The sequence below is a fragment of the Equus caballus genome, chromosome X (assembly GCF_041296265.1).
Source record: "Equus caballus isolate H_3958 breed thoroughbred chromosome X, TB-T2T, whole genome shotgun sequence".
NCBI lineage: Eukaryota > Metazoa > Chordata > Mammalia > Perissodactyla > Equidae > Equus > Equus caballus.
The window spans coordinates 145,654,219-145,726,307 of NC_091715.1; the positions used below are offsets into that span (position 1 = coordinate 145,654,219).

The 72,089-nt window shown below is 38.5% G+C and overlaps 1 protein-coding gene across 1 annotated transcript; it reads right to left on the minus strand.

The window, feature by feature from the left end:
- Positions 1-10,761: 10,761 nt before the first annotated feature.
- On the minus strand, positions 10,762-29,522 carry CLIC2 (chloride intracellular channel 2). Its single transcript, XM_001494262.6, has 6 exons — positions 28,740-29,522; positions 20,717-20,826; positions 20,466-20,591; positions 12,952-13,058; positions 12,079-12,260; positions 10,762-11,314 (listed from the first exon to the last, which is right to left on the minus strand). The coding sequence occupies exons 1-6, from the start codon at positions 28,794-28,796 to the stop codon at positions 11,153-11,155; spliced, it is 744 nt and encodes a 247-aa protein (XP_001494312.2). The 5' UTR covers positions 28,797-29,522; the 3' UTR covers positions 10,762-11,152.
- Between the last annotated feature and the right edge of the window lie 42,567 nt (positions 29,523-72,089).

Consider the following 72,089-nt stretch of genomic DNA (forward strand, 5'->3'; position numbering starts at 1 on the left):
AGGGAGTTTTTGTAATACAGGTCTACTAATGTGAAGATTACAATTATTTTTGGGGATAATATTCTGCTTAAGTAAGATTCAAAGATAGTGTTCCCTGCCATCAAAATCAATTCAAATGTTAATCTGTTAATGCTGATCTGTAATGATATTTTTATATATTTCATTTTTGAATATGTCTTTTTAAATAGATAGGTACTGTCAAATACTGACATCAATCCAGAAACATAAGATTTTTTAAATTTAGATTAACTTTTTATTATGGAATAATTTAGATTCACAGAAAAGTTGCAAAGATAGTGCAGAGAGCTCCATATCTCCTTAACCCAGTTGCTTTTATTGTTAACATGTACATAACCCTGGTACATTTGTAAAAACTGAGGAAACAACATTGGTACATTACTGATAACTAAACTCCACACTTTATTCAAATTTTACTTTTTCTTTTCTGGTATCCCATCTAGGATACCACATTACATTTAGTCATCATCTCTTCTTAGCTTCCTCTGGTTTGTGACAGTTTCCCCAAGTTTCCTTGTTTTTGATGACATAGAGAGTTTTGAGGAGTACCGGCCAGGGATTTTGCAGAATGTTTCTCAATTGAGATTCCTTTGTTTTTCTCATGATTAGACTGGTTAGGACTAGACTGGGGTATGGGATTTTGGTAGGAAGATTACCGAGATAAAGTGCTATTTTCATCACATCATATCCAGCATATCAAGGCTACTATCAACATGGATTGTCTCTGTTGGAGTTGACCTTGATTAGAAGCCTTCCACCTCAGTGGAATTTCTAGGGGTCCAGCGGTGCAGGGCATGTCAAGCTATCCCTTCTAAGGTGAAGGATAAGTTGCTGCATCTGGCCCCTCTTACACCAAAAAGGAGTCACAAGGCCTACTCGGCCTCTTTGGACTTGGGGAGGCAACATATCCCTCATTTGGATGTGTTACTCTGGCCCGTTTACCAAGTGACCCAAAAAGCTGCTGGTTTTGTGTGGGGCCCAGGACAAGAGCAGGCTCTGCAACAGGTCCAGGCTGCCGTGCAACCTACTCTGCCACTTGGGCCATATGATCCAGCAGATCCCATGGTGTTTGAAGTATCAGTGGCGAATAGGGATGCTGTTTGGAGCTTCTGGCAGGCCCCTACAGGATTTTGGAGCAAGGCTCTGCCATCGTCTGCAGTTAACTGCTCTCCTTTTAAGAAACAGCTTTTGGCCCCAGCTACTGGGCCTCAGGAGAGCCTGAACGCCTAACCATGGGCCACTCAGTTACCATGCGACTTGAGCTGCCCATCGTGAACATAAAGTTGGGGGTGCGCAGCAGCGCTCCGCTCTCAAATGGAAGTGGTATAGGTGTAACCAGGCCTGAGCAGGCCCCAATGGCACCAGTAAGTTCCACGAAGAAGTGGTCCAAATGGCCATGGCCCCTGCTCCTGCTACATGACTTTCTCCCAGCCTGCACCTATGCCTCTCGGGGGAGTTCCCTCTGATCAGGTGGCAGAAGAGGGGAAGACTTGGGCCTGGTGGACAGACGGTTCTGCACCATGTGCAGGCACCACCCACAGGTGGACAGCCACGGCACCACAGCCCCACTCTGGGACCTCCCCGAAGGACGCTGGTGAAGGGAAACCCTCCAGGTGGGCAGAACTTGGAGCAGTGCACCTGGTTGCTCACTTTGCTTGGAAGGAGAAACGGCCAGACGTGCGATTACACACCAGTCCATGGGCTCTGGCCCATGGTCTGGCTGGAGGGTCAGGGACTTCGAAGGAACGCGACTGGAAAATGGGTGACAGGGAAGTCTGAAGAAGAGGTAGGCCTCTCTGAATGGGCAAAAAAATGTGATGATATCTGTGTCCCGTGTGAATGCTCACCAAAGGGTGACCTCAGCAGAGGAGGATTCTCATATTCAAGTGGCTAGGATGAACCATTCTGTGGGTACCAGTCTGCCTCTTTTGCCAGCCAGTCCTGTGTTTGCCCAGTGGGCTCGTGAACAAAGTGGCCACGGTGGCAGGGATGGGGGTGATGCGTGGTCTCAGCAACATGGACTTCCACACACCAAGACTGACCTAGCCACAGCCGCTGAGTGCCCAATCTGCCAGCAACAGACCAACACTGAGCCCGCAACATGGCCCCATTCCCCAGGGTGATCAGCCAACTACCTGGCGGCAGGTTGATTACATCGGACCACTTCTATCAGGGAAGGGGCAGCGTTTTGTCCTTACTGGAATAGACACTTACTCTGGATACGGATTTGCCTTCCCTGCACACGGTGCTTCTGCCCAAACTACCGTCCATGGACTTACAAAATATCTTACCTTTCTTCACGGTATTCCACGCAACATTGCTTCTGATGAAGGAACTCACTTCACAGCAAAAGAAGTGTGGCAATGGGCCCACGCTCATGGAGTTCACTGTTCTTACCACGCTCCCCACCATCCCAAAGCAGCTGGCTTGACAGAACGATGGAATGGCCTTTTGAAGACTCAGCTACAGTGCCACCTAGGTGACAATACCTTACAGGGCTGGGGCGAGGTTCCCCAGAAGGCTGTTTAATCTCAAATAAAAACAACAACAAGGTCATACATCCACCTCACACGATACAACCATCCTGAATGAAGCTGAAAATGCACCAACTAACCCCTTCCCCAGAAGAGGAGTTAAAGTCCTCGAGTGAGGTTTACTCCAACTGCAAGGATTCACGGGTCCAGGAATCAAAGGGTCCAAATGGTGGTGGGACTACTCACTATTACCGCTAGCGACCCACTAGCAAAATTTTTGCTCCCTGTCTCTGTGACCTGATGCTCTGCTGGCCTAAACATCTTAGTTCCAGAGGAAGGAATGCTTCCACCGGGAGACACAGCAATGCTTCCACTAAACTGGAAGTTAAGGCTGCCCCCCGGCCACTTTGAGCTCCTCAAGGCTTCTGTGGATCAACAGGCAAAGAAGGGAGTTACTGTGCTGGCTGGGGTGATTGATCATGACTACCAAAGGGACATTGGGCTGCTACCCCACACTAGGTATTGGAGGTAAGGAAGATACGTCTGGAGTACAGGAGATATAAAGGTGTCTCTCGCTATTAGTCCTTTAGTATTATGCCCTGTGAGTAAGGTCAATGGAAAACTACAACAACCCAATCCATGCAGGACTACTAATGGCCCAGACCCTTCAGGAGTGAAGGTTGGGGTCCCCTCACCAGGTAAAGATCCACAATCAGCCGAGGTGCTTGCTGAGGGCAAATGGAACACAGAAGGGATGGCGAAAGAAGGCAGTTGTAAATACCAACTAGGACCATGTGACCAGTTACAGAAACAAGGACTGTAATTGTCAGGAGTATTTCCTCCTTCTTTTGTTGTCAATATATTTGTGAGTATATATACCTATATTAAGCAAATATCTTTGTTTTCATTCCTCTCTTCTTCCTTTATCATGCAACATAAGGTGTATTGACTTTATATCATAGTATTTAAGTATTATTAACTTTACATCATAGTATTCAAGTTATAGGATATCGGGGAAGAGTAAACATCACTCAAGGACTTTATCGCCTATTCTGGAGAAGGAGTTAGTGTGTTTTAGGTTGTATGCAGGATGGTTGTATCATGTTAGGTGGAATTATGACCTTGTTATTTTCTTTATTTGAAGATTAAATATGATGTAAGGAGATGTGTGTAAGTGCCGAGTTGACAAAGGTTGGACTTGTGATAGTTAATTTTATGGTGTCAAATTGGCCTAAGGGATGCTAAAATATGTGGTAAAACATTATTTCTGGGTGTCTCTGTGAGGATGCCTCCATAAGAGATTAGCATTTGAATTGGTAGACTGAGTCAAGAAGATCTGTCTTCACTAATGTGGGCGGGCATCATCCAATCCATTGAGGACCCAAATAGAACAAAAAGGCAAAAAAAGGACCAGTTTCTTCTCTCTTCTTGAGCTAGGACATTTATCTTTTCCTGCCGTCAGACATTGGAGCTCATGGTTCTTGGGCCTTCAGACTCCGGGACTTACACTAGTGCACAGCCCCCGACCCTGTTCTCAGGCTTTTAGACTCAGACTGAATTATACCATTGGCTTTCCTCGTTCTCCAGCTTACAGACAGCAGACTGTGAAAGTTCTCAGCCTCCATAACTGCATGAGCCAATTCCTATAATAAATCTTCTCTTATACATTTCCATATATATCCTATTGGTTCTGTTTTTCTGGAGAACCCTGACAAATACACTTGTTTTGAGGTATTGCTTGTTAGGTTTCTCCATTGTAAATTTACTCCTACCCCCGCCACTTTCATACTCTTTGGAAGCAATCACTAAGCTCAGCCCACATTCTAGGGCTGGGGAGTTAAGCTCTACTTCCTGAGGGGATAGTATCTACATAAATTATTTGGAATTCTGCTGTATGGGAGACTTGTCTCTTCTCTGTTTATTTAATCATGTATTTATATCCATATGGACTCATAGATATTTATTTTATACTGTGGGTTATAATCCAATACAACAGTATTTATTTTTGTTGTTCAAATTGTTCCACCTTTTGTCATTGGGAACTCTTTCCAGTTGGCTCCTCTGTCGCTTTGCCATGCCCCCATACTTTTATTTTTTGAGCACTTCCTTCCTTTCGGGTGCTACAAGATGCTCTAGGCTCATATTTTTTCTGCTCCAGCACTAGAGTATTGGTTCCTTTCACTTGAAAATAGTGTGAAACCAATATCTTGGCACTGAGTGTTCATGTTGCTACTGAGTGCTCATGAGAGTACCACTGCTTCCGGACCCTCTCAGCCATCAGAGCTAGGAAATTTACGTCTGTATACTGACCCATGTATATACACATATCTATAATTATTTTTGTATCTATTAATCTCTATCTACATTAAGCTAAACACAGGTACATTCTGATGTCTCTGAATCTAATCTAGTACCACACTGATCATTGTAGCCTTCCTCCCTTGCTTATTTGTAAATTCTCTCAAGCAGTGAGAAACCTGGTTTCTTCTATTCACCATCCATTTACTTATTTTTCAATCCTAGTATACATATATGGCTGTTTCAGAATTGTTTACCCATATCCCCTTTGCCTTTTAGATACAGCGTTTATGTACAGTTTCTTTTGTCTTTAGTCTTATCTTTTCCAGTGAAAACACTGTTTTCCAAAGTTACTTTTGCCCATTCCTTTTTCTCCTACCTTCTTATTTGGCTAACAAGTGAGCCATTCAATAGCTTATTTTGATTGCAAGCTCTTTTCATTTTTCTATTTTTGTAAAGAAGTTATGTTGTGATGAGACATTCCTATTTAAAGTTCCTAATTTTTCTGACTGTTGCTTTTTTATGAGTCAGGAATATTGTAATGAGTACTTAGTCTGGTAACGTCAATGTATGTTGGATTCTTTTAGCACAGCTATAGTCTCATTACATAATAAACACAATAGTTTACCATTAATTTGATAACAAAGTAATCCACACTCCACTGTGCCATAAAAGTGCAACATTCAAAATCCATAGGCAAAATCTAAGCGGATCAGTGTGTCTATGTCCAATAAAATTTTATTTATGGACACTTAAATTTGAATTTTGTATAATTTTCACATTTCACAAAATATTATTTTCTTTTGATTTTTTCCAACCATTTAAAAATGCAAGGATAGGCCGTGGGCTGAATTTGGCCTGTGGGCCATAGTTTACTGACCCCTGCTCCAAGGTTTTAAAGGTACCCATCAGATCGTCTGTAAATAGAGATAGTTTAACTTCTTTTCCAATTCATGTGCCTCTAATTTATTTCTCTTGTACATTTTCATTGGCTAACTCCTCTGCTACAAAGTTTAAGGGTAGTGGAAGTAGATAGAGGACATTGTTGCCTTGTTGTTCATCTTAGTGGAAACATTTGTAGTGATTTCCTATTAAGATACTGCTTTTAGGACTGCAGTATATATAATCTGTTATGATAAGAACATAACTATTGATTCCTACTTTCTTGAGTGTTTTCATCAGATGTATTTTATCTAAGGCTTTTCAGGATTTATGGTGATTATTAGTATCATATCTCATATTAATAGATCTAAATAATATATGTCTATATATTTTATTATTATTAAGATTATATTATTATTACTAATAATGAAACAATTTTGTATTCTTGGAATAAATCCTACTTAGTTATGGTGTGTTTTATTAATGAGATTGGATGCTGGTAATGTTTTATTTATTACTTTTGTATCAATATCCAAAGGTGATATTGGCCTGTAGTTTTAATTTTTGTACTATCTTTACCAGGTTTAATTATCAATGATACATTTACTTAATAAAAAGGATCAGGACATTTTCCTCCACTTTTAAGGAACTAGAACAATTTATGAAACATTGGAACTATGTAGTCTTTGAAAGTGTGGTGGAATTCCCCTGCAAAACCATCTGGTGTTGGTACTTTTTTGTGGGTAGTTCCTTAATAATTGACTCTATTTATTCTATGAAAATTGGTCTCTTTAATTTTTCTATCTCTAATGGAATTGTTTTTGGTTATCTTCACTTTCCTAGAAAATTTTCTCTATCATCTAGATTTTACAACTTATTTGCATAGAGGTCTGCAAAGTAGTCTCTTATTATGTCCTAAATTTCTTCTGCTTAATAGTTATTTCCCCATTGCTTATTTTGTATATTTTTGCTTTCTCTATTTTATTTTGATCAGTTTAGCTACTTGTTTTTCTATATTCTTCATCTTTAAAAAACAGGATTTTGATTCTTTAAGTATGTCTATTATTTTTCTACCCTCTATTCATTAATTTCTACTAGTTCATTTCTTGTGCTCTCTTTCATTTACTTTGTTGTACTTTTTCTAGTTTTTTTGGGTGGAGGGCTTCACTCAGATCCTTTTGGATCATCTTTTAAAAAAATTGTAATAAAAAAGTAACACAAAATTCACCATCTTAACCATTTTTAATTGTACAGTCCAGGGGTGTTAAGTATATTCACATTGCTGTGCAAATTTTTAAAGTGTTTTGAAATTCATATTTAATTAATTTATTTTCAATCTTTCATTTTTACTGATAACAGTGCTTAGTGCTATATTTCCTCTGATCACTGCTTTAAACGTATTCCATAGATTGTGATGTGTTTACATCATTATTCATTTTAGAAATGCTGTACTTTTATTTTTTTAATTAATTAATTAATCATTTTCTGAGGAAGACTGTCCCTGAGCTAACATCGTGCCAATCTTCCTCCATTTTGTATGTGGGATGCCACCACAGCATGGATGACGAGTAGTGTACATCTTCACCCGGGATGTGAACCCTCGAACCCAGGCTGCCGAAGTGGAGAACGCCAAAGTTAACCACTAGGGCTGGTGCCTAGAAATTCTGTACTTTTACTTTGTATTTTTCTTTTCAACCAATAGTTGTTTAATTGAAGGGTTGTAAAAAAAAATTCCAGGCAGAAGACCCTTTTTTATATTTTGTCAATACTTTCTGGTTTTACTGCATTATGATCAGACGGTATTGTTTGTAATATTTCTACTTTATGGAAGTTACTGATATTTTCTTTATGACTTATGATCAAGTTTTTGTGACTTTCATGGACACCTGAGAAAATGTATTTTTTAATATTAATGTGAAATGCATAAGATCGACATTATTAATTATGTTCTGTAGGTCCTCTATATTATTGCTTACTTTTTTTGCCTACTTATACTGAGAATGGTACATTAATGTCTCCTATCATTAACGTGTTTTTATCTATGACTTTATGCATCTCCTGTATTTTCTGCTTCATAAAACTGGTTGCTGTGTTAATTTTTTGCTGAGGAAGTTTCACTCTGAGCTAACATTTGTTGCTAATCTTCCTTAGTTTTTTTTTTTGCTTGAGGAAGATTGTCCCTGAGCTAACATCTGTGCCAGTCTTCCTCTATTTTGTGTGTGGGTCACAGCCACAGCACAGCTGACAAGTGATGTAGGTCCACACCCAGGATCCAAACCTGTGAACACAGCCTCCAAAGTGGAGCACACCACACTCAACTGCTACACCACAGGGCCAGCCCCTGGTTGCTGTGTTATTTGATTCATTTTCAATTGTGGATTTCAGTGTCGAAAAGCACCCTTCTTTGTCACATTCAATGTTTTTTGGCTTGAATTCTACTTTATCTGATATAAGAATCACTACCCCTGATTTCTTATTGTTTCCATTTGCCTGGTGTATTTTTTTGTTATTAATACAATTGAATAGATTCCTACTCCTAGCAATCCTGTGTACAGCAGAGCAGAACCCTGCCTAGTCTTTTTGCACCATCCTCTCATCTTTATCTCTTCTTTCATTTTTGGATTTTTTGAAGCATTTTGTTTTCCATCGTCTCTTGCATGCAGCATATTATTGGGACTTTCTTTGTGAGTCAAATTGAAAATCTTCTTTTAATAGATGAATTAAGCCCATTCACATTTATTGATCTAAGTGATATGTTATATATTATATATTTCCATCTCTACAAGATTGGCTTTCAGAGAGGTTTTTTTTTCTAGTGATTATCTTTGTACTTATTCCTTTTTTGAAACTTTTTATTTTGAAGTAATTATAAATCAAAAGAAGTTTCAAAAATTGTACAAAGAGGTACAAAACCATCACATGGCTTCCCCTAGCAGTAACGTTTACATAACTATTGTACTTATACCTTCTTAAAATTGCTTATGGGCACATTGGTACAGAATTTTCTAAGTTCTGATTTGTTTAAAACTTTTTCTTTTTCTATAGCCTTGATATTTGGAGACTAGCTTCACTGTATATAAAATCCTTGGTTCACACTTTCTTTCCTTGAATTTCTTGAAAATACTGCTTCATTGTTGCCTTGCTTTGTATGTAGTTTTTGGAAAGTCTGATGCTAGATTAATTCATCTGCCTTCATAAGTTTTTTGATGTTTTTGCCTAGAGGACTGGAAGATATGTTTTCTTTATCTTTCATGTCTATAGTTTTACTAGGCTATGTCTTGGAATTGACAACTTTGGATAATTTTCCCAGGAACCCAGTGGGACCTTGCAATGTGTAGACTTAGGTCTTCAACTTTGGAAAATTTTCTTGGATTATAGTTTTAAATATTTTAACTTTTAGTTCTGTTACCTTGTTTTGTCTTTCTTCCCCAGTGATTCCAATTATACAACTGCTAGATCTTCTTTGCTTCTCTCTTTTTTTTTTTTTTTGAGGAAGATTAGCTCTGAGCTAACTACTGTCAATCCTCCTCTTTTTTCTGAGAAAGACTGGCCCTGAGCTCACATCCGTGCCCATCTTCCTCTACTTTATATGTGGGATGCCTACCCCAGCATGGTGTGCCAAGCGGTGCCATTTCTGCACCCAGAATCCCAACCAGCGAACCCTGGGCTGCCGAAGCGGAATGTGCGCACTTAACCGCTGTGCCACAGGGCTGGCCCTTTGCTTCTCTTTCAATTCACCAGTTTCTTTCTAGTCTTTTTCACTTCCTTCTTTATTTCATTTCATTCTCTCAGTTATTTTTCTGCCTTTTTGAATGACCTTATTAAAGTTTCTTGAGTCTGTTTTCCCTTGGGAACCTTTTAATTTATCTTCACTTCTGAGATAATTTTGTGTTTTTCTTCCACTTATTTTTTTAGCTTGATCAGTTTTTTATTTTTTCTGACTGAGAGTCTGAATCAGGGTGATTTATTTCATACCCTCAGGTATTTGTTTGCATACATTTAATTAAATTTGGAATGTTGTCTTGCAGGTTTTTTTTCCTGCTTCGTAGTTCTTTTCTGAAATGGAGTGTGTTACCAATTGAGGTGTGTTGAATTTTTTTTCTGAATTTTTGGTAACAACTCTGTACAGATTTGTTGAGGAGTCTTCTAGTTTTTTGTGGTTTTGTGATGGTTTATAATAGTCTTAGTTTAAAGGCACACCACCTTCTTCCAGTGTACCCAGTTCCAGAGCCTTTATTATTTTTTGGTGGTGAAGGGAGGAGTTGTGTTTCTTTTACCCTTTTTGATTCTCTTTTTTCTTGTAGGACCCTAAATGTTCTCCTTTTACTTTTATTTTTACCCTTCAACACCCAATTACTGAAGGTTGTTTCTCACTTATTTTTTGCCTTTTATTTCTTCCCTAGAAACCATGCCTTTTGAAAACTGCTACTTCAAATTGTGCGTACTTTTAAGTTACTTTCCTGTACTCCATGCTCTGGTCCACCAGGGCACTTAAAAAATATTTTCATACTTTAGGTGGACTTATTCTTTTTTTTCAATGATTTTAGATCAACCCTATTCCCTACAGTTTTTCTCAGCCCACTCTTGCTCACTGCAAAAATTTGTAGTGAAGCATGAATGTGAGAGAGTATTTGCTGGGCTTTGGTGTTTTCTTTTCTTTTTTTTAAACTTAGAGTTATATTGAGGTTTAGGGATTTTTCTGTCTTCAAGTTTTGTTTACCATGTGGTTTCAGTGCCTTTTAAAATTTATTCTTGTTATTTTGTACTGCTTTTGAAGGAAATATTAGGAGATACAGACCAAAGCAGTCACCATTGTCTTCAGCAACCTGGATGTCTTAAAAAAATTATTGTTATGTTTTATCCAATGAATGCTTGCTCATTTGACAGTATAATTTAGATTATATTGTCATATTGTCATCTCTGACTATGAAGCAGTCATATTTCTAGGTGTTGAATCCCATGCTAAGACCCATTGGTGCTGATCTCTTCCTAGATTTGATTTTTTTAACTCATTTTTTAAGGATTTGCCTCTCTGATATGCTCACTCTCTGACTTCGTTATTCATATCAGAAATAAATTCATCCAGGTATTAAACTAATAAAAATGTAAAATTGTTTTAATGATTTAGATGGAAATGTTTCTAAGGAGCAGTTTGAGATTGTGGCTCTTCAGCCGTCTGTTGAGCTTACGCATGATGCATTCTAGGAATTCAATCATATAGTAAAAAATCTTGATGCTTTCCATGTAATTTAAGATTGTGGTAGATATACCATAGGAACAAAGAAAATGGAGTGAAAATGTGAATACCTTTAAGATACACAGTGGGCAGATAGTTTGGACTCACTAGATACAGAAAATACAGTGTTCTTTTTTGTAAGAGAGTTGGATAGAGGAAACAATATCTCCCATATTCTTATTTCCAAAAAGCTTTCTAATATGATAGCAAGTGAAAAGAGTTTTTTTCTACTGAACGAGATGTCCTAACTCTTCTGTTTAGCCACACCTGCATAGGTATTTTCAATTTCTTTGTCTTCAGGACATGTATGGGTAAATTCTTCACGGGCATAGGCATTGTGGAGATAGCGCCAGACACCTGAGAATTCTGCTGGAATGTCAAAGTCACGGTATTTCTTGGCAGCAACCTAGGATTTGGGGGAAAAAAGAGAAAAATGCAATTGGTGGTAAAAGGCTACAGTAACATGCCCAGTGTGTAGAAACATATCTCAAAAGTCAAGATCTTTGAGGACATGTTATCTACACAGAAAGGACTACAAAATAAACAAGAATTTTGGATTTACTACTTTAATGTTTTGTCAAATATAAACAAAGCTATATTCTTGCAATCATATTTACATTTACGCTGTATTTAATTATGAATATGTTTAGAAGAAGGAAGCACAGAAAAAGAGCATATATCTCCCCAATAAACTAAGAATTTGTTTAGGGTCCTTACTGTGTCCTATTTCTTTATGTAATCTCTGTGTCTGACATAGACACATAGACACATAGGACCTGAGACAGAATAAGTTCTGTTCAATAAAAATTTGTTAAATCATTGATTAAATTATCACAATAATATTAATAGCCCACATCATTTATCACTTGTTATGCCTTAATTTATTTAATTTTTTAAACAATTCTGTGAAATAGGTAATATTACCCTTGTTTTATAGACAAGACAGTAGAAAATACCTTCTGATTTAGGAAGAAATAAACAAGGTTATTATGCTTCCTGGAGGAGATCATTATGGATTTTTCCTCTGAGGAGAAAAAGGAGATATACACTATGTATGATGACGATGACAAAGCCATCATGTAACAATCTCACACTGAATGGTCACTGTGCTTCATGCTGCCAACTCCCAAACCCTTCACAAACCATTCAGCCCGCCCTATAAACACTCACTTTAATAATGTTCAATTTGGGTAACAAGCTGCAGTCAGCCAGTGTCAACTGATCTCCATCTAAGAACAATCTTCTGGAAACAGTGAGTTCCTCAGCACTGTCTGGATCGATTTCATCCAGAAGTGGGGTGTTTAAGTAGTCATCCAGACGCTTAAATTCTCTGAGCATAGATTTTTCAAAATCTGAGGCAATGAAGTCACAGGGTTACTTATAAATATATTGTCTTCATGACTAAATACATTCTCAATATGCTTTTCACACATTTAGACTTCTCTATCTATACACATTGCTTACACTGGCTCTTCAAAATCTAAATAGTTAACTAGAACACTCAACTACCCACTGATAAGATAGTGTCAGATGTTAATCAAGTGGTGAGTGGAAATATTTTTGGACTTTTATTGAGGAGGTGCATTGAGAGGAGAGTCAAAAAGAGAAAGAAAAGTGAGGCATGCTATCATTCAACACAGAAGAATCAGAAAGTAGAGTCAGATATTAATAGTTCTCATGATTCAGAGGATAGTAAACCTATTCAAGAATGTTGTGGGAGATGGTAGTGCTATGGTTTAAGAAACCTTAAAGGTAAACAAGACTGGGAAAGTTGAGGGGCTAAGAAATATAGTCCTGCGGTTAGTTCACTTCTGGCATGTTAATGCTGTAATTGAGCTAAGCTGGTAATTGCCATATTGAATCTTGAGTTCTAAATCTAATAAAACTTCATGCAAGGGAATTTCAGAGGAGAGAACAGAGAATGAGAGGAAGGGTATTCCCCAACATATACTGTATATTCAGGAAAATCCTATTTTAGCTGAGTTGAGAATGTGAGAGTGAGCAAGTGAGAAAGACAGAGAGATTTAAAGAAAGGTATCTTACTCTTATTTGCCTCCTTTTGTGTATTCTTAATGTATGCAGAAAACTTGGCAAAGAGGTTACAGCCAACATCAAAGGACTCCTTGTTCTTGGGACTCAGATGAGGATACCTTAAAAAGAAACGTCACTGCACTATCATTTACACATAACAAGACAGAGACCAGGTGTCCCAGCTTGCACTCTACTGAGAATGAAAGTTTTGGAAAATTGTGCTGGAAACTGAAGGTCCCGAGAAATCTCTCATTGGAAATATGTATTTTTCCCAATCTCAGAATACTTTAGTTTCTAAAGTGCTCTGGGAAATCAGCTGTTTGGAATTTAAAACTCATTTAGGTGTAGAAACAATGTTTCAAATGGTAGTTAGGTCCCCATACTTGCTCCTAAAAGCCTATTTGGCAGAAGATATGGTGATGATACATTTTCAAAGGTAACTAATAGGAAAAAATATGACTTCAAATATTTTACCTTACAAAACAAATGAAGGAATAAAGAGGGTGAAGACAATGGAAAAAAGTAGCCAAGATGTCTTCCTCTTAGAAATACAAAGTTCATTTAGCATAATAAAATCAAGTAATGTAGTAATGTAATTGGTCACTAACAAAAAGGAAAACCATATGATCATGAATAGATGAAGAAAAAATATTCAGTGGAAATCAATTCATATTCATAAAAAAACCCCTCTAGCAACTAGAAATGGTCAGACTAAACACTTAGCCATCTTCCTTGATTCTTTTCTTTCTTTCCATTCCCACATTTGATCCATTGGCAACTCCAGCCAGCTTACCTTTCGAAATGCACCCAGAATCTGTCCACTTCTCATCACCCCCACTGCCCACTGCCCACTCCAAAGCTTATATTACTGAAACAGCTTCTCGACTATTCTTTCCACTCCTGTGCTTGTCCCCCACACTCCCTGACTCTTCTCCACTTTCTGACAGAGCAATCATGTTAAAATATGTCATATTATGTCTCTCCCTACTCATTACCCTGCACTGTCCCCATCCCATTCAGATTCGGATCCCAATGCGATCTGACTCCACCTTACCTCTTTGCTCTCATCTCCTACTCTCTTCTTCACTCAACACTAACGTCCTTGCTGTTCTTCAAACAGGCCTGACAAGCTCTCGCCCCAGGGCCATTTCACTTGGTCTGCCCTTAAATGGAGTGCTTTCTCTCATATATGCACATGGCCTGCTCCTCCTCTTCTTTCAGATCTTTTTTTCTGATAGCTCCTCCTAAATGAGGCCTTTCTTTGGCTGCCCTATCTGACATTGCAACCTCACCCCTGTCCCTAACACCCACTACTTCCCTCCCTTGCTTTATTTTTTCTTAGTATTTATCACTATCTAAAATAGTTTATGTTTTGCTTTTTATCTTGCTTATTTACTATATTCCCCAACTAGAATGTAGGCTCTACTAGGGCATAGAGTTTTTGCCCATTTTTTCACTGTTTTTGAGCTTCTAGCAAGTGGAGGAAGACAATAACATAAAGCAATCACTGTAATTATTGGAAGAGAAGCAACAATATAATTGTATATCTAGAAAAGGAAAAATTACTAGAATTAATGAGCTATTTTGGCAAGTTGGCTAAATACAAGTCAAACATTAGAAAAATAACTTTTCTGTGCTAGCAATAACCAGATAGAAATAGATATTACTAGCATAATCCATTTATAATAATGACAAAAGCATAAAATATTTAGAAATAATTTAATACAAAAGGTATAGAACCACATGAAAAAATGAAAACAAACTGAAACAAAACACTTAGATGTGGTGTGTGTATATATACATATATATATATATACATACATACACATATATATATATGCAGTGGAATATTATTAATAAGTAAATAATGCTGCAATGAACAAAAGGGTGCATATATCTTTTCAACTTAGTGTTTTCTCATTCTTTGGATAAATACCTGGCAGTGGAATACCTGGATTGTATAGTAGTTCTATTCTTAATTTTTTGAGCAATCTCCATACTGTTTTCCATAGTGGCTGCACCAGTTTACATTCCCACCACCAGCATATGAAGATTCCCTTTTCTCCACATCTTCTCCAACATTTGTTATTTTTTGTCTTGTTAATTATATCCATTCTGATGGGTGTGAGGTGATATCTCATTGTAGTTTTGATTTTCCTTTCCCTAATAATTGATGATGTTGAACATCTTTTCATGTGTCTGTTGGCCATCTGTATATCTTCTTTGGAAAAGTGTCTGTTCATATCCTCTGCCCCTTTTTTTAATTGGATTGTTTGTTTTTTTGTCGTTGAGTTGTGTGAGTTCTTTATATATTTTGGATGTTAACCCCTTATTGGATATATGATTGGCAAATATCTTCTCCCAATTGTTAGGTTCTTTTTCTGTTTTGTTGATGGTTTCCTTTGCTGTGCAGAAGCTTTTTAGTTTGATGTAGTCCCATTTGTTTATTTTTTCTTTTGTTTCCCTTGCCTGAGGGGCCACTATATTCAAAAAGAGGTTGAGGAAGCTCCCTTCTATTCCTAGTTTGTTGAGTATTACCATGAAATAGTGTTCGATTTTGTCAGATGCTTTTTCTGCATCAATTGAGATGATCATGTGCTTTTTTCTCCTTTACTGGTGCTCTCTATTTCTTCATATGACTTCGAGTTACTGTCTAGTTGCCTCTTATTTCTGCCTGAAGCTCTCCCTATAGCATTTCTTGTCTACTAGTAACAAAATCCCTTGGTTTTTGTTCATGTGGAATATCTTAACTTCATTTTTGAAGGATAGTTTTGCAAGATATGGAATTCTTGGTTGACTTTTTTCTTTCAGCACTTTATGTCATCTTTCTGCCTTCTGGCCTCCATGGTTTCTGATGAAAAATCATCTGGTAGTCTTATTGAGAATCCCTTTTGTATGATGAAACACTTCTCTCTTGCTACTTTCAAGATTCTGTCTTTGGCTTTGGCTTTAGATAACTTGATTGTAATGTATCTTGGTGTTGATCTCTTTGAATTTATTCCACTTGGAGTTCATTAACCTTCTTGGATGTGTAGATTTACATCTTTCCTTAAATTTGGGATATTTTCAGCCACTATTTCTTTAAATAGTCTTTCTGCTTTTTTCCCTCTGTCCTCTTTCTGGGACTTCCATTATACATATCTTGGTACATTTGGTGGTATTCCATAGATCTGTTAGGTTCTGTTCATTTTCTTCCTTTTCCTCAGACTGGATAATATCAATTGACTTATGTTCAGTTCTGTTGACTCTTTCTGTCTGTGCAAATCTTCTGTTGAAACCCTTTAGTGAATTGTTCATTTTAATTATCATGCTTTTCAACTCCAGAATTTCTATTTGTTCCTTTTTATAATTTCTATCTTTTTATTGATATTCTCTCTTGGTTGAGACATTGTTTTCTTGGTTTACTTTAGTTCTTTGTTCATGGTTTTCTTTATCTTTCTAAACATATTTAAGATAGTTGATTTATGGTCTTTGTCTATTAAATCAAGTATCTGGGTTTCCTCAGGGACAATTTCTATTAATTTCTTTTTTCCCCATGAATGGGCCATACTTTCTTGTTTCTTGACATGTCTAGTATTTTTTTCTTGAAAACTGGACACTTGAATATTTTAATATGGGATATCTGGAAACCAGATTCTTCCCTTCCCCAGAGTCTGTTATTGCTGCTCGTTATGGGTGTTGCCCTTTATTCATTCAGTGAATTTTCTGAAGTAATTTTGTAAAGTCTGTGTTTTTTGTTGTGTACAGCTACTGAAATCTTTGTCCCATTATCCTTGGTCAGTTATTCATTTGACAGAGATGTCCTTAAACTCTTAGAACCAAAGCAAAGAAACCAAGAAAGAAAAAAAGCTCTCCCAGTCTTTGCAGGCTGGCTCTGTCTTGGGGCACTCCTTCAACACTTAGGTACGCAGTTTGCAGTTCTGCCTTAGCCATCACTTTCTGCTTGCATGATGCCTGAAGTTCAGCTAGAAGTGAGAGCTTAGGGTCTTCTCAAACCTTTTTCTGAGCATAAGTCCCTACTTGGACATGTGTATGGATTTCTAGATTTCCTAGAATACATGAATGCTTTTTAAAGGCCTTATTCCTCTAAATATCCCTGAAGTGTCCCAGCCTCTTTCTTCCCAAGCTTTTCAATATGTCTATTGCTTTCCCCAAGTGTTATTGCCCCACGTGGCAGTGGCTAATACATTTGCTTTTAAGTGCCTTCTACAAATGCTGCTAGGGAAGCTGCCTCACAAATGCCTAGAGAAGCTCCAAAGTAGGTGAAAAAAAGGCAGATCCTTCAGTCAATTCTTCAGGGTTCCACTAGAGTTCTGGAAAAGTTGATTCTTATGGTTTTTGCCAGGCTATGCATTACTTTTATGGAGGGATGGATTTTGGAGTTCCCTACTCTACCATTTTCATTGATGTGGATATCTAATAGGTTTTAAAAATTAGATAAGAAGTTTATATGGAAGGGCTCCCACATCTAACAACATCACAGACTAAATAACCACTCTACAGAGCCTTGTAAAAAGAAAGTTGATTTTAGCATTGTTTATAAAACCAAAACTTAAAAATAATCTTTCAACTATTTCTCCAACAATGGCAACTGTTATGACCGAGTGATTAGTGTGTCTTATCCTATGTTCCCTTTTTAAAATGGGAGTTTTTATTCCAATTATCCAATTTCTGCTCCATCATTGAATATTGAGTGTGCAAGGAGTGAGTGGAGACAACTTGTCTTTTATTTTATTTGATTGCTTGACCATTAGTACCTTACGGAGATGTTTCACATCATCTAAAAATCCTGGACTGTGAGCTGGATGCAGTAACTGTATGAGAGTTGGAAGTTCTCTCTCTTGGGAGTAAGTGTGTTCCATGTATGGGAAGAAGGATGCACATATTTATTTGGATGGTTAGAGGAGCAGACTATGGTAAATGATATAGTTATGTACCCCTTTATTTTTCTGCTTCTTGGTTTCTTTCTGTCTACTAACTGAAACTTGTTTTGTTAGGGGTGGCAATATACCTGGATAAAAACTACATTACCTTGCCCCCCTTTGTACTTAGATATGACCCTGTGAATTACTTCTGGATAATGAGTTATAAATGGAAATTGTTGAATGTGGCTTCTGTGAAAGTACCTTAAAGCTGGCTTGCATCTTTTGTCCTTTGCCCTTCTCCTTCTTCCTATGTGGGAGCTATATCTGTTGCCTGGAATTATAGCAGAGATATTGTCACCACGAGTTAACTTTGAGACTGGAAGCTTCACCTGAAGGATGGCAGAGAAGAAATAGAGCCTGGGTGTCCAGTGAAATCATGGAGCTGCCATTCCAGCCCTACAATGCCTCATTCTTGGCTTCTTATTATCTGAGAAGAATAAAACTCATGTTTATTTAAGCCACTACTTTTTGGATCTCTAGTTACCAGAGTTGAATGCAATCCTTAACTGATATACAAGCTAATAGAAAATCGGTAGGATTTGACAAGATGATTCACAGAACAAAACCAAATGATCAACCAACATGTGTAAAGATGCTCAAATTCACCTATCTTTCAGGGAAATGCAAATTAAAGTACCAATGAGATATCACTACACTCATCATATTGGCACAAATTTAAAAAGAGGGATAACACATAGTATTACAGATATGTGGGAAAAGTGTACTCTCATACATTGATGAGTAAAGTAGTAAAAATTAAAAAAATATGTACTATTTGAATTTTGCTCCCGGGAATATATTCCATAGGAATAAAAACACTGGTATATAAGGACATATGAACAAGAATGCTATTTATAGCATTATCTGTAGTGGTAAAAAACTGGAAGGAAAGGGAATGTCCATCAGTTGAGAAATAGTTTAGCAACTTGTAGCACTTCTGTGACAAGGATTACTATGCAGCCATTAAAACAATGAGTTAAATCTATACCAGTAGAGTTGAAGGATATTAACAATGTTCTTTGAAGTGAGATAAGCAAGATGTAATATTTATAAAGTAAATTATGCTTATTATTGTTATGCTTATATGAACATAGAAAAAGGCATGGAAAGATACACAATAGATTTTTTCACTAGTTACCTTTGGGAGCAAGAAAAGGATGGTGTAAGGGGAGGGAGTAGTAGAGGAGAATGGAGGAGAAGAAAAGAACAAAATAAAACTCAATACTTGTAGGAGAAACTTGGAGCAGGAGCTTAAAATCTAAGAAGCCATCAATAATAGGTGAAAGAAACCTAGTATAGGCACACAGAGGAGAATCTAACATAGTATCTTTAGTTTCTTATGTAGGAAGAACTATGGACTGATAGAACCTTTCATTCATCATATATATATATATATATATATATATATATATATATATATATATATACATATATTTTATGATTAAGACTTGCCCCAGTGCACGGTTGTACATCCTAGTTGTAAGTCCTTCTGGTTCTTCTATGTGGGCTGCTGCCACAGCATGGCAACTGACAGACGGGTGGTGTGGTTCCACCCCTGGGAACCAAACCCAGCCTGCTGAAGCTGTGAGAATGCTGAACTTTAACCACTAGGCCATCAGGGCTGGCTCAAGACTTTATTTTTTAGAGCAGTTTTAAGTTCACAGCCAAACTCCTGACCAATGAAAACTGTGAGATAATAAATGAGTGTCATTTTAAGACACTGAGTTTGTGGTTAATTTGTTGCCCAGCAATAAAAAAAATGAATACAGCAGGATTCTTTTTCTAGGCACTATCCTGAGTGGGCAGAGATATAAAGCTGTCATTCAAGAGTAGATAGTGCAGCTCTGGCCTCTGGTTAACTGTGTAAGACTTGTTTCCTGGCCTCTAGCTTGTGTTGGATATGTTTTGCCCTTATGCCATCAGTGATGTGAAGGCCTAGTCATGACCAGTCCTCATGGGCTATACAGTGTTATTACCACACACTCTCACTCCTACCCCACTATGGGTTCCTTCTCTATTTCTAGCCCACAGCGAACTTACTTCCTTATTTCAAGTATGCTATGTGTTTTAAAAAAATATTTTGAAATGTTATATCTATCATCTTTGTGTATTTGAAGTTGAATGGGAAAGTTTATGCATACTAGACATAATATTTCCCAACCTGCAGAGCTAAGAGATCAGACTGAATTAAAGTCTATTTCAAAATTGAAGACCTTCTGAGGATTCTACAATAAAATGTCTGATTTCTACCAGTATAAATGCCCCCAAACTTCATTATGGATCAGATAAAGTGACTGAAATTAAAGGTGGCCCAAACTTACCCACCTTTCCCAGGTTTCCACGTCTATCCTTTGCCCTTCCCTAATACCTACAGCTCATAAAGTTTTAATAGCTTTACATATATTAAATAAATAATTCTATAGCAAAGTTTTCTAATAATATATGGAGTGATGAAGGGGGTTCTTTTCAAACTTTTCTAGAAAGATAGCAAAAGAGGTCTAACATTGAAAAATAGATATTTAGAAGAATCATCAATCTGCAATAAATAGGCCAATAAAATAGATTATCTCAAGAACAATAGTATCCTGTTAAATGCTGTACCTTGGAGGAGCCAGTGTCTGCTCTAGAAACTCCTCAATTTTAATGAAGTCTGTTTTCAACTCCTTGTTATACACCAGGAAGGGAGGATTGATACCTGGAGCTAAGTCCTTCAGCTCTTCGGGCTTTCTATGATTATTGAAAATAAGCATAGTTAGGCCTCTAGATAAAGTACACATTATACAAACACCAACATTGTATTAGTGTCTACCGATTTCAATCCCCAAAAAGAGACATGTCTTGATTTCTCTTACCTGGTCATGTCAACAGTAGTCACATTGAATTTAACTCCTTTAAGCCAGAGGATCATAAAAAGGCGTTGGCAAAAGGGACAGTTTCCAATACTCTCTCCATCACTTCCAGCCTATTAAGATAAAGAAAGACCTCATTCATTCATTTGCTCAACGAGTATGTATTGAGTGCCTCCTTGGAAATGAGCTAGTTGATAGAGACAAAGTTAGAAGTCCTTAATCTCATGGATTCTACCATCTGTGGGTAGAGAGAGATAATGAATCAAATAATCTCATTGTATGTAAAATTACAAGTGTGATGAGTACTACTACTGATAAATTTTGTATATTACCAGAATTTATATAACTTATACATTTCCTATTAATAGACATTACAATATTCCCAAATTTTTGCTATTCTAAATACTTTAGCAACAAATATTTCTGGGCATATAACTTGTTCCACTTCTGAGATTATCCTGTTTAGAGTTCATTCTTGAAGTGAGTGCTGGGTAAAGAGAGTATGTGCACTTTCTATTTTGATAGATCCTTTTTGAAAGATATTTGCCATATGTTCATTGGCCATTTGACTTCCTTATTTTGTAAACTGTTTGTTAATGACAATTTTACATTTTTCTATTAAGGTGATGACTTCTTCCTTATTGATTTGGAAAAATTACTTGTATACTAAAGATATTAACTTTTTAAAATACATATTACAGGTGATTTTAAAAACAGGCCTTAAGTAAAACTTAAATTTTACATAAAATCTACCATTATTTTCCTCTATGCAGTCTGGTTTTCCTGATCTACTTACATAGCCATTATGTGCATCAAGATTATTAAAAAATTACTTTATTTTGTTTTACTATAAAGACGTTCTCTCGTGTTTTCTTCTAGTAATTTTATGGTTTCAGTTTTGCATTTGTTTCGTCTGTTTGGAATTTATTTTGGTGTAAGAAGTGTATTGGGACTCCAGCTTTGTTATTTTTATTTTTATTTTTTTGGCAAATAGTTAATAGTTGTCTTAAAACTATTCATTTAAAAATCTATCTTTCCAAAAAACAACAAATGTTGGAGAGGATGTGGAGAAAAGGGAATGCTCATACATTGCTGGTGGGAATGCAAACTGGTGTAGTCACTATGGAAAACAGTATGGAGATTACTGAAAAAATTAAGAATATAACTACCATATGGTCCAGCTATTCCACCGCTGGGTATTTATCCAAAGGACCTGAAATCAGTGATCCAAAGAGATTTATGCACCCTTATGTTCATTGCAGCATTATTCACAATAGCCAAGATGTGGAAGAAACCCAAGTGCCCATCAACTGATGACTGGATAAAGAAGATGTGGCGCATATATATATATATATATATATATAATGGAATACCACTCAGCCATAAAAAAGACAAAATAGTCCCATTTGCAACAACATGGATGGACCTTGAGAGTATGATGTTAAGTGAAATAAGCCAGACAGAGAAAGACCAATACTGCATGATTTCACTCATATGTAGAAGATAAAAAAACTCATGGATAAAGAGAACAGATTAGTGGTTACCAGAGGGAAAGAGGGTTGGGGCGTGGGAGAAAGGGACAAAGGGGCACATATGTTTTGTGATGGATAAAGATTAGACTACTGGGGGTGAGCACGATGAAGTGTATTCAGAAACTGATAAACAATAATGTACACCCGAAATTACACAATGTTGTAAACCATTATAATCTCAATAAAATTATTTGAAAAAAATCTGTCTTTCTCTGACTGATGGAAAACAGCACACTTTTCTGTTTTGAAATTTTATATATACTTGAGTTTAACCATGGGCCCTCCATTTTTCATTCATTCATCCACTCTCCCAATAAATATTCACTGAACAAATAATTGTGTGTTTAACATAGCCCAGACATTTTATCTACAAAAAATAGATTAAAATAAAAAATAGTCCCCCAAATTAACTCTCAGCTTTAAACTGAAATAAATTCTTTGAAGGAAGGACATGCACGTTATGAGTGTGTGTAACAGAGAAACACAGTCTATATGGGGTTTGTCAGGGAAGGCATTTTCTGAAAAAGTCACATCTGAACTGAGTTCAAAGGATAAGTGAGTTAACTAGGTGAATTGGCATGAAGAGCGCATTCTAAACAGAGGTAATAGCATATCCAAAGGCCTTGCAACAGGTTGGAGCATATCACACATAAGGAACTGAAAGAAGGTCAATGTGACTGGGATTCAGAGAGTGAGGGAGAGAAGAGAAAAAGGGCTACATCAAAACTAAAATCTTCTGCTTTTCGAAAGAACTGTCAAGAAAATAAAAAGCATGTTGTATCCAAAATATATAAAATATATGAATAAGGAACTCTTACAACTCAAACCATCCAACTTAAAAATGGGTGAAAGGTTTAAACACTACATAAAAGATATACAGATAGTAAATAAGGACATGAAAAGATGCTCAACATCATTAGTCAACAGGTAAATGTAATTAAAACCACAATGAGATACCACCACACACACATTAGAATAGCAGAAATTAAAAAGACCATACCAAGTATTGGCAGGAATGTAGAGCAACTGGAACTGATACACTATTCTTGGGAGTAAAAAATGGTACAACTGCTTTATAAAGAGTTTGTCCAAGTTAAAAATGTACCTACCATGTGACTCAGAAATTCTAATCCTAGGTATTTACCCAAGAGAAATGAAAGCATATGGCCATAGAAAGACTTGTACGTAAAAGTTTATAGCAACTTTATTCACAATAGCCCCAAACTGGAAACAACCCAAATGTTCTTCAATGGGTGAAGGGATAAACCTTTTACATCCATACAATGGAAGACTTCAGTAACAAAAAGGAATGAGCTATTGTTGCACACAACAATGTAGGCAAATCTCAGAATAATTATGGTGAGTGAAAGAAGCCAGACCAAAAAAGAGGACCCTAGTGTATAATTCAGTCTATAGAAAATTCTAGAAAATACAAATCAACATATTTTGACAGAAAGCAAATCAGTGATTGCCTAGCAGGGGAGTAGCGGGGTAGAGTGGGGAAGATTCATAGCAAAGAGACACGAAGGAACTTTCTGAGGTGATGGAACTATTTTATATTTTGATTGGAGTGGTGGTTACATGTGGGTATACATTTGCCAAAAGTCATTGGACTGTGCACTTCAAATAAATGCATCTTATTTTATGTAAATTATACCTCAATAATGTCTATTAGAACAGAAAAGTTAAAAAAGCAGAACAACAAAACTCCTCAAATAAATGATATTATGCATGGCTTACAGATGTTGCAATGACAAAGATAAGGGTATGACCATGGAAGGAGGTGCCTAAGAGATGGTGAAGAACAAGATCACTGGAGGAGAGGACGTCAAGGATCTGAGAGGTCAGAGTATTGTAAGAGTCACCTGTGTAGATGTTAAAGTCACCAAGAGTTAGGATAGGAATAGTGTTGAAGAGAGTGACACTGATCTGGAGCTAAAATCCTCAGGAAATAAGGGAGAGTGGCCCGGGGTTTGGAAAACTACTATAACAAAGAAGGTTAATGTGTGGTTTAGTCTGATTTTAGGAGACTCAACCTAGGTATTTCTCTGGATGAGTGAGGTAGAATTGTCTGGAAACAGGAATGAGGAGTAAGGATACTTAAGGGACACCTACCCCATCTCCAGACTCAGTGGTAACAGGAATGAGGAAGAAAAGGCAGCCACTTCTTGAGAGGCCTATAACTGATGTAGTGTCCTCATGTGAGATCCAGATTTTAGACACCCTAATCGCCACATGCCCAAAACGGAATTTCTTCCCTTTTCTTTACACCACACAGTGACCTACTCTTTACGGTTCCTACTCCAGTGGATGGCACTCCCTTATGCTATGGACTGTATTGTGTTCCCCCTCAAATTCGTATATTGCAACACTAACTCCTTAATGTGATGGTATTTGGAGGTAAGGACTTTGGGAAGTAATTAGGTATAGATGAGGTCATGAGGATAGAGCCCTCATGATGGGATAATGCTCTTATAAAAAGAGACCAGAAAGCATGTTTCCTCTCTCTGTCCCCACAATGCAAGGACATAGAGAAAAGGCAGCCATCCATAAGCCAAGAAGAGAGTTCTCACCAGAAACCGACGATCCTAGCATCTTGGTTTAGGACAAGCAGCCTTTAGAATTGTGAGAAGATAAATGTTTGTAGTTTAAGCCACCCAATCTATGATATTTTGTTATGGCAGCCTGAGCAGACAAAACAGCATCCACCCAGTTGCCTAAACTAGAAAATTGGGGATAATCCTTCTGCTTCATCCCCAACATTGAATCCAACACTAATTCTTGTCCGTTTTACCTATAAATATCGCTAAATAAATTCAGTTCTCTCATTTGCCATGGTTATTACATCATTCACTCATTTAATGTTTATTTGATGCTTACTATCTGTCTGACATTGTTAGGTGCTAGCTACCCAAGGCCAAGCCATCAGCATCTCTCATCTCTTGGACCTAGTTTTTTTTCTCTTTCACCTCTGTCTGTAGAAGGAAATGAAGGGTACTTCTTCTTACAGCTGCTCTGATCTGTCATTTCTAGAAATATTAAGGTCCCAGAAGACCTAGGCATAATTCTATTTTTTTGGCAAATTTTCTTTTCCCTAGCAGAGGATGAGACAGAGGAAATAGTGTTTATTGTTGCTATTTTGTGATGTCAGGGAGTGAAGAGGAATGGGAAGAGGCAACCAACCTTTGCAGCTGCATTTCTTTTGTAACAGAAGCCAGACTAAAGATCCAATCATAAATGGGGTTAGTGAGTGGAAACGTGATTGGGGGTGGGAAGCAGGAAGAAGAATGGAGTCTGATGATAGATATAGCAGGAAGGGTGGATCGCCTTTGGCAAAAGGAAAGGAAAAACAGTGAGGTGTGGGGGAAATGTAGTAGTTTTACAGGAAAACTGAAGGTTTTTTTTTTTCTGTTTATAATATGCTGATTTAAAGTGCCATCACATAAAATTTTAGGATGTAAATTCTCTAACCTGATTGATGAATTACCTACCTCTTAAGTAGTGTATCTTTAGCTGGAAAACACGGGATGTGATCATTTATCAAAACAACTTTTTCTCTTTGTGTTTGTGATCTAAATTTCTAAACATGAAAAATAATAACCACAATATGACATTTATTGAGTGTTTACTATGTTAACAGCCACTGTGTTTTACGTATTTGTTTTATTTAATGCTCACAATGAAGATGATCCTGTGAGGTAGATTCTGTTATTACTCTTGTTTTACAGATGAGGAAATTGAGGCTCAGAGAAGCTGACTTGCTCAAATACACTCAGCTAGACAAGCGTTGGTGATCTATATACTCTTGTCACATAGCAAATCCAGGGCTGTCTACTCTAGAACCCACCGTCTTAAACACTTCTTTCTCCCATCTAATAGTTTTGTTGGATTTTTTTATTAGTCTTTATGATAGTTCTAAGAGAGTTTGAAAATGGTCTGAATGTTCAGAGAAGAGCATCATCTGTTTTTTCTTTCCCACGTAGATAAAATGCTTTTGACAAAAATATTACACTCAGAATTTTGGCCCAAATGTTAGATTAGATAATGTTATGTACAAATCTACTAAAACTAAATTTTAGAGTGTTTGGTAGAGAACACAAAAACTCCATTTAACAATGAACAACAAACCAATAAGATAAACTCTGCATTTAGACAAAATAAAATGTGTGTTAGAAAATCCTTTGTTCTTAGTTCCTGGATATAAATCTGGCCCAAATCATTTAGAGCTGAAAGGAAATGTTTTCACTGACTACGTGGAACACATAGGTGCTGTGATATAAACTCTTAATTGTGACTGGAGAGTGCTTAATCTCTTGCTGGGATCCTATCAGTGGTATGGGGAAGTTGTGGTAGGGTTTTTAAGCCACAGCCAAAGGTAGCTGGGGAAGTCACAGACTCATTTACTCTTTAGAAAGATACCACTTTTCTATAAATGAGATACCATTGGTAAAGAGCAGTACTTTTTAAACTTACTCTGACATTTTTTACCCCCCTTAATCCCTATGCCCCCTTCCAGTATCTTATATGAAACCTCTAGAGATCTGTGGAACACATCTTAAAGCAAAACAAAACAAAACCTGGACCAAATGATACTCAAGATTCTTCCAGAAAATCTGATTTACATCAATGTCATTAGATTAGCCTACACCTAAAGGATTCTATCTGATGAAATTCTGGAAAATTTTACTAAAAAGTTTGCTCAATTGAAAACAATTGAATAACAGTAGACATAGCTATTTTAAAGGAGTGGGATCCTAACTCTGCCATTCACTAGCTATGTGACATTGGACAAAGTTACTCAGCTACTCTTTGCTTTATTTTCTGTATCCGTAAAATAGGGTTAATAATGAACCACTTAGCACAGTGCCTGCCATATAGTAAGTACTCAATAAATGATTATTTTAACCTGAAAGCTGTTACTTAATTAAGCATTTGCTCATCCAATGTGTGATTTGCTAATTCCTCCTGTCCAGATTACCACCCAAATATGGGAAGTCTATGAAGATAAACACACAGATCAATGCCAACAACTGGTTAGAGGAGTTTGATTGGATTGAATGAATAGGACAGACAAAAGAAACACTTTAGTTACCCTATGAAGGAAAATTATCTCTGGTTTAGAATTGGTAGATGTAAAAAGCCAGTTAGGAAACTGTCTTATTTATGTCATGCCTGAGCAGTCACATATTTTGCTGGAATCCAGAGATAGGAGAAGTAGCTCTTATGCCCCATAGCCTAGCAAACACATATTTGGATTATTTTGCTATGCAGGCATTCAAGGGTCTCTCTCCTATAATTTTGAAAAAGCAGGTTGATTATGTCCTTGGCGCATGTATGTGACCAGTTAAATATTTTAAAATAATTGTAAAGGTATTATTTTGGCTAACAGATGTTTACCTAACATTTGGTGAGCATACCCTATTTAATGTCTTTGTAAGTCGTCAAGAGACTATATAGTTTTAGAGGGAATTTACTTAAATTTTGTTGCCTTAGGTTGCTTATCTAGAAATTACAATGATGCGTACTGCTACCACTACTACTACTGATACTACTAGTAACCTATCTCCTAAATTGTTATTAGGATTAAATGAGATAATATATGTAAAGCGTTTAGAAAAGGGTCAAGCAAAATATGAGTTTGTTATTATTATTATCATCCTGAGTACTTCCAATAGTCAATGAAAATATAGAGAAAAAAATAGTTAATATAAACAAGGATTTAGAAAACTATGTAATTTCCACTTGGAATAACCCATACAAAATTATTTATTTTTCTTGATGAGCTAATTTAGAAGCACATGCTCTTTTCTCCTGCTTTAGGGGTTTTCCGAAGGGTTTTTCTGAAAAGTTAAGACATCAAAAAAAAACAACCCAAGGCAGACCATAAAGAGGAAGTGCAGCATTCTAAAATGCCTCCTCCTCACATAATAGGCACCCAAACTCCTGGCTTTTTTCTCCCCTAGTGTCTATCTGACCCTGCTGTGATATTCATCCATTATGGGAGAATTTAAGGAATCTCTGTCTGGGCTACGTGTGGGAATGGGGCTCTCAGGCCTTTCTTGGCCCTCTCTTCACCCCATTCACCCCTTCTAAAACCTCCCTCATAAAACACAGGTTGTGAGAGCTGGAAAGCCCTTAAGGATCATTTGTCAGCCTCTTTCATTGTATAGATGGAGAAACAAAGGTCCAGAGAGAGGGAAGGATTTATTCAAGGTTACTTAGGAAGCCACTAAGAATACAATTTAGTTGCTCTGACTACCAACAGTCTAGTGCTCTTTTCACCATATCTCTTTGCCTTTTTCAGATGAGATGTTTTCCTATTGTTGTCTAAGAGCAACCAAACACCTACGCATCCCTCTAGGACTCAGAGTAGGAATACAAGTACAAAATTATTTCCTATCTATAGCCCAAATGTTGACTTTTTTAAAGAAGCTGAGGTCCAGTGTCAAGAAGTAATACATTCTATATGCCGTTATTATAGCTAGAAAACTTACCTTTACAAAAAGCTCAATTTCGGGGTCTGTTTCAATGCTGGACTTCGGGCCTGCCATCTTTCTGTTTATACTGCCAGCTGCCAGCCCCCTGCCTTCTGCACAATCCACAGTACTCGTGGACCCTTTTCTTTCAGTTTTATCCAAAGGCTCGAATAAAGTTGGTACTTTAAGAGGAGAGCCCAGCTTGTAGTGGTCTGAGTCAGAGCTGGGGCTAGTCTCTCTTCTCAGGAGGTGGGGTACAGAGAATTCTAGATGCTTGAGAGCAGCTCTTGAATTCAGTTTCCTTCTTCCTCTTGACCTAGCATTTGAATCAAGGAGGAGTCGAAGGGGTGTGTATAAACTGGCTGGCTAGAAGGGTGGGGGTATTTCCAGAGAGGCTTCAATGCCGTGAGTCAGCACTGGAGAAACACATACACGCAAACACACACATGCAGTGCTGGCTTCTATGTATCAAGCAGACCAGATGTTTTCTGGAGTCTCCCTTTGAATCCTGGGCTCCATGCCCAGAAAATGGCCTCTTATTGCTGTTCCTATAAACTGTCAGCAGCAAAAAGCTCTTCCAGGAAAGGACCAGAAATGACTTAGGTTTTATCATTGAAAAGGATGTTTATCTAATGATACTATCTAAACAAAGGTTTAAAAAAGTGTACTTCATCAAATGTCTCCACCCCCAATTCTACTGCTCACATAGCCAGATTTCCCTTCTGGGTTGCAAATTTCACTTCTCTTCCATAACCAGGGAATGTTTGCTGGTTTGGCTGAGTCTGGGGACGTCGTTTGCGTGCCCCACGTAATTATTTCTGGGAAGTGTGGACTGGGACGGATCACTTCCTGGTTTTGGTATCTGTATCAGGAAACACAAGCAGTTGGGTAACTGCTTGTCAACCCTGGGAACGGCAGTAAAATATCCAAAGCGATCGCTCCGTATCTGCAGTTTCTCGTGGCTGTGTTTTTTCCCTGTCAGGACTGAGGAGGGAGGTCCCTGGATTAATAAATCTCTTTGGTGGGAAGAGTCTCTTTCTGCTTGGAGCCAAAGTGAACATAGATCAATCAGTTGGGCACCATCGCGACCCTCTTTCTACAACACCAAACATCCCCCATGCTCTTATGGGCTGTACATGCACCTGCCGTTGCCCCCATGTAAAGAATTTACAGGATAAGAGACTCTTGGCAAAACCTGGTCTGTGCCACGCCTGCAGGTTCTAGGCAAGGTGTGGCTGATATGAAGGTGGGTGTTCTTCTGGGCGTGGGACCTGTTGATTTCCCAAATGGTCGGTAAAGTGAACAGGAAATTGTAGTAGACGTCTCCTGAGTCGACCTTGAGGGTGAGTTTAGGACCAGCTGTTTGGCAGGACCTGGTGAATGCTTTTTTGGCTGTATTTTCACTCTGTTCGTTTATTCTTTCACTCCAAAGACAATTAATAAATGCTTACTCTGTACCGGGATGCCGATCCACTCACTGAGATTAGCAGCACAGGAGGACAGTAAGTTTGGGAGGACAACAGGAATTCAACTTTAAGCATGCTGAGTCTGAGGCATCCTCACTCTTCCCCATTCCTTATATCTAATCAGTACAAAATCTTGTCACTTCTGCATCCTGAGTGTTTTTAAACCCATCCACTTCTCTTTGCCCCACTGCTACTCCAAATTTCAAGCCAGCAACATTCTTTTTCTGTTGACTTCTAAATTTTTATTTTAAAAGACCTGAATTGTTGCTTGACCCTCAGCTCTTGTGGGAAAACCACCACTCCTACCATCACCACAGCAACAACAACAACAACATACAACAGGCTGGTGAGTTCTGTATGATCCCTATAAGTTGTCAAAGATATGAGCTTTCTTTTTATCTCTGCTTCCCAGAGTATCTTTAAAATTCTGTGTTGAGACAAGATTCATGTACCATAAAGCTGATCCATTTTAAGTGTACACTTCAAGGTTTTTTAGTAAATGTACCAAGTGGTGCAACCATCACTAGAGTCCAATTTTAGACATTTCCATCACTTCCATGACATCTCCCTTGCCCATTTGCAGGTAATCCCTGCTGCCACCCCCCAGCATCAAGCAATCATTAATCTACTTTCTGTGCCTATGGATTTGCCTATTCTGGGCATTTCATGTAAATGGAATTATACAGTACGTAGTCTTTTGTGACTTGCTTCTTTTGCTCAGCATGAAGTTTTCAAGGTTCACTCATGTTGTAGCACGTATCAGTGCTTCATTCCTTTTGATGGCTGAATAATGTTCTCCTGTATGTATATACCACATTTTATTTATCATTCATCAGTTTATGGACATTTGGGTTATTTCTACCTTTTGGCTGTTGTGAATAAGGCTGCTATGGACATTCATGTACCAGTTTTTGGGTGGACATATGTTTTCAGTTCTCTTGGGTGGATACCTAGGAGTGGAATTGCTGGGTCCTACTGTAACTGTATGTTTAATCTTTTGCCAAAGTGTTTTCCAAAGGGGCTACACCATTTTACATTTATTACACTTATATGCACCACCAGCAATGTATGAGAGTTCTAATTTCTCCTCATCCTCACCAACGCTGGTTATTTTTCCTTTTTAAAAAAATTTTGCTACCCTTGTGGGTGTGAAGTAATATCTCATTGTGATTTGGATTTGCATTTCCCTAACCACTAATGATATTGAACATCTTCTCATCTGCTTGTTGGACATTTGTATACCTGATTTGGAGAAATGTCTATGAAATATTTTGTGCATTTTTTCAATTAGGTTCTTTCCCTTCTTACTATTGAGATGTAACAGTTCTTTGTATATTTTGGTTAGAAGTCCTTCATCAGGTATATGATTTGAAAATATTTTCTCCCAGTGTGTGGCTTGTCTTTTTATTTTCTTAATGGTGTCTTTTGAAGGGGAAAGATTTTGAATTTTGGTTAAGCCCAATTTATCATTTTTTTCTTTTATGCATTGTTAGCTGTCTCAGCCCTGGGAAAGCTCCAAAGTAGGTGAAAAAAAGGGCAAATCCTTGAGCTAATTCTTCAGGGTGCCACCAGTTCAAAATCTAACAACCACACCCACAATGCAGAAGCTAACCAAAAATTTACAATAGCAGGTTGTTGGTACCAGAGAATATTATATGGACCTTAATGAAGAAAAAGCTGCTGAATTTCAGTAAGAGAGTCTTGTGGCATTTTAGGTTTCCATGTTACCATCCTCCACTGCTCAGCTTTTTGGCAGCCTTAAAGACAATGAACTCCCTCAACTTTTGTTTTGGAAAGCCTTTATTTCTCCTTTATATCTGAAGGATAACTGCTGGGTAGAGTATTCTTGGTTGACAGTTTGTATCTTTCAATATTTTGAATGTATCATTCCACTCTCTCCTGGCCTGTAGAGTTTCTGCTGAGAAATCTGTTGATGGCCTAATGGGAGTTTCCTTGTAGGTTATTTTTTCCCCTCTGGCTGCCTTTAATATTCTTTCTTTGTCATTGACTTTTGACAGTTTTATTATCATGTGTCTTGAAGAAGGTCTTTTTGCATTGAGATAACTGAGTGTTCTTTTAGCTTCATGTATTTTATATCCAGTTCCTTCCCCAGGTTTTGGAATTTCTCAGCTATTATTTGTTTAGATAAGCTTTCTGTTGCCTTCTCTCTGTTATCCTTCTGGAACACCCATCACCCTTATGTTGCCCTTTCTAATGGAGTTGGATATTTCTCACAGAATTTCTACTTAAAAAAAAATCGTAGTTCTTTCTCCTCTTATACCCGAATCATTTCAAGCTTGCTAATTCTCTCTTCCATATGGTCTGCTCTATTTCCAGTGCTTTCTAATGCATTGTTGATCTCATTTATTGAGTTCTTCAGCTCCAGAATTTCTGTTTGGTCCTTTTTTGGAGTTTCAGTCTCTTTGGTAAAGTATTCCTTCTGTTCATTGATTGTATTCCTGAGCTCATTGAACTGCCTTCCTGAGTTTTCTTGAAGCTCATTGTTTCTTCATGACAGCTATTTTGAATTCTTTATCAGTTAGATCACAATCTTCCATGACTTTATGCTTGGTTCTGGAGAATTGTTATTTTCTTTTTGTGATGCCATATTACTGAGGCTTTTCATGGTGCTTGCTGAGTTAGTCCTCTGCTGGTGCATTTGTTGTAGCAAACACCTTTCTTATTTAGATATAGCTTTGTTTTGATTCTAACTTATTAAAGGCTTTTCTTTCATTTTTAAGTAGGCGGTACTATAGCACTAGTTTTTGGTTTCTTTACCTGAGCTGCTTCTGATTATATTTGAGGATCTGCACATTCTACCCTCTGCTGCTTCTGTTCGGGGTGTCACTGGTACTCTTGTCCTCACAGCCTGCACCTCTAGGGATCACTGATACCTTGCTGTTGCCAGTATTGCTGTGGTCACTGGTTTATCCACTGTGGGTACAGGGATGGCTCATGCCTCTGTTGCTTCCAGGATCACCTAGGTCAGAAGCTTCACCACAGTGGTCAGGAGAGGCAGAGGGGGTTGGTGGGGATGGACCCAGGTTTGCAGGGCACTGTCTCAGGTGTTGCCCATTATCTTGAGGCTGCAGGTACTGCTGTGGTTGGGATGCCAGAATTCTGTGCACGTCTCCACTGCTGCTGCCAGGCTCTGAGCTGTGGCCAGGGAGGCTGGGATTACAGGGCTCTGCCTCTGCTGCTGTTCCACTCCCCGTGGCTGCAGCTGCTGCCATGGTTGGCTGGAGTCACAGACCTACCTCTGCTGGTGCCAAGTGTGTTCTCTGGGGCTGAGGGTGGCTGGCTCAGCCACTGTGGCTGGGCATCCAGGGCCCTGGGCTCTGCTTCTGCTGTTCTCCATTTAGCCTCCTCTATGTGCTCCAATCCACCCACTTTTGTATGTACTGATGTATGGATCTCTCTGATGTCTTGGTGTATTGGGCAGTGTAGCCTTTGTTGGGTTATGGTTGTTTTACTTGCTGTATATTGAAGGGGAGAGACAAAGGGAACCTCTCACACTGCCATGATGATGACCAAGATCAGAATTTAAATTTTAATGAAATCCAACATATCAATTGTTTCTTTCATGGACTGTACTTTTGGTGTTGTTATCTAAAATGTCATCACCATACCAAAGGTCATCTAGGTTTTCTTCTATGTTATCTTCTAGGAGTTTCACAGTCTTGCATTTTACATTTAGGTCTGTGATCCATTTTGAATTGATTTTTGTGAAAGGTATAAAGTCTCTATTTTGATTCATTTTTTTTTTTTTTTTTTTGCATGTGGATGTCCGGTTGTTCTAGCAACATTTGTTGAAAAGGCTATCTTTCTCCATTGTATCGCCTTTGCTCCTTTGTCAAAAATCAGATGACAATATTTATGTGAATCTATTTGTGGGCTCTCTATTCTCTTTCACTGTTCTATTTGTGTATTCTTTCACCAATGCCACACTGTCTTGATTACTGTAGCTTTATAGTAAGTCTTGAAGTCAAGTAGCGTCAGTCCTCCAACTTTGTTCTCCTTCAATGTTTTGTTGGCTGTTCTGAGTCTTTTGCCTCTACCCCTAAAGTTTAGAATCAGTTTGTTGATATCCACAAAATAACTCTCTGGGACCATTGGACATTTTTTATTGGGTTGTTTATTCACTGTCGAGTTTTGAGTTTTAAGATACCTTATATCTTATTAAGTGTTCTTTATCAAACATGTGGTTTGAAAAGTATTTTTTTCCTAAATGTGACTTGTCTTTCCATTTTCTGGACAGTTTCTCTCACAAAGCAAAAGTTTCAAATTTTGATAAAGTCCATTTAAAAAAAATTTTGCCTTTAAAAATTGTAATGTCATACCTAAGAACACTTTGTCTAACTCAAGGTAGTGAATATTTTCTCCTATGTTTTCTTTCAGGACCGTTATAGTTTTACATTTTACATAAAGACATATGATCAATTTTTAGGCAACTTTGGTGTAAGGTGTGAGGTACACGTTGAGGTTCATTCTTTTTGCATATGCATCTGCAATTGTTCCAGCCCCATTTCTTTTACTGTTGCAGTGCCTTTGCACTTTTGTCAAAAATATTTGACTTTATTTGCATGGGTCCATTTTGAGGTCTCTACTATGTTTCATTGACGTATATGTCTATCCTTTCTCCAGTACTACACCGTCTTGATTACTGTAGCTTTATAGTTTATCTTGAAATAAACTCGAGTACTTTGAATCTTCTGACTTTGTTGTTCCCTTTCAGAATTGTTTTGGCTATTCTAGTACCTTTCCTTTTCCATGCAAATTTTAAAATCAGTTTGTTAATATGTACAAAAAAGCTTGATGGATTTTGGTTGGGATTTTGTTGAATCTATAGATCAGATTGGAGAGAACTGACATCTTAAGAATATTGAATCTTCTAATCCATAAATATTACTTAATTCTCATTCACTAGTCCTTCGTTGACTTCTTATAGCAGTGATTTATAGCTTGCCACATGCATACCCTTCTTAGATTTTTACCTAAGTATTTCGTTTTTTGGGTGCTACCATAAATGACACTGTCTTCTTATTTGAGATTCCAATAATTTATTCCTAGTATGTAGAAATGTAATTGTTTTTGTATCTTCACCTTGTATCCTGTGACCTTGCTAAACATACTTATTAGTTCCAGGAATTTTGTTATAGATTATTTGGAATTTTCTACATAAAGAGGATTTTTTCCCTTTCTAATATGTATGCCTTTATTTTTCTGTCTCTTTTTTTGTCTTATTGCACTATCTAGGACTTTCAGTGCAATATTGAATAGCTGTTGTGAGAAAGAACATTCTTGACTTGTTCCTGATCTTAGGAGCAAATCACCCAGTTGCTTACTGTAGGGTAGCCCTAATTAGGTTAAGGAATTTTCCTTCTATTCCTAATTTGTTGAGAACTTTTCTCATGAATGGATATTGAATTTTGTTGAATACTTTTTCTGAATCTATTTCTATGATCATCTGTTTTTTTCTTTTTAGTCTGACAATATAGGTGAATTATATTGATTGATGTTTGAATGTTGAAGCTTCTTTGGATTCCTTGGATGCACCTTACTTGACTGTGATTCATTATCCTTTCTATATATTGCTAGATTTGATTGGCTAATATTTTAGTAAGAATATTTGTATCTACGTTCATGAGTGATGTAACATCTTTGTCTGGTTTTGGTATTAGGATAATGCTGGCTTCATAAAATGAGTAGGATGGTGTTCTCTGTTCTGCTTTCTGAGTACTGAAATGTTTGGTAGAATTCATGAGTGAAACCATTTGGTCTGGAGTTTTCCATTTCAAAAAGTTTTTAACTACAAATTTAATTTCTTCAGTAGATGTTGGGCTATTCAGGTTATCTACTTGTCCTTAAGTTAGTTTTTTAGTTTGAGTATTTAAGGAATTTGGTGGTCTAGTGGTTAAGATTTGGTGTTCTCACTTCCATGGCCTAGGTTCATTTCCCTGTCAGGGAACTACACCACCCACCTGTCGGTTGTCATACTGTGGCAGCTGCGTGTTACTGTGATACTGAAAGCTATGCCATCAGTATTTCAAATGCCAGCAGGGTCACCCATGGTGGACAGGTTTTAGCAGAGCTTCCAGACTCAGACAGACTAGGAAGAAGGACCTGGCCACCCACTTCCAAAAAAAGTGGCCATGAAAACCCTGTGAATAGCAGTGGAGCATTGTCTGATATAGTGCTGGAAAGTGAGAGGATGGTGCAAAAAGACCAGGCTGGGTTCTGCTCTGCTGTATACAGAGTTGCTAGGAGTCAGAATCAACTCAACAGCACTAACAACAAAGTTAAAGAATTGGTCCATTTCATTTAAGTTATCAAATGTATAGGCATAGATTGCTTGCAGTATTTCACTTATTATTGTTTTAATCTCTATGGGGCCAGTAGTGATATATCCTGTTTCAGTTCTCATATTGGTAACTTGAGTCTCCTCTCTTCCATCTTTTTTTTCTTGGTTAGCCTGGCTAGAGGTTTTTCAATTTTACCGATATATTCAAATAATCAGATTTTAGCTTCATTGATTTTCTCTATTGTTTTCCTGTTTCCAATTTAATTGATTTCTGCTCCAATTAAAATTAATTTCTCTTCTTTCTCTAGCTTCCTAAGGCAGTAGTTTAGGTTATTGATTTTATATCTTTCTTCTTTTCTTGTATAAGCATTACATTCTATAAATTTCCTTCTAAGTACTTCTCTACCTGCATTTCCAAATTTTTACATGTTATATTTTCGTTTTCACATAGTTCAAAATATTTTTAAGTTTCCTTAAAGATTTACTCCTTGACCCATGGATTATCTATAAGTATACTGTTCTGTTTCTTTTTTTCCAGCTTTATTGAGGTAAAATTGACATATAACACTGCTCAAGTTTAAGATGTACAATGTGATGATTTGATACACATATATATTGTGAAATGATTACCACAATAAGGTTAGTTACCACCTCTATCACCTCACAAAATTGCTATTTTTTTGTGTGTGTGGTGAGAACATTTCAGATCTACTATCTTAGCAACTTCAGGGTATATAATACAATATTTTAAACTATAGTCACCATGTTGTACATTAGATCCCCAGAACTGATTCATCTTATGACCGGAAGTTTGTATCCTTTGACCAACATCTCCCCATTTCCTCCACCCCCTCAGCCCGTGGCAACCACCATTCTGCTTTCTGTTTCTATGAGCTTGGCTTTTTTAGATTCCACATATCAGTGAGATCATGCAGTATTTGTTTTGTCTGTCTGACTTATTTCTCTTAGCATAAAGCTCTCAAGGTCCATACATGTTGTTGCAACTGGCAGGATTTCCTTCTTATTTTATGGCTGAAATATATAGTCACATTTTCTTTATCCATTCATCCATTGATGGATACTTAGGTTGTTTTCATCTCTTGGCTATTGTGAATAATACCAATTTATATTTTCACCAACAGTGCACAAGGGTTCCCTTTTCTCCACATCCTTTCCAACATTTGTCTCTAGTCTTTTTTATGGTAACCATTCTAACAGGTGTGTGGTGATATCACATTGTGGTTTTGATTCGCATTTCCCTGATGGTAAGTGATGCCAAGCACATTTTCATGTATCTGATAGCTATTTTTATGTCTTCTTTGGAAAAATGTGTATTTAGGTACTTTGCCCATTTTTTTAAATATTTGAACTTTTTTCCCAGTAATTTTATTGAAATCATAATGGTTTATAACATTGTGTAATTTTTGGTGTATATTATTATTTATCAATTTCCGAATACACTTCATCATGCTCACCCCCAGTAGTCTAATTTTTATCCATCACCATACATATGTACCCCTTTATCCCTTTTGCGCACCCTCTAACCACATTCCCCTCTGGTAACCATAAATCTGTTCTCTTTATCCATGTATTTGTTATCTTCCACATATGAATGAAATCATGTAGTATTTGTCTTTCTCTGTCTGGCTAATTTCACTTAACATCATACCCTCAAGGTCCATCCATGTTGTTGCAAATGGGACGATTTTGTCTCTTTTATGGCTGAGTAGTATTCCATTGTATATATATATACCACATCTTCTTTATCCATTCATCCCTAGAAGGGCACTTGTGTTTCTTCCACATCTTGGTTATTGTGAATAATGCTGCAATGAATATAGGGAAGTATAAATCTCTTTGGATCATTGATTTCAAGTTCTTTGCATAAATACCAAGTAGTGGGATAGCTGGATTGTATGGTAGTTATATTCTTAATTTTTTGAGACATCTCCATACTGTTTCCCATAGTGGCTGCACCAGTTTGCACTCCCACCAGTGGTGTATGAGGGTTTCCTTTTCTCCACATCCTCTCCAACATTTGTTATTTTTTGTCCTGGTAATTATAGCCATTCTAACAGATGTAAAGTGCTATCTTGTGGTAGTTTTGATATGCATTTCCCTAATAATTAGTGATGTTGAACATCGTTTCATGTGTCTGTTGGCCATCTGTATATCTTCTTTGAAAAAATGTCTGTTCATATCCTCTGCTAATTTTTTATCAGGTTGTTTTTTGTTTATTGTTGAGTCATATGAGTTCTTTATATATTTTGGAGATCAATCCCTTGTTGGATAAATGATTTGCAAATATTTTCTCCCAGTTTGTGAGCTGTCTTTTCATTTTGTTCATGGTTTCCTTTGCTTTGCAGAAGCTCTTTAGTCTGATGTAGTCCCATTTGTTAACTTTTTCTTTTGTTTCCCTTGCTCGAGTAGATATGGTATTTGAAAAGACGCTGCTAAGACTAATGTCAAATAGTGTACTGCCTATGTTTTCTTCTAGAAGTTTTATGGTTTCAGGTTTTACCACTCAAGTCTTTAATCCATTTTGAGTTAATTTTTGTGTATGGTGCAAGATAATGGTCTACTTTCATTCTTTTGCATGGCTGTCCAGTTTTCCCAACACCATTTATTGAAGAGACTTTCCTTTCTCCATTGTATGTTCTTGGCTCCTTTGAGGAAGATTAACTGTCCGTAGATGTGTGGGTTTATTTCTGGGCTCTCAATTCTGTTCCATTGATCTGTGTGTCTGTTTTTGTGCTAGTACCATGCTGCTTTGATTACTATAGCTTTGTAGAATATTTTGAAGTCAGGGATTGTGATGCCTCCAGCTTTGATCTTTTTTTCTCAGGATTGCTTTGGCTATTTTGGGTCTTTTGTTGTTCCATATAAATTTTAGGATCCTTTGTTCTATTTTTGTGAAGAATGTCATTGAGATTCTGATTGGGATTGTGTTGGACCTTAGATTGCTTTAGGTAGTATGGACATTGTAACTATGTTTATTCTTCCAACCCATGAGCATGGAATATCTTTTCATTTCTTTATGTCTTTTTCAATTTCTCTCAATAATGTCTTATAGTTTTCAGTGTACAGGTCTTCCACCTCCTTGCTTAAATTTATTCCTAGGTACTTTATTCTTTTTGTTGCAATTGTAAATGGGATTGTATTCTTGATTTCCTTCTGCTGGTTCATTGTTAGTGTATAGAAATGCAGATGACTTTTTAAAATTGATTTTCTACCCTGCAACTTTGCTGATTATTTCTAATAGTTTTATGATGGATTCTTTAGGGTTTTCTATATAATAGAATCATGTCATCTGCAAACAGTGAGAGTTTCACTTCTTTCTTTCCAATTTGTATTCTTTTTATTTCTTTTTCTTGCCTAATAGCTCTGGCCCCAAACTCCAGTACTATGTTGAATAGGAGTGGTGAGAGTGGGCACTTTTATCTTGTTCCTGTTCTTAGCGGGATGGCTTTCAGTTTTTCCCCATTGAGTATGATTTTGGCTGTGGGTTTGTCATATACGGCCTTTATTATGTTGAGGTACTTTGTTCCATACACATTTTATTGAGAGTTTTAATCATAAATGGAAGTTGGATCTTGTCAAATGCTTTCTCTGCATCTGTTGAGATGGTCATGTAATTCTTATTCCTTGTTTTGTTAATGTGGTGTATCACACTGATTTGCGGATGTTGAACCATCTCTGCGTCCCTGGAATAAATCACATTTGATTGTGGTGTATGATCCTTTTAATGTATTGCTGTACTCAGTTTGACAGTATTTTGTTGAGGATTTTTGCATCTATGCTCATTAGCAATATTGGTCAGTAATTTTTCTTCTTTGTGTTGTCCTTGTCTGGTTTTGGTATCAGGGTAATGTTGGCCTCATAGAATGAGTTTGGAAGCATTCCATCTTCTACAATTTTTTGGAATGGTTTGAGAAGGATAGATACTAAATCTTCTTTGAATGTTTGGTAGAATTCTCCAGAGAAGCCATCTGGTCCTTGACTTTTGTTTTTTGGGAGGCTTTTGATTACTGTTTCTATCACTTTACTTGTGATTAGTCTATTCAGATTCTCTATTTCTTCTTGATTCAGTTTTGGGAGGTTGTATGAGTCTAAGAATTTATCCATTTTTCTAGGTTATCCAATTTGTTGTCATCCAGTTTTTCACAGTATTTTCTTATAATCCTTTGTATTTCTGTGTATTTGTTGAAATTTCTCCTCTTTCATTTCTAATTTTATTTATTTGTGGCTTCCCTCTTTTTTTCTTTGTGAATCTGGCTAAAGGCTTGCCAATTTTGTTTATCTTCTCAAAGAATCAGCTCTTAGGTTTATTGATTCTTTCTCTTGTGTTTAATCTCTATTTCATTTATTTCTGCTCTAATTTTATTATTTCTCTCCCTCTGCTTACTTTTGGCTTTGTTTGTTCTTCTGTTTCTAGTTCTGTTGGATGTAATTTAAGATTATTTATTTGAGGTTTTTCTTGTTTCTTGAAGTAGGCCTGTATTGCTATAAATTTCCCTCTTAGTACCACTTCTGCTGCATCCCATAATTGTTGGTATGCTGTGTTTTCATTTTCACTTGTCTCCAGGTATTTTTAAATTTCTCCTTTGATTTCCTCATTGATCTAATGGTTTTTCAGCAGCATGTTTTTTAGTCTCCACATTTTTGTGACTTTCCAAGCTTTTTTCTAGTAGTTGATTTCTAGTTTTACACCATTGTGGTTGGAAAAGATGCTTGATATGATTTCATTCTTCTTAAATTTATTGAGGCTTCCTTTGTTTTCCAATAGATGGTCAATCTTTGAGAATGTTCCATGTGCACTTGAGAAGAATGTATATTCTGCTGTGTTTGGATGGAATCTTCTATATATATCTGTTAATTCCATCTGGTCGTGTATTTCATTTAAGGCCACTGTTTCCTTCTTGACCTCTTGTCTGGATGATCTTTCCAGTGATGTAAGTGTGGTGTTGAGATCCCCTACTATTATTCTGTTGATGTCAATTTCTCCCTTCAGATCTGTTAATAGTTGCTTTATATACTTTGGTGCCCTATGTTAGGTGCAGATATATTCATAAGTGTTATGTTTTCTTGACGGAATGTCCCTTTTATCATTATACATTGCCCCTCTTTGTCTCTCATTGTCTTTTTTATCTTGAAGTCTGCTTTGTCTGATATAAGTATGGAAACATCTGCTTTCTCTCGCTTGCCGTTTGCTTGAAGTATCATATCATCTTCCATCCCTTCACTCTGACTCTATGTTTGTCCTTAGAGCTGAGATTTGTTTCCTGGAGGCAGCATTTTATATGATCTTGTTTTTTAATCCATCCAGCCACTCTGTGTCTTTTGATTGGAGAATTCAATCTATTTACATTTAGAGTGATTATTGATACATGAGGGCTTAATACTGCCACTTTATCTCTTGTTTTCCAGTTGTTCTATAATTCCATTGTTTCTTTTCCCTTGTATTTCTCACTGTCATTTCAGTTTGGTGGTTTTCTGTGATAGTTTTCTCAGTTTTCTCATAAAGAAATAAATTATGATTTATGGCTCTGCTCTGAGTTTTTGTTTAGTAGTTTGTAGTAAATATCTCATAGACAAGATAGTCTGTTTTCTGATAGCCTCTTATCTCCATTAGCCTAAGTAGGTTCCATTGCTTTCCTCTTCCCTTTCTGAGTTATTCTTGTCACAAATTATTCTTTTTTGTGTTGTGAGTTTGTGACTAAATTAAAGTGCTTATAGTTATTTTTGATGCTTTCCTTCCCTTTTTGTTTTATGTTGTGCTAACCTGTTCTGATAGAGAGCTGTAATTTTCTGATTTTGTCTGTCTAGTTATCTCTTTGCTCAAAGCTTTGTAAACTTTTGCCTTTTGTTTCAGGTATGAGGGCTTTCTTCATCATTTCTGGTAAGGCAGGTCTAGTGGTGATGAGCTCCCTCAGCTTTCGTTTATCTGGGAAAGTTTTTATTTCTCCATTGTATATGAAAGATAGTTTCATTGGATAGAGTATTCTTGAATGAAAGTTTCTGTCTTTCAGAATTTTGAATATATTACACTCTCTCCTAGCCTGTAGGGTTTCTACTGAGAAATCTGCTGAAAGCCTGATGGGGTTCCTTTGTAGGTTATTTTCTTCTGCCTTCTACCTTCAATAGTTTTTCTTTGTCATTCACTTTTCCCAGTTTTAATAGTGTATGCCTTGGAGAGGACCTTTTTGCATTGATGTAATTAGGAGTTCTATTGGCTTAATGTATTTGTAAATCCAGTGTTTTCCCCAAGTTTGGGAGATTCTCAGCTATAATTTCTTTGAACAAGCTCTCTGCTCCTTTCTCCCTCTTTTCTCCCTCTGGAATACCTACAATACTTATGTTGCTTTCCCTAATTGAGTCAGATATTTCTCAAGAATTTATTCATTTTAAAAAATCTTAGCTCTCTCTCCTTCTCCATCTGAAGCATTTCTAGATTTCTTATAGGTCACTTATTTTCTCCTCCATAAGGTCAGCTCTATTTTTTATGGTTTCTAGATAATTTTTTTTGTCTCACTAATTGTGTTCTTCATATCCAGAATTTCTGTATAGTTTTTTTTACGGGTTTTGATCTCTTTGGTGAAGTTTTCCTTCTGCTCATTAATTTTATTCTTGAGCTCATGGAACTGTCTTTAAGAGTTTTCCTGTAACTCATTGAGTTTCTTTATGGTAGCTGTTTTGAACTCTATCAGAGTTTCTGTGAGTTCAGGATTGGTTTCTGGAGACTTGGCATTTTCCTTTTGCTCTGAAGTATTACTGTAGTTCTTCACGGTGTTTGATGAATTTATCCTTTGCCAGCACATTTGTGGTAGTATCAGGTCACAGATTCCAACTGCTACCACTGAGGAGGCAGGAGAATCCCATCCTATCTTCTGGAAGTTGTGCTAGTAGGGCTGCTCTGCATTTCTGTGGGCTGGCTGCAGCCATTCCACAGGTCACACATGCATGTGCAGGTGGGACCTTTGTGCTTTGGGGGTGGGTTGCTCTAATGTAGGTGGGACTGCTGCACTTAGCGGGAGACCAGCTGAGCCACTGCACTAGGCAGAAGGGGTACTTTCTTTCACATGGTCTGGCTCTGTGCCCCCAGGCAGTCTGGCTGAACTGCTGCACTTGGTGGGTGGGGCTGTTTCATGGAGCTGAGCTGCTGGCAGTCAATGGGGAGCATTCCCATAGGTGGGGCTGCTGCAGCATGGTAGGTGCTCGTGCAGGCCAGGCTACCACTCTGAAAGTGTTCACATGCAGGGAAGGCTACCCCTGCTTCCTCTTACAGTTGCACTGGCTGCTGTGTGAGGATCTGTGACTTGTATCGCTGCCACCAGGAAGGGGGAGGGGTCTGCTCACTTAGTTCCACTGCTTCCCTGGGGTCCAGTTCACTCACCTTCAGATAGATGGCTGAGTGGGTCTCTCAGTCATCCTGTTGTGTTGTGTAAGGAATCCTCTATTGGTTTTTTTTAAACATTATTTATTTTTTTTGGTGAGGAAGAGTGGCCCTGAGCTAACATCTGTTGCCAATCTCCCTCTTTTTCTTTTCTCCCAAAAGCCCCAGTACATAGTTGTATATCCTAGTTGTATGTCTTTGTAGTTCTTCTATGTGGGATGTCACCTCAGCATAGCTTGACCAGTGGTGCTAGGTCCATGCCTGGGATCTGAACCCATGAACCCTGGGCTGCTGAAGTGGAGCATGTGAACTTAACCACTCTGCCACCGGGCCATGCCCGGGAATCCTCTGTTGGTTAATGAATATCCATTTAGTTGTAACTTAGAGAGGAGAGACAAAGGGAACAATTCACTCAGCCATGATGCAGATGTCACCACTGTTTCCCTTTGGACGTCTTTTTTGACTCATTGGTTGTTCAGGAGTGTGTTGTTTAATTTCCACCTATTTGTGAATCTTCGAGTTTTCCTCCTGTTACTGATTTCTAGTTTCACATGAGAGTGATTGGAAAGATACTTCGTGTGATTTCAATCTTAAATTTTCCAAGACATTTTTTGACCTAACATGTGATCTCTCCTAGAGAATGTTCTATGTGCATTTGAGAAGAATATATATTTTGTTGCTGTTGCATGGAGTATTCTGTGTATGTCTGTTAGGTTCTTTTGGTCTAAAGTATAGTTCAAGTCCAATGTTTCCTTATTGTTTTTCACTCTAGATTATCTATTCATTGCTGAAAGTGGGGTATTGAGGTCTCCTACTAGTATTGTATTGTTGTCTATTTCTCCCTTCAAATCTGTTAGAATTTGCTTAGTATATTTAGGTGCTCTGATGTTGAATGCATACATATTTACAATTGTTATACTTGCTTGATGAATTGACCCCTTTATTATTATATAATTATCTTCTTTGTCTCTTGTTACAGCTTTTGAATTAAAGTCTATTTGGTCCAATATAAGTATAGCTACCCCCATGGTCTCTTTTAGTTTCCATTTTCATGGACTATATTTGTCCATCCCTTCACTTTGAGCCTGTGTATGACCTTACAACTGAAGTGAATCTCTTGCAGGCAGCATATGGTCGGGTCTTGTTTTTTAATCCATTCAGCCACTCTATGCCTTTTGATTGGAGAATTTAATTCATTTAAATTTAAAGTGATTATTGATATGTAAGGACTTACTCATGCCATCTTATTAATTGTATTCTGTCTCTTTTGTAGCTCCTTTGTTCCTTTCTTCCTCTCTTGCTGTCTTACTTTGTTAATTGATGATATTTCATAGTGGCATGTTTTGACTCTCTTTCGTTTATCTTTTGTGTATATAACTGTAGGTTTTTGCTTTGTGGTCATCATGAGGCTTACATAAAACAGTTTATAGGTATAACACTCTGTTTTATGCTGATAAAAACTTAACTTCGATCACATACAAAAATTACCTCTTTACTCCCCCATGTTTTATGTTTTTGATGTCACAAGTTACTTCTTTTTATATTGTGTATTTATTAACAAATTACTGTAGATATAGTTATTTTTTAAGACATTTGTTCTTTTAAATTATACTGAGTTAAGTGATCAACACATCAGCATATTACAGTATTTGAGTATTCTGAATTTGACTATATACTTACCTTTACCTTGTGTTGTACATTTTCCTGTGTTTTCATATTTGTAATTAGCATCCTTTCACGTCAGCTTGAAGAAATCCTTTCAGCATTTCTTGGAAGGCAGATATGGTGGTGATGAACTCCTTCAGCTTTGCTTGTTAGGGAAAGTCTTATCTCACCTTCATTTCTGAAGGACAACTTTGCCAGGTAAAGTAATCTTGGTTAGCATTTTTTTAATTTCAGCATTTTGAGTATGTCATCCCACTCTCTCCTGGACTGTGGGGTTTCTGCTGAGAAATCTACTGAAAGCCTTGTGGACATTTCCTTGTATGTGAGGAATTTTTTTCTCTTGCTGCTTTTGCAATTCTCTTTTTGTCTTTAATTGTAGACAGTTTTGTTATGATGTGTCTTTGAAAAGATCACTCAGAGTTGAAATTTCGAGGTCACCTATTAGCTTCATGCATTTGGATGTCCAAATCTCTCCCCGGATTTAAGAAGTTCTCGGCCAATATTTCTTTAAATAAGCTTTATGCCCCTTTCTTCATCTCTTCTCTATCTGGGACTTCAATAATGCACAGATGGTGTCTCTTAATGGAATCTTATAGTTCACATAGGCTTTCTTCACTCATTTTCATTTTTTCCTTTGTTCTCCTCTGATTGGATAATTTCAAAAGTCCTGTCTTCTTCTTTACAGATTCTTTATTCTGCCTGATCAAGCCTGCTGCTGGTGCTCTTTATTGCATTTTTCATTTCATTCATTGTAGTCTTCGACACCAGAATTTGTTTGGTTCTTTTTGATGATTTCTATCTCTCTGTTAAGCTTCTCATTTTGTTCATGTATTATTTTCCCAATATTGTTGAATAGTCTTTCTGTGTTTTCTTTGGTTCACTGAGTTTCCTTAAAGCAACTACTTTGAATTCTTTATCTCGCTAATCACAGATCTCCATTTCTTTGGGGTCAGTTATTGGAAAATTGTGTTCCTTTGATGGTGTCATGGGTGGAAATTAATAAACAGGAACCTCATTAAATTGGAGTTGGGAGGCCAAAAGGGGAACTCTCACACCCTATGTTTATAGCAGAGCCAAACAGGAAGAAGAAAGGCTCCTTCTTGACTGACAAGAAGCTCAGCCAATGAGAGAGTGTCCCAAGCCAGCCAATGAAAAGCCACTACACATCAAACTCACAACTCTTCCAATGGACTCTGTTTACATTAACCCTCTCACTTCCTCTTCCCCTCTATAAAAGCATTTCTTCTCCCTTGCTGCTGGGGGACTTTCACATGACTCACCATGGTTTTAGACCCCAAATTGGAATTCTTTGGTGATTCCAAATAACCCCCCCCCTTTTTTTTTTGCTGGAGAAATAACTGGTTGTCTATTTACTTAAGGTCAAAATTCTGATGGCTCATACAGGGATCCAGAGAAGACCCTTGACAACTCCAAGGCTGGTGAGCCAACAGGTGTGATACCCACAAAAGAGCCCATTGAGCTTGCTGTTTTTCTTGCCAACCCTGGAGTTAGCAGGTAAATCCTTCTCCTGGATCTGAGTTTTCCACCCTCTTTGTGTTTGAGGCTCTCCAGGATTTGTTTGAGATCTATTTTAAGCTTCATTCTTTTCTGGTTAAGGCCTTGTTTGGGAGTACTTGGGTGGCACTTTGGCTTGACTCTGAATCAGGCTGTTTCTTTGAACTGTGTTATCCTTTGGACCAATTGCTTTTGGAACTAAACTGTTCCCATACTTGGAACTGGTTAGCCTTTGGTCTGACTTTCAAACTGTTCATTGGAACTGTGCCACCCAGCCTTTGGCCTGAATCCCTTGGGAGCAGACTGTTCCTTAGAACTGCATTGATCAACCTTCAGTCTGATTCTCTCGGGAACTGGACTGTTCTTTGGAACTGTGTTGATTTGACATTCACTGCACCTTAATGAAGTTGGACTATTCTATTGGGACTGGCTGGCCCTGGGGCAGGCTGTTTGAGTTATAAGCTCTTTAAGCTGTTTGAGTTGTTTAGGCTATTTGAGAATTATTCTTTTTCTCTAGAGATAAACTTCTAAGAAATGGAATCCCGGTTATCTAAATATTTTGAGTGCCCCCTCTACAGAGACCTCAGCTGATTTTATGTTTAGAAACCACAGTCATTCCACATGCACATTTCTAACTAAATGAACTGATTTAACCAAAAGTAATTTAGAATATCAAAGGCCATTAAGGGGAATTTTTGAACTCCCCAAACTTACTTTTCTTAAAACCAAATTGGACAACCATAGCTCTGTAATTTCCAAAATTGAGTGGAATGCCTATTTCAATTGATATTTTGAGACTTCCAACAGTTATCAGGAGTCTAAAATTGCCTCTTTGCAAAATAAAATTTTAAGAGTAACTGAGGCAAACTATTAAATAAGGATAAAATGGCTTCTGTGGCCTCAAGTTCCTCTCCTCTGGTGCCATCATGTTCCTCTTCCCCAGCTCCTGGTGCTCAGGTCCCCCCTACAGCATCATCTTCCTTCTTCTTTTCTATACCATCTACACCTCCCCTATACTCTCAATTCCCCCATACTTAAATGCTCACTGAACTTCTCCTTTTCCCTGAACCTCTCCCCACTCCCTCTTCCTCTGAAAATATCAGAATCTATACTTTTACAATTAAGCCTTCTGAAGATCCAAAGGTTAACTCCTTAATCTCTGATATTCCCTGGAGTAAAGCTGACCTGTAAGCTATAGTCAAAGATTTTCCTAAAGTAACAAAAAGTAACCAAAAGATCCAAACCAAGGTAACCAAAGATCCTCACAGATTTGCTGAAGAATTTAATATAGTCACTCAAGCTCATCAACCTGGTTTCTCTGACATATCAGTTAGTTCATATGCTTGTTATTGAAGGCCAGGCTCAGTATAGGATGAAAACTGCTAATTGGGGAAATCCTGAAAGTCTCTAGAATTACAACCAGGAGTCCAATCCCCTGACCAGTATGATCAGGCTCGGGCAATCACTAGATGCCTTCATCAGGCAATTCCTGGGGCTTTCTCAAAACCTGCTGATTGGAATGAAATTCAGGCTTGTGCAAAAAAGCCTGATGAACCTGTTCATAACTATTATAATTGACTTCAGATTGTTTTTAAGGAAAAGTCTGGTCTTCCTTCAGATGTTGGTTCCACCTGGGTAGCTTTTAACTCTATGTTTATTAATGGACTGAACCTGGACCTTTCCCTTCCAGGATGGAATGGCAAACTATGTTCACTCCAGATTTAGTTAATGTGGCAAACCAGCTCTCTTGAACTCTAGATGAGTCACCTAAAAGAAAGACCACTAAAATTCTTAATCTTCAACTCCAGCGAATGAAGGCCCCTAAATGAAACCAAAAACTTCCTAGTTTCTGTTATTATTGCAAAGAGCTGGAACATTGGAAAAGAGATTGTTACAAATGTAAGCACTTTGAGTGCCTTCAGCTCTCTAACTAGCCTTTCCAATGTCCTACAAATTCTTGATGACAGGGCTCTGAGGAACTGCTGGGACTCTTCCAAATCCTCTCTCTTAACCGGCTTGGAGAAAACTTTCTCTAGATTGGAGATGAATATCTCTGTTCTGACACCAGAGGCACGCTCTTGGTGCTCAACACCACTATTATAAAGCAGCCCCTGCCTTGGAGCACTAAAAGTTCAAATCATGGGGATTTCTAATAAATCTCAAAAGGTTCCTATTTCTGAACTATTCCCTTTTGTTTAGGCCCTTTGAGAGATGCACACCCTTTTCTCCTTAGTTCCTCCACCCCTACTCATTTATTAGGTTGAGACCTAAAAAAGTATTATGCCAGAATTTCTTTATCCTAAAAGGGAGAGATAATTTTAGAATTTGACAGTAGCCATAAAAATGGCCAACCAGGTGAATTAAATGACACTTTGACATCTTTTGTTTGCTCCATCTCTGATGGCACTAGAGCTGATTCTGGAAACACTGATTATTTGTCTCTATTGAATCAGGGACCACCCTCCTTATGGGCAAGATCTTCAACTGATATTGGTAAGATTTACAGTACGCCTCCCATCAAGATTCAAATAGCTGCCTCAGAACTTCTCCCCACCGGGGCCAGCCCCGTGGCCAAGTGGTTAAGTTAGCACACTCTGCTTCAGCAGCCCAGGGTTTTACCAGTTCGGATCCTGGGTGCGGACATGGTACCACCCATCAGGCCATGCTGAGGTGGCGTCCCACATAGCATAGCCAGAGGCACTCACAACTAGAATCTACAGCTACGTACTGGGGGTGCTTTGGGGAAGAAAAGAAAAGAGAATATTGGCAACAGTTGTTAGCTCAGATGCCAATTTTTAAAAACAAAAAACTTCTCCCCAGAATTAATCAATACGCGCTAAGTAAAGAAGCCCTTCAAGGTATAAAGCCCATAATAGAGGATTACATTATCCCTCATACTAGTCCTTGTAATACTATTTTAACTGTGAGAAAAACCAAGGGCTGGGGGTGGAGGTTTGTCCAGGACATTCAAGCAATAAACAACATTGTTATCCCTCGACACCTTGTTGTTCCTAACCCTCATGCACTTCTAACATCCATTCTCACTGGAAGCAAATTCTTTATGGTAATTGACTTTTTCAGTGTATTCTTTAACATTCCAGTGATGAAGCTAGTCAATGCCTTTTTGCCTTCACTTAGGAAGAAAAACAATTCCCCTGGACAGTAATGCCTCAGGGTTTTATTGAGAGCCCTTCTTATTTCTCACAAATCCTGAAGGCTGATCTAGATGATTTAAAGCTCCCTAGGGGTTCTACTTTGTTTCAATATGTGGATGATTTGCTTCTTGTTCTCCCTCCCCCATCTCCTAACAGGAAGACAGCATCCACTTGCCAAAGCTTTTAGCCTTTAAGGGACATAAGGTCACCAAGGAGAAATTGCAGTTTGCCCAGACCCAGATTTGATAATTTAAGGAATCTAATACTAGAACAAGGGCTATACTTAGATCCAGATAGGCTTCATGGTGTCCTAAGTTTCCCCAAACCTAAAACTAAGTGCTAACTGTGAGATCTTCTTGGGCTAGTTGGTGGTTGAAAAAGCTGGATTCCAAATTTCTCTCTTATAGCCAAACCTCTGTATGTTTTATTAAAGAGCAACAACCCTGACCCAATTTTATGGGAAGAACAGGAAGACATAACCTTTAAAGCCTTAAAGGAGAGTTTAATGAACCCACCTGCCCTTGGACATCCCAATTATGAGAGTCCCTTTTTCCTTTTCGTATATGAAAAGGAAGAGAGTACCCTTGAGGTACTCACCCAAAAACATGGGGACCATTATTGACGTATGGGATACTATAGCCAGCAACTGGACCCTGTAGCACAGGGATATCCTTCTTGCCTTATAGCCATTATTGGTACTGCCCTTTTGGTTAATGTCACTGAGAAAATTGCTGTGGGATCCCCCTTAACCATTTTGTACCTCATGCAGTAGAGGTCCTCCTGAATTCTCATCACACGCAACATATATCAGCCAGCTGCCTCACCTCCTATGAAGTCCTTTTGTTAACTGCTCCTCACAGAACTCTTTTACATTGTAACAACCTTATTCTGATACTCTTCTCCCCATTACCAACAAAATCCCTCATGACTGCTTAACGCAGACAGATCACCTCCTGACTCCTTGTGATGATCTGCAGGAAACTCCTTTGGGTAACACTGACTTCTCATGGTTTGCTGATGTTTCTTATTTAAAGAGTGGCAAAGGCAAATATTGTGCTGGTTATGCTATTGCAGTTCCTTTTGATATTGTTGAGGATGCACCTTTACTTATGGCTACTTTGGCCCAATAGGTGGAATTTTATGCTCTTACACAGGCTTGTACTTTAGCCAAGGGCCAAACTGCCAACGCTTATACTAATAATAGATATGCGTTTGGAGTATCTCATGATTTTGGAATATTGTGGAAGCAACATGGCTTCCTTACTTCCAGCAAAAATAAAATTAAAAATGGCCCCTATGTTCAGGAATTATTAAATGCTATATTTTTACCTGCTGCTTTAGCTATTATTAAGATCCCGGCCATTCTAAATTTCAATCTCTGGAAGCTACAGAAATCACCTTTATGACATTTCCACAAGGAATTCAGCCCTTAAAAGAACCAACAGCAGCTAAAGGGATATTTCCCCAAATGATAACTTAGAAAAGCTGGCTAGAAAAGCTCAATAATTGGCCTCAGAAAAGGAAAAACAAGATTGGAAATTCAACAATTGCTGGTTTGATAAAAAGAGAAAGCTCTGGTTTGGACAAAATAACAACCCAGTCCTACTGGAGACTCTAACATTCCCACTTCCAACGACTATACATGCATTAAACCATTGGTCTACTGACAAAATGGCAACATTCATGAATCAATATTAGTGGGGAAATATTAACAAGGTGGCAAAAAGTGCGTACCTCACTTGTCCCAAATACAACCCAGGGAAGCCTGTTTGTACTGCTCCCAGACATTTTAAACTGACCAATGGATCATTCGAGGTTTGACAAATGGATTTCATACAGCTTCCCCCATCTCATAGAGATAAATATGCTTTAGTCCTGGTTTGCATGTTTTCTCACTGTACTGAAGCCTTCCCTTGCAGACAGGCTACTGCCTCTTCTGTGGCTAAAGACCTTTTGGAAAGGATTATTCCTACCTAGGAACTCCTTTTGAACTTCATAGTGATCAAGGAACCCATTTTATTGGTCATGTAGTTTGGCAAGTCTGTGCTGTTTGGCCAGTTTTACAACACTTTCACTGTACTTACCACCTTCAATCCTCTGGTCTAGTTGAATGCACTAATGGCATTATTAAGACTCAGTTGGAAAAATTTGTAGAGAACCCCCAGACACCTTGGCCAAAACCATTGCCATTGTCCTTCTAAATCTCAGATCCAGCCTTCTGGAATTCATAAACTCTCACCCTTTGAGATGGTCACAGGATTCCCAGTGCACTTGGCTCCTGCCTTTTTTGACCCACAGCTGATAAAGGAGATATACTCCAGTATTGCAAAGGCCTAATGGCTTCTATTAAACATAACCATGCTCTGGTAGAGCAATCTTTCACAGTGCACTCCAGGGAGACAAAGACCTTAAGCATCACAACTTGCAATCTGGAAGGTTCCAATTTCATCTATTGGAAAAGACACCTCCAGAAGGACTCTCTTTGATCTTGTTGGAAAGGACCCATCAGGTACTGCTAACTAATTTTTCTGCTGGAAAGCTCCAGGGAATAGACTCTTGGATTCATGTGACACACCTAAAGAAAGCACCAAACCCTTACTGGACCTGCACATCATCTGGTGACCTGAAAGTAAAGATTTCCCAGAATTGAAGCAGATGACATCTGATGAGACAGCTTTCCCAAAATGTATGGACCAGGCCTGTTGGAAGTTTGTCTTCCAAACCTTTGATGATGACATAACACTTCAGATGATCTCCCATGCTTATGATCTTGATAACATATGGCCTTCAGAAAAGAAAAATGCCTGAAAGATCTCCTCTCTACCCCTCCTTGTTACTCAAATGTGGCCTCAATAGATTTCTAATCTGTGCACTTTCCCCTTGATGTGGGACACAACACCCAGGAAAGGTTCTCCTGGCATCAAGGGACAAAAGGCTGATGAAACTGGAAAAACTTGACTCTTGGTCAGTGATGCTTTCAGAGAAAAATCTCAATCAAAAGGAGGAAATGTGGGATCGAGGTGGGCAGAGCAAAATGGCGGGGTGAGCTGACCCGGGATTCTCTCCCCTCCAAAATACAACAAAAGATTGGAAGAACTGAATTTCAGAGAATAGACATAATGCCAGCTCGTTAGAGACCTACAATACCAAGAAGGCGGAGATCATAACCTTGCTTACACCCTCGGAGGCGCTGGAACGGTAGGAGAGAACATCGCTTCCTCCCCTAGAGTCTGCGATCGCTGCGGCGCGGGTCGGGAAGGAGTGGGGGAGGGGCCGCGCGACCAGGGGATCATCCAGGACTCCTGCGGCTGATTCAGTGGAGACCCGCTGACGGGGGTAAGCTTCCGTCCGTGGGGACCCCATAAATCAAGGGCCTTGGGAGACCAGAGAACAGAACTGATCTGAACCCAGACCGGCGCGTGTGAGTAACAGCCGCACCCCCCCCCCCCCCCCCCCCCCCCCCCCCGGCAAAGCCAGTGGGCGCAGCCATCTTGCCCCAAGGCGGAGAGCTAACATGCCGCTCTCGACCCCCATCTAGTGGCGACAGGCTGTAACTGCAACCGAATTCTACCACCATGCGAAAAAACCGCTCCTCTACCATCCAGCAATTTATAAAAGCCCCAGACCAGAAGGAAAACAATAAAAACACAGAATTAAGTCCTGAGGACTTGGAAGTAGGTAAACTAAGTGATAATGAATTCAGAGCAGCTATAATCAAAAAACTCAATGAGGTAGAGAGAAAGATAGAGAAACAAGCTGAGTTCTGGAGTTACTTCACAACAGAGATTGAAATCATAAAGAAGAATCAAACAGAATTACTTGAGATGAAAAACACAATGGACCAGATAAAACAGAATACGGATTCCCTGAATGCCCATGTAGACAAGCTAGAGGAGCAAATCAGCATAATCGAGGACAGACAGGCTGAATGGCGCCAGACAGAGGAAGAAAGAGAACTAAGAATTTAAAAAAATGAGGAAAATCTCCGAGAGATAATGGATTCAATGAGGAGTAAGAACATAAGGATCATAGGAATTCCCAAGAATATGGAAAAGGAAAATGGAGCAGAAAGTGTGCTTAACGAAATTATTGAAGAGAACTTCCCAAATCTAGGGATCAACGGAGAAATGTGTGTAGAGGAGGGTTTTAGATCTCCTAGATTTGTCAATGTAAAAAGACCCACCACAAGGCACATAATAGTAAAGTTGGCAAATAGGAATGATAAGGAAAGAATACTCAGGGAAGTAAGAAAAAAAAAGAGAATAACCTATAAAGGAGCCCCTATCAGACTGTCAGCGGATTTCTCTACAGAAACCCTACAAGCTAGGAGAGAATGGAGTGATATATTCAAAGCTTTAAAGGATAAAAACCTTCAGCCAAGAATACTCTATCCAGCAAGAATTTCCTTCAGATATGAGGGAGAAATTAAATCTTTTCCAGACAAACAAAAGTTAAGGGAATTTGTAACTAAAAGCCCTCCATTACAAGAAATCCTCAAGAAGGCTCTCATACTTGAAAAAAGAAAAAAGGGAGAAAGGGGAGACAATCCACAGACTAGGGAGACCAATGGATAGAACCAGAACAGGATAGCAAATATTCAACTATAGCATTAGGGTAAAAATAAGGAAACTACCAAAACAAGGACGATCTTAGCACTCTAACTACAAATTAATAAGACGAGTTGGAATAAAAAATGAAAATAATTATTTAGGAGGGGAAGAGCAAAGGGTCTAAATCAGTATTGGTCGAGTAAGTAAGAGACCACCAGAGAATAGACTATATTATACACGAGATTCTAAATACAAACTTCAAGGTAGACACTAAAATAAAGTACAGAACAGAGTCACAAATCATAGATAAGGAAAAATCTAAGAAACCCAGCATAAGAAATTGCAGTATTAAATGGGTAGTCTAAAGCACACAGGAAAAGAAACACAGGAAAACAAGATAATGAGCGACAGATTGACAGCATTAAGTCCACATGCATCAATAATCACTCTCAATGTGAACAGATTGAACTCTCCAATAAAAAGACACAGAGTGGCAAAATGGATTAAAGAACAAGATCCAACAATTTGTTGCCTCCAGGAAACACACCTCAGCCCCAAGGACAAACACAGACTCAGGGTGAAGGGGTGGAGGACAATACTTCAAGCTAATAGCAAGGAAAAAAGAGCAGGCATTGCAATTCTCATATCAGACCAAGTGGATTTCAAAATAAGACAGGTAAAGAGAGACACAGAGGGACAATATATAATGATCAAAGGGACACTTCATCAAGAAGAAATAACGCTTATAAATATCTATGCACCCAACACAGGAGCACCAAGATTCATAAAGCAACTATTAACAGACCTAAAGGAAGATGTTAAAAACAACACAATAATAGTAGGGGACCTCAACACCCCACTCACATCAATGGACAGATCATCCAGACAGAAAATCAACAAGGAAATAGTGGAGCTAAATGAAAAACTAAAACAATTGGACTTAATAGACATATATAGATCACTCCACCCTGAAGGAGCTGAATACACATTCTTCTCAAGTGCATATGGAACATTCTCTAGGATAGACCATATGTTGGGAAACAAGGCAAGCCTCTACAAATTTAAAAAAATTGAAATAATAACAAGCATCTTCTCAGATCATAGTGCTATAAGGCTAGAAATTAATTACAAGAAAAAAGCTGAGAAAGGCACAAAGATGTGGAGACTAAACAACACACTACTGAACAAGCAATGGATCATTGAAGAAATTAAAGAAGAAATAAAAAAATACCTGGAAACTAATGAAAATGATAGCATGCCATACCAACTCATATGGGATACAGCAAAAGCTGTATTAAGAGGAAAATTCATCGCAATACAGGCACATCTTAACAAACAAGAAAAATCCCAAATAAGCAACCTTAAAGCACACCTAACTGAACTAGAGAAAAAAGAACAAATGAAGCCCAAAGTCAGCAGAAGGAGAGAAATAATAAAAATCAGAGCAGAAATAAATACTATTGAAACGAAAAAGGCAGTAGAAAGGATCAATGAGACAAAGAGCTGGTTTTTGGAGAAGATAAATAAAATTGACAAACCACTCGCCAGACTTACAAAGAAAAAAAGGGAGAAAGCTCAAATAAACAAAATCAGAAATGAGCGAGGAGAAATAACAACAGACTCTGCAGAAATACAACAGATTATAAGAGAATACTACAAAAAACTATATGCCAACAGAATGGATAACCTAGAGGAAATGGATAAATTCCTGGACTCCTACAATCTCCCAAAGCTCACTCAAGAAGAGGCAGACAATTTGAACAGACCAATCACAAGGAAAGAGATTGAAACAGCAATCAAAAACATCCCAAAGAATAAAACCCCAGGACCAGATGGCTTTCCTGGGGAATTCTACCAAAGTTTCAGAGAGGATTTAATACCTATCCTTTTCAAGCTATTCCAAAAAATTAGGGAAGATGGAACACTTCCTAACACATTCTATGAGGCCAACATCACGCTGATACCAAAACCTGACAAGGACACCACGAAAAAAGAGAACTACAGGCCAATATCACTGATGAACATAGATGCAAAAATTCTAAACAAAATTTTGGCAACCAGAATTCAGCAATTCATCAAAAGAATTATACATCAGGATCAGGTGGGATTCATACCAGGGACACAGGGATGGTTCAACATCCGCAAATCAATCAACGTGATACACCACATCAACAAACTGAGGAATAAAAACCACATGATCATCTCAATAGATGCAGAGAAGGCATTTGACAAGATCCAACAGCCATTTATGATAAAAACTCTGAACAAAATGGGCATAGGAGGAAACTACCTCAACATAATAAAGGCCATATATGACAAACCCATAGCCAACATCATACTCAATGGGCAAAAACTGAACCCCATCCCCCTGAAAACAGGAACGAGACAAGGATGCCCTCTATCACCACTCTTATTTAACATAGTACTGGAGGTCCTGGCCAGAGCAATCAGGCAAGAAAAAGGAATAAAAGGAATCCAAATAGGGATGGAAGAAGTGAAACTCTCGCTGTTTGCAGACGACATGATCTTATATATAGAAAACCCCAAAGAATCCATTGGAAAACTGTTAGAAGTAATCAACAACTACAGCAAAGTTGCAGGGTATAAAATCAATTTGCATAAATCAGTAGCATTTCTATACTCCAGTAATGAACCAACAGAAAAAGAACTCAAGAATACAATACCATTCACAATCGCAACAAAAAGAATAAAATACCTTGGGGTAAATTTAACTAAGGAAGTGAAGGACCTATATAATGAAAATTACAAGGCCTTTCTGAGAGAATTGGATGACGACATAAGGAGATGGAAAGACATTCCATGTACATGGATTGGAAGAATAAACATAGTTGAAATGTCTGTTCTACCTAAAGCAATCTACAGATTCAACGCCATCCCAATCAGAATCCCAATGACATTCTTTACAGAATTAGAACAAAGAATCCTAAAATTCATATGGGGCAACAAAAGACCCCGAATTGCTAAAGCAATCCTGAGAAAAAAGAACAAAACAGGAGGCATCACAATCCCTGACTTCAAAACATACTACAAAGCTACAGTAATCAAAACAGCATGGTACTGGTACAAAAACAGGTGCACAGATCAATGGAACAAAATTGAAAGCCCAGAAATAAAACCACACATCTATGGACAGCTTATCTTTGACAAAGGAGCTGAGGGCATACAATGGAGAAAAGAAAGTCTTTTCAACAAATGGTGCTGGGAAAACTGGAAAGCCACATGTAAAAGAATGAAAATTGACCATTCTTTTTCACCATTCACCAAAATAAACTCAAAATGGATTAGAGACCTAAAGGTGAGACCTGAAACCATAAGCCTTCTGGAAGAAAACGTAGGCAGTACACTCTTTGACATCAGTATTAAAAGGATCTTTTTGGACACCATGCCTTCTCAGAGAAGGGAAACAATAGAAAGAATAAACAAATGGGACTTCATCAGATTAAAGAGCTTCTTCAAGGCAAATGAAAACAGGATTGAAACAAAAAAACAACCCACTAACTGGGAAAATATATTTGCAAGTCATATATCTGACAAAGGCTTAATATCCATAATATATAAAGAACTCTTGCAACTCAACCACAAAACATCAAACAACCCAATCAAAAAATGGGCTGGAGACGTGAACAGACATTTCTCCAAAGAAGATATACTGATGGCCAATAGGCACATGAAAAGATGCTCATCATCGCTGATCATCAGGGAAATGCAAATCAAAACTACACTAAGATATCACCTTACACCCGTTAGAATGACAAAAATATCTAAAACTAATAGCAACAAATGTTGGAGAGGTTGCAGAGAAAAAGGAACCCTCATACACTGCTGGTGGGAATGCAAACTGGTGCAGCCACTATGGAAAACAGTATGGAGATTCCTCAAAAAACTAAAAATAGAACTACCATACGATCCAGCCATCCCACTACTGGGTATTTATCCAAAGAGCCTGAAGTCAGCAATCCCAAAAGTCCTGTGCACCCCAATGTTTATTGCAGCACTGTTTACAATAGCCAAGACGTGGAAGCAACCTAAGTGCCCATCAACAGACGAATGGATAAAGATGTGGTACATATATACAATGGAATACTACTCAGCTGCAAAACAGAACAAAATCATTCCATTTGCAATAACATGGATGGACCTTGAGAGAATTATGTTAAGTGAAATAAGCCAGCAAGAGAAAGATAATCTGTGTATGACTCCACTCATATGAGGAATTTAAAACTATGGACCAAGAACAGTTTAGTGGATACCAGGGGAAAGGTGGGGTGGGGGGTGGGCACAAAGGGTGAAGTGGTGCACCTACAACATGATTGACAAACATTAATGTACAATTGAAATTTCACAAGATTGTAACCTATCAATAACTCAATAAAAAAAATTATACTTAAAAAAAAAAGGAGGAAATGTGGAAATTGATAAACAGAAATGTCATTAAGTTGGAGTCAGAAGACCAAAAGAGAGTTCTCACACTCTGCAATGTTATCAGAGCCTAACCGGAAGAAGGAAGACTTCCTCTTCTTCTCTGGCAAGGAGCTTAGCCAATGAGAGACTGTCACAACTCAGCTAATGAAAAGCCACTATACCTTGAGCTCTTAATCCCTCCAAAGGACTGCTTGCAATTGCCGTGCTTCCTCTTCCCCTCTGTAAAAGGCTTTCTCCTCCTTTGCTGCTGGGGGACTTACACATGGCTCACTGTGGTTGCAAACCCCAAATTGCAATTCTTTGCTGATCCTTAATAAACCCATTTTTGCTGGAGAAATAACTGGCTGGCTGTTTGTTTAAGGTCAATATATTTCTTCCTTGATTTTTCATGTTCCTTGAAGTCTTGCCTTGCTGTCTTTGCATTTGAAAAAGCAGTCACCTCTTCCGGTCTTTACTAACTGGGTTTGGGAAAGAAATACCTTCCTTCAGCCCTCCTAAGGATTCTGAGGCTTTCTCAGGACTTTACTATAGGTATGTCTGCTCCACACTTCTTGTTTTCTCTTGTGGCAGGATTCTGAAGCTTGCATGCCCATCTGCAAAGACTCGTTCTCATCACCTTTGGGAGCACACACAGGGAGCTGACCACAGGGTGTGTGCGTGCGTGCATGCGTGCGTGTGTGTGTGTGTGTGTGGTGCATGGACTGCTGTGGGCACCTGTGGGCCAGTTGTGGGGGGGTCTTCAGGTGAGGTGCCCCCAATAACTTGTGGGCAGGCTTCTTGATGGAGTCTTTGTAGGATCTGCATCCCTTTGATGCCTTCCATAGCTCTGCCACTCTTCCAGCAGCTCCCCCCACCAAATAGCTCAGTACACTCAGTATTCTGGAAGGGGCAAGAAAGGAGTGAGTCTTTGGCAGCACCATGCACAGCTTGGTAAGCCATGTGCTCACTCACACACTCTTACTTTCCCCTGTAGGAGAAATCACAGGCTGAGGTCTTTTTTGGCACTGAGTAGTGCCTCCTTGGGGGAGGGATGATGTGGGTAAAGTCAAACTGTTCCTCTTACCCTCTTCAATGTGTCCAATCTCAGGTATTTTTGTTGCAATGGTGTACAGGAACTACTCTGCAGGACTCCTGGACTTCCACAAATACTCTCTTGGTGACCATCTAAATTGGTGTTCTTTGAAGCTAAGATGGTAGAAAACTCCTATTTCATCGTGATGATGATATCACTCTTATTTCTTAGTATTTGGGGATTTTACAGATACCTTTATATTATTGATTTCTAGTTTAATTCTGTTATAATCTGAAAATGTACTTTGTACGATTTCTATTGTTTTCAACTTGTGGATGTTTGTTTTATGGCTCATAAATATGGTCTATTTTCATGAATGTTCTATGTACACGATGAAAATGTGTATTTTAGTATTGTTAGGATGAAGTCTTATAAAAATGTCAGATCAAGTTGTGTGGTGGTTAATTTTATGCGTCAACTGTACTGGCCATGGGAAGCTCAGAGCAAACATTATTTCTAGATGAGTCTGTGAGGGTGTTTCTGCATGAGATTAGCATTTGAATCAGTGGATTCAATAAAGTAGATTGCCCTCCCCAATGTGGGTGCGTCACCCAATCTGTTGAGGGTCTGAATAAAACAAAAGGTGTAAGAATGAGGAATTCACCCTTTTTTTTCTGCCTCACTGTTGGAACTGGGCTATCACATCTCATTTTCTCCTGCCCCTGGACTAAGATTTACATCATCGACTCCCCTATTTCTTAGGCCTTCAGACTCAGGTTGAATTACACCATTGGCTTTCCTGGATCTCCAGCTTACAGATGGCAGATCATGAGACTTCTCAGCCTCCATAACTGCAAGGGCCAGTTCCTCCTAATAAATCTCTCTCTGTGTATATATATGTGTGTGTGTGTGTGTGTGTGTGTGCGTGTATATATATAATATGTATATATACTATTGGTTCTGTTTCTCTGGAGAACCCTAATACAAGTTGTTTGATTATACTGTTCAGGTTGTCTATATTCTTACTGATTTTCTTCCTGCTTCTTCTATCAGTTGCCTATAGAGAGATGTTGACATCTCCAGCTATAATTGTGGACTTGTCCATTTCTCCTTTCATTTTTATCAGTTTTTCCACTATGTATTTTGAAGCTCTGTTGTTAGGTGCATACTTATTTAGGATTATTGCATCATCTTATAAAATTGATTCCTTTATCATTAAGTAATGTACCTTTTATCCTTAATAATCTTCCTTGTTCTGAAGTCTATTTTGTTTGAAATTAACATAGGTCATATAGGTTTCTTTCGGTTAGTGTTTCATGCTATGTCTTTCTCCGTCTCTTTACTTTTAATCTACTAAGTTTTTATATTTTAGGTGGATTTGTTGAAGACCCCTTATAGTTGGGTCTTAATTTTTTTATGCAATCTGACAATCTCTGTATTTCTACTGGTGTGTTTAGCCTATTCACATTAAAAGTTATTATTAATATATAGTTAGATTAGAATCCATCATCTGTCTATCATCTCTTTTCTATTAATTATAGATCTACTGTGTTATTTTCCCTCTTTTTCTACCTTCTCTGGTTTTAATTGGGGAGTTTATATGATTCCATTTTATCTCCTCCACTGATATCATTTATATATCTTTTCTTAAACTATTTCAGTGGTTGTCTTAGAACTTACAATACAGAATTTTAAATAATCTGAGCTCACCTTCCAGTAATATTATACCACTTCTTCTGTAGTGTAAGGACCATATCCATCCTTTGTGTCATTGTTGTCATACATTTCATTTTTACATATGTTATAAACATCCCATATATTGCTACCATTAATGCTTTAAACAGTTACCTTTTAACCCCCTAAAATGAGAGAAATGAATTGTATTTTACAGTCATTTATTCCACATTCAAAGTTCTTCATTTCTTTGTGTAGATCCAAGTTTCTAACCTCTATTGTATTCCTTTTGCTTTAAGAATTTCTTTTAACATATCTTGCAGGGTAGGTGTGCTGGCAATTCTTTCAGTTTTTGTCTATCTAAAAAGTCTTTATTTCTTCTGGAGAATTTTTGGAAACATTTTTAATTGGCATAGAATTCTAGGTTGGATCATTCAACACTTTAAAGATGTCACTCCATTGTGTTCTTGCTTGCATGATTTGTGATGAGAAATACGACATAATTCTTATCTTTGTTTCTATATAAGTATTGTGGTTTTTTCCCTTTTGATCCTCTAATATTTTCTTTTTGTCTTTGGTTTTTGGCAGTGTGATTTGATATGCCTATATGTGGGTGTTATCTGAGCTTCTTGGATATGTGGTTTGGTTTCTGTCACTAATTTTGGTAAACTCTCAGCCATTACTTTTTCAAATATTTCTTCTGGCCCTCTATCTCTTTTTTCTCTGTGATTTTAATTATACATATATTGCACGATTTAATACTATCCCACAGCTCTTGGATAGCCTGTTTTATTTTTCACTCTTTGCATTTCAGTTTGGGTAATTTTTATTGACCTGTCTTTGTGCTCACTGACGTGTCAAGTCTGCTGATGAACCCACTGAAGGCATTCTTCATTTTACTTAGTTTCTAAAAAATTTTATGCACTTCTATTTCATTATTTCTTATAATTTTCACCTCGGGGGAATTACCAACTTTTTTCCTGTATGTTGCCTACCTTTTCCACTAGATCTTTTAATATATTAATCATAGTTATTCAGAATGTTTTGTTTGATAGTGCTAATATCTGTCTTGTTATGGACTAAGTTGTCCTCCTCCAAAATTCATATATTGAAGCCCTAACCCGCAATGTGACTATTATTGGAAATAGGGACTTTAAATAGGTAATTAAGGTTAAATTAAGTCATAAGGGTGAGGTCGTAATACAGTGGAACTGATGTCCTATAAGAAGAGGACAGTGGAGATGCACATGCACAGAGAAAAGGCCATGTGAAGACATTGCAAGAAAGCATAAGCCAAGGAAAGAGGTGTCGGGCAAATCCAACCCTCTTGACACCTTGATATTAGACTTTTAACCTCAAGAACTGTGAGAAAATCAGTTTCTGTTGTTTAAGCCACCTAGTCTTTCGCATTTGGTTATGGCAGCCTGAAGAAGCTAGTACATGTCTTATATGTGAATCTGGTTCTGATGATTACTTTGTCTTTTCATACTGTATTTTTTCTTGCCTTTTGACATTCCTTGTAAATTTTTGTTGAAAGACAAATGTTGTGTAGGAAAATTAATACTTAGGTAAATTTTTTATATGTTTTGAGGAGAGCACACTTTTCATTCTGTTAGGTCTTTGGCTTAGGGATTTGTATTAATCTAGTCAGGAGTTTAGCTGTGTTTGAGACTTGTTATTGCTCTTGTTATCAGAGATGAAGTTTGTTGTTACTAAGGGCACCTCTTGTGGTTCATATGCCCTTATGGACCCTTAGATCATATGCTTCTACTGATATATATTTCTAGTCTTCTTGCTTGGCTTTGGGTCTTCTGTTTGTGCTGCTCCTAGAGAGTGTGTGTCTCTTACAGCTGTCCCAGCTATTTTCCACTATTATCTTTACTTGATGTTTGTTATTGTGGTGGCAGGGTGTAGTGGAGAGGGCATTCTCTGAGGTTCTGACTAAGCCTGAGGATTTCATAGGAACTGTGCACCTGCATCTAGGGATATGGCCTTCACAAATGTTTCTTAGTCCTCCTCGATGGGTAGAGCGTCTCTATCTTCCTTTTCCCCAGCTTCATTGGTATCCACCAGTGTCCCCAGCTACACTACTGAGGTTCTTCCTGCAGACTAAGCCTTTTGCAATGCAGGAGATATATAGAAGATGGGTCTGGGTGGAGTTTCAGTGCCGTACCCTATGTTCTTCCATCAGCAACAATGGGATTAATCCAGTGCTTTGAATTTCCCTCTAGAGATTAAGCTTTTTTTTTAGAAAGGGATATAGGATATAACTCTGGGTTGATTTCAGCAGTGGCTGCTATTATCCTCCCCATGTCAGGAACATGGGGGGAGGTTTCTCTGGATTATCTCTGATCTTCCTTGTGAAAGTTTGGTTGGGATACTGGATGGAAAGTCTATACTGGATAGGAATTCCATAAGAAAGAAAAAGCATGAGAATATCTAGATTTGTTTTGCAAATAGTTTGCAAACGTCCACAAAAAACCCCTCACTTTCTAAAAAGTGTTTTCCACCTTCTCTAATTTTACCTCTTCCAAAGGTGGAAACTTGATGATAGAAGGAAATCAATCTGTTCAGCATTTTCCCTTCTTACTGCACTCTTGTAAACTACCAGTCAGTTGTTAGGGTCAAAACTATTTTACAGGATGTATTCATATCGCTGCCTCAGGGAGCTCTTGGGCATATTGGAGATCCACTCACAGAGCCAGCTGGTGGCTTAGCTCAGCTTCTAGTTGTGAGATCCGGCTGTGTCTGTGTCCTCACCTCCTGCAGCTCACCAGAGCCAAAGACTCTGGCAGATTTGGTAGTAGGGGTTTTTTTTTTTTTTCAGATTTACATTCAAGGGTTGGTGGGCTTGAGGGTAGTTCCATCCTAGTCCTTGGCTTTAAGCTGTGAGCCTGGCTTTTGTCCTCCATCTTGCTGAGAGTGCTTTTGGACGTTTATACCCTGCAGGAGCTTAACTTCTGGCTAACATTGTTTGCTTCCAGTCCAGCAAGCCTGTCATTTCAACACAGAGACAATCATCTCTTTTTTTTTTTTTTTTTGTCTTGGCCATTCCTTTTTGATTCTACCTTTTTGTATTTTGTCCATCATTGTTGTGTGTTTGGAGCAACGGGCTATCCATAGCAAGAACTCACTGTAAAATCTTGAATGGGAAGTCAATGGAAATCTTTCCCGTGTGGATTTTACTTTTCCCTGATTCCCTAAATTGAGTTTGCAAAATATGACTGCGTGATTTCTCAATGATTTAGGCTTATTGTTATGACTGTCTGTTTTTGTGCCAGGCTATGAAGCAGAATAAGGTCTTAGCTTGATTAATGGAATCCAAGCTTCCTTTCTGGAAAAAAATAATCAAGCATTCCTTACAATTGTGATAAATCATCTTAAGCCACGTCGGTGTGTATCATATGGATTAATAGTGGTATTCTAAGTTATTTTCTGTGTGGGTGCATAGGCATGGTAATTTATCCTGTGCACAAGTGAAGATCACAAGGGTCAATGCTATGCAAACCTGTGAAGTCGGCAAAGGTTTTTCTCTGTTAGCCCCATCTTTCTCCATTGTCTACCCTTTGCCTCACTGAGGTGGCCACTTCCTCCAATTCAGGTACTCAATATCCTCTCACCTTCTGCTTTCTAGCTCCCTCTCTGATGCCTTGACTGAGGCAGCATAGTATCATAGGAAGAGCATGGACTTGGACCGACCTGGGCTTGGATTCCATCTCTACCTCTTACTAGCCTGGTGAATTTCAAGAAGCCACTTTCCCTCTTTGAGCCTCTGTTGCCTCATCTGCAAAGTGGGGCTAATAATTACCATCTACCTGATAAAGCTGTGATGAAGAATGAAATGAGATCATGTGTATAAAGTGTCTACCACAGTGAGCAGCACATAATAAATACTCAGTAGTTGTTTATCATTGTCATCAATATTGTTATTTGAGCAAATAGGAAGGACCAGGGCTAGCCTATGTGCTTGACAGAAATCAACATTCTACTTAGAGAGAAGGAGCAAAGAGCAAAGTTATGGGAGTCAGAATTGGAAAAGTATGTGGAAATGCTAGGGGTCAGAGAGCGTAGACAGGTCATAAAGCACTGACATATTGGCAAGGCATCTGAACTTGAAGCACAGCCTGAGGGTTTATCCATAGGAAGTTGGTTTCCGGTAGGTAGTCCCGGGCTGAGAGCTGAAAGAGCAGAATGGTCAGAGAATGGATCAGACAGCCTGATGAGACAAGCTGAGTCTGCAGTGTTTTAGGGAGAGTGTCTTGGTAACAAAGGTGCGTAGGGTGAATGAGGCAGGCAGGCAAACATCCATGCCTGTGATGATACATAGTTAAGGTGGAGCACCTACGTCACATCTAACTTCACCACGTCCCAAAATACCACTGGAACTACTATAAAATGATATTTGAAAGGAGATGACAACTAAATTTTGAAACCTGGAAAGCAGATGGGTGCGTAGTAATTGACTTAGCAGACCCAAGAAGGCCACAAACTAGGAATCCTAAGCCCTTAGTGGGAAAAGCCAAAAACCAACCTGATTTACTACTCCCCTTCCACCCCTCACAAGAATCTTCAAAGGCTGCAACAGGTAGCTTTGGAAGTGGAGGTGAAGGGAGGTGGGCACCCAAATGATGAGGGTTGTTTGAAAACTGTTTAAGAAGTAGATTCGTTTCCACATCCCCTCCTGCAGTGAAGGCCTGACTGCACTGTGGGGCTGGCCCTTCCCTGCCCTCACAGAAGTCTGGAGAGTTATTCCCTGGGAGGGTAAAGCAGAGGGGCTCTGGACTGGGAGTCCCAAAACCCAGCTGAGGGCTGGAGTCTCATATTGAAAACAGAGGGGTTAAATGGAAGTATGCATCCTGGAAGCATACATACATACAGAGTCTTCTCTGACTCCGGCCGTAAGATTCTGGCAGCTGGAAGAGCCTTCTGTGGGCCGTCTGACCACCCAAGAGAAAAATATCTAAGGATATTGACACTGAAGTGTCTTCAAAAAGGGCCCAGCTGGATAACTTTACAATGAGGCTCATAGCTTGATACCGTGAGGTAGAGGAAGAGGAGGAGGAGAAGGAGACCCATCCAATTGAGGATATTTACTTTTAGAAAGAGAGGGGAGACCCGAGTATGTTTGTCACTGCAGGGAAAGGAGCCAGTCAGAAAAGAGGGAGAGATTAGAGATTCTGGAGAGAGGAGGTAATTGATGGAGTGAGGCACCTGGGGAGGCAGGATGGGATGGAATCCAGAGCATGAGTGGAAGTGACAGCCTGGGGCAGAATGAAGCATGCCTTCAGCCCCCACTGGGATAGGATGAGAAGAAATGAGGTTTGGGTGAAGCTTCGATTTAATCCATTATTATTTTGCAACTAGTATATCCAAGGCGTTGTGCTAGGTAGTACTCATTCATCCATCTACTCATTCATCCAACATTTTCTGGAGCAACTACTGTGTTCCCGGCTCTGTGCTGGGTGCTAGAGACACCGAGATGAATCAGACAAGATCCCAGTCCTCAAGGAGCTCACAGTCATGGGGCAAAAGCAGACCTACAACATAGGGCAATAAGCACTGTGAAAACAGCACAGGGGCTGGTGGGAGCACAGAGCAAGGGACACTACGAGAGCAAAGGGAATTAAGCAGGTATGGAAATGCCTATAGAACAATGCATAGATGGCTCTGTGGGTTCAAGGGCAGAGAGATCTCATCCGGCAGGGCCGATCGGCAAAGGCTTCAGCTGGCGGCGATGCGAGGGTTGAGGAGTGCCCACCAAGAGGTGGAAACAGGTGCAAAGATCCAGAGGCAGGAAATTGAAAGAGGACATGTTCAGGGAAGAGAGAGAGAGGCCCTGGTTGAGCACAGAGTATGCCGAGGCAAGTAGTGGGAGGGGCAGTTGGAAAGCAGGAATAGAATGAGATGCAAAAATGTCATTGAAGCAGCATCACAAAATGCAAGCGAGTTGAACTAACGGATTGTGTAAAAAACACCAGACTGGGGAATGAGAAACTTGGTTCCATTCTAAGTCCAGCTCTGCCACAAACTCACTTTTGGTATGGTAGGTAGTGACTCAGTTAATGTCTCTGAACACTGGTTTCTTCATCTGTCAACTGGTAGCAAGAATACTTTCCAGGCCTATCTCATGGGGTTATCGTGAGGAGCATATGAGTCAGTGCACATGAAAACGTCTTTTAACAAATCTTTAAAGTGGTGGTGCACACAGGTAAAGGCTTATTATTGAGGAAACACGTGTCCTGGGAACACATCATCAACTGAATAGCCAGGGGAGAAAATTTAATGAAATATTCTGCTATGAGAATGTAACAAGTTTCCAAAACTAGTTGTTAGGTAACACGGTGAGTGAATCAACTCTCGTTAATTTGGAACTTCTATACATCAAATTTGTATACAATAAAAATAGATTTTTACTATCCTGGTAGCCTACTGATAATTGTAAAACAGGAATTATTCTTTTAGATACATAACAGTTTAAGAGGACAGACGAAAATATGTGAGTTTCCAATGTTCTTCATTCACTCAACCAACATTCACTGACTACTCTGCTGTGCACTGAGGGCAGGCACAGTCGGGGTGAGACAGTTTCTGCCTTCAAGGAGATTGCCTTCCACCATGGGAGACAGACATATCAACAGACAACTGTAATACTAGGTAAGCACAAGGGTTCTGTGGGTGCTCAGAACAAGGGTACCTAAACCAGTCTTGTGCAGCAGAGGTTACATTACATTTTACAGATGAGGGAACTGAGGCTTAGCAAGTGACAGAGCCAGTACTCTAACCTGGCTCTTTTAACTCTGGGTCCAGGACTATTTCTGCCTCACCACAGCTGCCTCTTTTATTTTGTAAATACATTAGGCCTAAGGCATATGGGAGAAGATAACTTATTTTGTGGGTCCCTGCCCATCCTAAACTGCTTGCTCCTTTCCAGTGATAGACAGGAATTTTGTGGTTAGAGCACCTCCATGTGTCCAAAATGTTATATTTCAGATATAAAATTAATAATAATAATAATAATAATAATAAGTCTTCGCCTTTTAAGTTCCTTTAGTAAGTTCCTCAAGATTCCAGGAGTGCATGTGTGTGTGCGTGCAGGCACAGACACATGCATACACATTTGGAGTGGGGAAGGTTGGGAAACACTGGCTCCTGCATTTCCAACAAGTCTAGGTGGAGAGAAAATGGAAAGTGAGCTCCAACAGAAAGGAACTTGCAGAAGAAAACAGGTGAAAATGAGATCAATGAGAGAAGAGTTCACAGGAGATACCGGGAAAGTGGTGTCTTCTGGCCACATCTACTACTTCATTGGCAGTTCCATGAAAAGTGTATGTAGGGAAAGTGGTTTCCTTCATCACGTTCTTCTTCTGGGAATTTCCTGGTGCTATGGGAGTTGTAAAAGGAAAAAGAAATAATTTCTGTTTCTGGAAACGTCACGACTAGATAACCCGAAATCCCTCCTTGCTACAAAACACCTAGGATGGCTGGATAACTAGGCCAAAGATGACATCCTACGAATGTCTGGGAGCCTCAATCCATCCCAACACTGAAACAACTGAAGAAGTAAAGGAATTGTACTAAGTAACTCCTAAGATCCCTTCCATTCACTTCTCTCAACCCTCTCATTCTCCAGTTCTTGTACTCACTTAAACATTTACTGAGCACTCATTCTATATCAGGTATTGGCCGTGTTGTATTTTGATGAATAGAAAGTTGAACACAAATACAGAGTTCCTACACTCAAATAGCTCACCATCTTGTGCAGTGGCTCTTAACTGGAGCTGCACATCAGAATCACTTGAGATGGTTTGCAACAATGCACATGCCTGCCCTCCCTGCTGCCCTCAAGATTCTAATTTCAGCCTGGAGGGAAACACATAGCCTGAAATTCTTTCTGTGTTGAATTCTAAAACCCAGAGCCCAAAAGGAATTCACAGCATTAAACTGTGCTCTGTAGAAACAGGAGGGGGGAAAAATTTCCTCCAGACAGGATCATTCCCCAAGCTTGGGGGAAGGTGCAGAAGAGGCGAGACCTCTGTCGTTCCCAAGAGGAGAGGGAACCTGGGCCCTGCAGCTCAGCAGCAATGCCAAAGAGAGAAGTCAATAGATTTGGGAGGCATTTTGAAGGTAGAGTCTACTAGACTTGGTGTCTGCTTAATTGTGAGCGAGGGCTTGAGGGAGACGAAGGTATCAAGGATGACTCCCAAGTTGGGTTTTTTTTTTTTTTTAAGTTATTTTACTGGGGTCATATTGACTTATAACATTGTGCAAATTTCAGGTGTACATTATTATATTTCAGTTTCTGTGTAGACTGCACCATGTTCACCACCAATAGTCTAGTTTTTATCCGTCACCATACTTATGTGCCCCTTTATCCCTTTCGCCCTCCCCCCACCCCTTTCCCCTCTGGTAACCACCAACCTGCTCTCCTTATCCATATGTTTGTTTGTTTATTTATCTTCCACATATGAGTGAAATCATACGGTATTTGTCTTTCTCTGTCTGGCTTACTTTGCTTGGCATAGTACCCTCAAGGTCCATTCATGTTGTCACAAATGACACACTTTTGTCTTTTTATGGCTGAGTAGTATTCCATTGTGTGTGTGTGTGTGTGTGTGTGTGTGTGTGTGTGTGTGTACCACATCTTCTTTATCCATTCATCCGTCGAGGGGCACTTGGGTTGCTTCCACATCTTGGCTATTGTGAAGAATGCTGCAAGGAACATAGGGGTGCATAAATCTCTTTGAATTGTTGATTTCATGATCTTTGGATAAACACCCAATAGTAGTAGTGGGATAGCTGGATCATATGGTATTTCTATTTTTAATTTTTTGAGAAATCTCTATACTGTTTTCCATAGTGGATGCACCAGTTTGCATTCCCACCAGCAGTGTATGAGAGTTCCCTTTTCTCCACATCCTCTCCAACACTTGTTATTTCTTGTCTTGTTAATTCTAGCCATTCTGACGGGTGTCACGTGATATCTCATTGTAGTTTTCACTTGCATTTCCCTAATAATTAGCGATGTTGAACATCTTTTCATGTGCCTGTTGGCCATCTCCATATCTTCTTTGGAGATATGTCTGTTCATATCCTCTGCCCAGTTTTTGATTGGGTTGTTCATTGTTTTGTTGTTGAGTTGTATGAGTTCTTTACATATTTTGGAAATCAACCCCTTGTCAGATATATGATTTGCAAATATTTTCTCCCAGTTGGTGGGTTGTCTTTTCTTCTTGTTCATGGTTTCCTTTTCCTTGCAGAAGCCTTTTAGTCTGACATAGTCCCATTTGTTTATTTTTTCTTTTGTTTCCCTTGCCTGAGTAGACACGGTATTCAAAAAGATACTACTAAGACCGATGTCAAAGAGTGTACTGCCTATGTTTTCTTCTAGGAGTTTTATGGTTTCGGGTCTTACATTCAAATCTTTAGTCCATTTTGAGTTAGTTTTTGTGTATGGTGTAAGATGATAGTCTACTTTCATTCTTTTGCTCATGGCTGTCCAGTTTTCCCAACACCATTTATTGAAGGGACTTTCCTTTCTCCATTGTATGTTCTTGGCTTCTTTGTCGAAGGTTAGCTGCCAATAGATGTGCGGGTTTATTTCTGGGCTCCCAATTCTGTTCCGTTGATCTGTGTGTCTGGTTTTCTGCCAGTACTATGCCATGCTGTTTGGATTACTATAGCTTTGTAGAATATTTCGAATTCAGGGAGTGTGATGCCTCCAACCTTGTTCTTTTTTCTCAGGATTGCTTTGGCTATTCAGGGTCTTTTGTTGTTCCATATAAATCTTAGGATTCTTTGTTCTATTTCCATGAAGACTGTCATTGGGATTTTGACAGGGAGTGCATTGAACCTGTAGATTGCTTTAGGTAGTATGCACATTTTAACTATGTTTATTCTTCCAATCCGTGAGCACGGAATATCTTTCCATCTCCTTATGTCTTCTTTGATTTCTTTCAGTAATGTCTTACAATTTGCAATGTATAGGTCTTTCATCTCCTTGGTTAAATTTATTCTTAGGTACTTTATTCTTTTTGTTGCAATTGTAAATGGGATTTTATTCTCGATTTCTCTTTCTGCTAGTTCGTTGTTAGTGTATAGAAATGCAACTGATTTTTGTGGGTTGATTTTGTACCCTGCAACTTTACTGTATTCATTATCTATAATAGTTTTTTGGTGGATTCTTTAGGGTTTCCT

Bases quoted from the DNA above. Each gene is read 5' to 3' on its own strand.
- CLIC2 (XM_001494262.6), bottom strand. From the start codon at position 28,796: ATGGCAGGCCCGAAGTCCAGCATTGAAACAGACCCCGAAATTGAGCTT. The intron at 13,059-20,465 runs GTACAGCATTTA...TTTCTTTTTAAG, and splicing joins CAGACACTGGCTCCTCCAAG to GTATCCTCATCTGAGTCCCA. The intron at 12,261-12,951 runs GTAAGATACCTT...TCATTGCCTCAG, and splicing joins ACAAAAGGAGGCAAATAAGA to ATTTTGAAAAATCTATGCTC.